The 72,089-nt window shown below is 38.5% G+C and overlaps 1 pseudogene; it reads left to right on the top strand.

Moving 5' to 3' along the window:
- Gm11488 (predicted gene 11488) lies at positions 58,316-59,519 on the top strand (annotated as a pseudogene).
- The last annotated feature ends 12,570 nt before the right edge of the window (positions 59,520-72,089 follow it).

The following is a 72,089-nucleotide window of genomic DNA, read 5'->3' as shown; positions in this document are numbered from 1 at the left end:
CTTTGTTCCTTACATATAGTGTTTTGATTATTATGTATGATTGGAAATTTCTTTTCTGGTATTATTTCTCATATCTATGCTTTGCACTTTGATAGGTATTTCATTCTTCAGATTAGGAGAGTTTTAATCCATAATTTTGTTGAAAAATTTTTTTGTGCCAGTGACCTGGGTTTCTTTTTTTGCCTATATGCCTATTATTGTATATTTTGTATTTTCGTAGAGTCACAGGTTTTCTGGATGATATTGTTATGTGTCTGTATTTTTTTTTTAGATTTAATAATTTCTTTGAGTCTTTGACCACTTAGACTTGAGCTTTGTACAAGGAGATAAGAATGGATCAATTTGCATTCTTCTACATGATAACCGCCAGTTGTGCCAGCACCATTTGTTGAAAATGCTGTCTTTTTTCCACTGGATGGTTTTAGCTCCCTTGTCAAAGATCAAGCGATCATAGCTGTGTGGATTCATTTCTGGATCTTCAATTATATTCCTTTGATCTACCTGTCTGTCGTTGTACCAGTACCATGCAGTTTTTATCACAATTGCTCTGTAGTACAGCTTAATGACAGGCATGGTAATTCCACCAGAGTTTTTTTTATTGTTGAGAATAGTTTTTGCTATTCTAGGTTTTTTTATTTTTGCAGAAGAATTTCCAAATTGTCCTTTCTATCTCAGTGAAGAATTGAGTTGGAAGTTGGATGGGGATTGAATTGAATCTGTAGATTGCTTTTGGCAGGATAGTCATTTTTACTATTTTAATCTTGCTGATCAATGAGCATGGGAGATCTTTCCATCTTCTGAGATCTTCTTCAATTGGCTTGCGCTGTAAGATCAAGAATTGACAAATGGGAACCTCATAAAATTGCAAAGCTTCTGTAATGCAAAAGACACTGTCAATAAGACAAAAAGGCCACCACCAGATTGGGAAAGGATTTTTACCAATCCTAAATCTGGTAGGGGACTAATATCCAATATATACAAAGAGCTCAAGAAGCTGGACTCCAGAAAATCAAATAACCCCATTAAAAATGGGATTCAGAGCTAAACAAAGAATTCTCAACTGAGGAATACTGAATGCCTGAGAAACGCCTTAAAAAATGTTCAACATCCTTAATCATCAGGGAAATGCAAATCAAAACAACTCTGAGATTCCACCTCACACCAGTCAGAATGGCTAAGATCAAAAATTCAGGTGACAGCAGATGCTGGTGAGAATGTGGAGAAAGAGGAATACTCCTCCACTGATGGTGGGATTGCAAGCTTGTACAACCACTCTGAAAGTCATTCTGGAGGTTCCTCAGAAAATGGGACATAATACTACCGGAAGATCCAGCACTACCTCTCCTGAGCATATACCCAGAAGTTCCAACTGGTAATAAGAACACATGCTCCACTATGTTCATAGCACCCTTATATATAATGACCAGAAGCTGGAAACAACCCAGATGCCCGTCAACAAAAGATTGGATACAAAAAATGTGATACATTTACACAATGGAGTACTACTCAGCTATTAAAAAAAAAAAAAAACAATCGATTTATGCAATTCTTGGACAAATGGATGTATCTGGAGGATATCATCCGTAGTGAGGTAACCCAATCACAAAAGAAGTCATTAGATATGCACTCACTGATAAGTGGATATTAGCCCAGAAACATAGAACACCCAAGATACAATTAGCAAAATACCAGAAAATCAAGATGAGGGAAGACCAATGGGTGGATACTTCATTCCTCCTTAGAATAGGGAACAAAATACACATGAAAGGAGTTGCAGAGAAAAAGTTTGGAGCTAAGACGAAAGGATGGACTATCCAGAGACTACCCCACCCGGGGATCCATCCCATAATCAGCCACCAAACCCAGACACTATTGCATATGCCAGAAAGATTTTGCTGAAGGGACTCTGTTATAGCTGTCTCGTATAAGGCTATGCCAGTGCCTGGCAAATACAGAAGTGGATGCTCACAGTAATCTATAAGATGGGACACAGGGCCCCCAATGGAGAAGCTAGAGAAAGTACCCAAGGATCTGAAGGGGTCTGCAACCCTATAAGTAGAACAACAATATGAACTAACCAGTATCACCAGAGCTCGTGTCTCTAGCTGCATATGTAGCAGAAGATGTCCTAGTCTGCCATCACTGGGAAGAGAGGCCCCTTGGTATTGCAAACTTTATATGCCCCAGTACAGGGGAATACCAGGGCCAAGAAGTGGGAGTGGGTAGGTAGGGAAGCAGGGCGGGGGGAGGGTATAGGGAACTTTTGGGATAGCATTTGAAACGTATATAAAGAAAATATCTAATAAATAAATAAATAAATAAATAAATAAATAAATAAATAAATAAAATTTCTTTGAGTGAAGTGCCCATTTCTTATAACCTTTTCTTTAAGACTGAAAATTTCCTTTCCATATCTTGTACTTTTGGGTGCATCTTATCTCTGAGCTTTCTGGGTTATGTCCTTAACATTTTCATTTCCAGTTTTATCACAATTTTTTTATTGATTATATTTCTACTCTCTAGTCTTGAAATATCTTCATTATTGCATTCCACTGCTTGTTTGTGTTTTAATAGGCTCCATTAAGGAATGTGTTCTGGTGTTTAGGTATCTGAAATTGGGATGGCAGAGATGATTTAGTTATTAAGATCTGGTTTTATTTTTTTGGTTGTTTTTGTGTGTATGTGTGTGTGTGTTTAAGAGGGCAACGTACCATTCTTTGGTTTCTATTGCTGCCTCTTGATCATAGGAAAGTGTTAAGGTTATGGTCTGCCTAGTAAAGAGTGCTTATGGAGGCCAGAGGGTTGCAGAGAGAAATAGAATTGGCCTGGGAAAAAAGGCTGATAGAACTTCAGGAAAGAAATAAGGCAATGGTGTCAACACCAAGATGCAGGTTTCTCACAGAATTGAAGGTGCTGTGAGAAAAGGAGATCCTGCAAGTAGGTTACAGTAAGGCAAAGAACAAAGTGAAGATAGAGGGATAAATGGGTTAGGTAGATTATGGTGATATACCAAGTTGTGATGTCTCCAGTGAAGGAATTCAAGGAGAAAAGTGTGTATATAGGTTGTGACCTGGTTGCTGGTGAGAATGGAGAGATTCTAATGTAGCAGAGGAAGGATAGTTTGAGTCTACTACTGAGTCCCTGTGAAGTGAGGCCACTGGACATCACAAATAGAAGTATTTCTAGGATCCTGGAGGCTGACACCAAAGACTGAGGAAGGGCTTGAAGCGATGCCTGAGAGTCAACAGGAAGGATGAAATCTGGGTTCACATCAAGGTTCAGAGAAGCCCCTGGAGAGTGGAGCTTCTTCTGCTTTGTTAATCTAAAGCCTCTATGACACAAAGAGATCTGACAAGTCCTTTTGGATTTTAGAAGGATTTTCCTTCAAACAACTCAATAGGGAAATAGTTTTTGCTTTTCCTCTCTATCTTTCCAAACTTATAGATCTTTGTTCAGGTGAATTTCCACTTGTTATCTCCCCTTGCTTTTACTGTTTTTCTGCTACAATTTTTTTTTTAGGAGGATGGTTTTCTATCTCCATCTTTTGGCATTTCGTGGAAACACCTATTATATCTTCAGAATTTTATTTATTTTCTTGTTTGCTTTATGCATTCATCTGTTTATTTACTTTTCTATTTACATTGTTAGCATTGGCCATCTTGGCTGAAATCATTCTTTACATGGTGTACAGAATTTTTAATTCAATAATTTGAGTGTAAAGATCTGAGGTATTGCCTTAGAAACTTGCCAACTTCCTGGTTTAAAAAGTTTAAGTAGGTCATAGCTCTTCACATAACTATTTGAAATAAAAAAAAGTGAAGTCAGTATAGTTCTAACAAGCCAATGAGTATTGGAATGAAATCCTTTCAACATTATTTATGCTCTATGTCACCATGTTAACATTTCAAATGTATTTCACCAGTGCATTTCTACCTCTGCAACAAAAACACTATTATGTCTCACCTACAAATTAGACTCTTGCCAAATGAAGAGTTTTATGGAGAAGCCATAGTAAATAAATGTTTAAAGTAACATTATTGTCAATACCTTATTCTAGAAGCATAAAAGATTGTTTTCCTAAGTGCTCAGTAAAACAATTGGACCTATGCTGGGTACTTCCCTGTTGAGTTGACACAAGCTAGAGTCATTTGAGAAGCAGAAATATTAACTGAAAAAATGCCTCCCTAAGGTTGGTCTGCAGGCCAATCTTTGGAGATATTTTCTTATTTAATGATCGATGTGGGAGGACCCAACCCATTATGGGCAGTGCCATTCCATGGTAGATGACCTTGGCTTTTATAAGAAAGCATGTTAGAGAGCAAGCCCTTAAGCAGTTTCAGTGATCTTCCATGGCCTCTGCTTCACCTCCTACTCTTCATTCAGTAATGAACAGTGATACAAGCTTAAATAACTCTTTTTCCTGGCAAGTTGCTTTTGGTCATGGGGTTTTATCACATCAATAGAACCCTAACTAAGATAGTACCTCAGTGTTGAGTCTTGGAGTCCTATGACCTGCTTTATGCTGAGAAGGTTACTCAAAGAGCATTGAGCTCTGAAACAGACATCAGTTCATTACTTCCCATTTCAGTACAGTTTCTGAAATGCCCAGGGTGCCTGTCACTGCCAAAGCAGGAGCATGCAAACTTGTTGGCAGGAGGGAGGATTTTACCTTTGAATGATGCTAACACAAAAGGTTTCTTTTATAGCATGTGGGCATGAAACAGCCTTTCTGTTCTTAACTAATAGATGCTTTCTTTATCACTACCTGGGGCTGAGGTGAAGGGGAATTAGCCTATCTCACAGGGGGACCTGAGAGAGTCATTATCAATCATCATGTATTAAAAGTGAAAGATTGAAGACAATGATTAACGCCCTGGCAGCTGCCTTTGCAAATGAAAAAGCAGTTTTTCTTTGAGAGAAAAAGCAATTTCAGTAAAAATGTAGCGAGTCTTCATATTATGTATTGTAACTTGGTGAAATTAAAGGCAATGCCATGGAATATGATCCAATGTTGAATCTTCTTTTATTAAAAGTTGGTTAGAATAAAGAATAGGAATTTGTCAGGTGTGGTAATTACTTTGGTACTTAGAGACGCAAGCTCCCTTAGGAAACGCCCTCTTCCTGTCTATTTTCTGCCTCTTCTGAGCTCTACTTTTACCTGATAAAGAAGAATAAACACAAGCCCAAAACTTAACCCCTTTTTCTTTATGGACTTAATATTTTTTTAAGATTAACTCTTTTTTTTTTTCATTTTCTCTGAATTGCTGCCTTGAATACATTTGTAAGTTATAGTGTCATAAAAGAAACATGGAAGTGCTATGTTTACATGAAAATAAAATTAGGAAAGCCTAAAATTTTATAGAAAAACATTGGTTATTTATTAAAACTTTATAACCCAGAGGTAGGAACCAGAAGACAGTATTAGAGAATTCATACTGGGAATAATCTGCCAGTAAGGAAGAAATCTGTCGGGCCATCACTGCTCAGTCGTTGAAGCAGTAAGAACATCTCCCAAGACCTTGTCAGAAATACAGATTCTTGGGTCCCAGAGATACCAGACCTGACTCTGCAATTTAATGAGACCTGCAGGCAAGCAAGCCACTAGATCTAAAGAAGCGCTTATGTATAAATATCTCTTAAACTTGACAAGATTAAAGCCAGGAGGCCTATAATACCCATATGCTGTCTATGAGTCTCCAGTAAGCCTTGGTAGTGACAGTGACAGTTGAATGAGTCACTTATTTGGATGGGGGGGAATTAAAAATAAATAGACCTAACAGCAATTCACATGCATGTTTTTAGAGTCAATGTAACAAAACTCTACTTCAAAAAGCATTTGTGCAGGTGGTATAAAGAACATATTACTGTTTGCCACAAAAATATAAGCTACCAAAAAAAAATACTGTTTCAAGAAGCATAACATGAATGAACAAAAGATTTTGGACTAATTACAGATGGTGCACAATTAACCATACAGGAAGGCAACAGTTTCTCTCCAATATTGGTAGTCATTTGTACCTCTAATACAAGCTTACTGAGCAAAGTTAATAATAAAACAAGGCCATGTTTAGCCATACCACTGTAAAGTTCACTATATATCCTAGTCTATGTGTTTCTAAAATATAACTGTACCAAATTCCACATAATTCAGCCACAATTTTGTTTTATTTTTGTGTTAGGTATGACTTATTCCTCAGTTCTATTTTATATAATGGATGAATTTGACAATTTTTATCTTAACTCTTCTTACCTGAGTTTTTCAGCTGCAGAATAAGAACTGCCATATACTAAACCCCAGAAAACGAGTATATGATATTTTATTAGAAGAGTGTCTGGTCACATGGCTTAATGCTTCCCTTGTAAGACTAGTATTAGTACAACCAATGGTTCATAGCACATACTCAAGTATTTCAAGGAGAGGAATCTGAGGCATGAGGATGTAGTCAGAACTGACCATCACTTGGGCATTGAGAGCAGAGTCTCCTTTATGGGAGAGATTATCTTGGGCTGTGTTCATGGTGTGGAGAGCAGGAACCATACTTGTAAGTTCATTATCTTTATCCTAATTGTAAACATTGTATAAAAACTTTAAGTAGTGAACTAATTGTTCATTCACATAGCCAAGAAATGAACTTTGGAAATGGAAAAGCTATTGTTTATCTTTGCTTCCAGTAATCTCATCCATTTTCTTGGATACTTTTTATTTTTACTTAACTTTGAAAGTCAAATTCACATTAGGAGTTCCTGTATGAATAGGTACAGTCACAGTAGGGTGACTAAATTTCATTCTTTAAACTGATGGAAGTATTGAGAATTAGTTTGTAGTCCCATATATTTCACTCCATACACCCAAAATACTAAAGAAAAAATCAGATATGGCAAAACTGTAAAACATCTATTGTAAAAGTGATTTTCATAAAAATGAAAGATATTCTTTAAAACAATAAGCTTTTATGAGTTTTTCCTATTAGAATAGATTTTAATGAGCATTTTGAAGTTTTTCATTTATACCCCTTTGTCTTATTTATTATTCTTGATACTTTTTATCTTTATTCTTCCTTGGTGTTGTTTCTGCATGAATTGTCAGCCAATATACAAACTGATGAGTTCAATTAATTTCCAAAAGACCCTTTCTTTGAGAATGAAAGGCATTTCATACTTCTTTCATATGTATGTATGTAAACTTAATTAATGCTGTAGGCTGGGATCTAGGACCCTTCCTCCTTATATATCTGATTTTAGGCTATTTTGTTTTAAAACATGTCATCACATTTTTTTATTCTCTTTTGTAAAACTGAACATTGCACCAAACCTCAAGCTCTAGTCCCTGTGATTAAGCCCCTAGGGGGAGAAAAAACTTTTTTATAAGAATTTCTAATACATTCATTTAACTTTACTACATGCAACTGTCTAATAGAGTATCATTTATACTATCTACTTTAAAAATTGTTATGTTTTAGATTGGGTTACTGAAATAAACTTTATCACAGATGAACAGAAAATAAGGATAGAAGAGTGGGAAGAAACCTCATAAAACCAGAGATACTGCTAGGACTTTAAAATACAAATATGGGGATTTGTTAGATTTTTCAAAAAATATTTAATATATGATTACAATTTTGAAAGTAGTTCTTCCTCATATTTCCTTCTATCAAGATCTGAGGTATTTACTTACATTTGCTGTGATATTTAATTCTTTCACACTTCAAACCTGACCAGTAGCACATCCTCATTATACACCTATTAGAATGGCTAAAACAGGCACACAGAAAAGAAACACTGAGAACCTCATTACACATGTGCAAGAATGACTAACACAAAACAATATAAAGAGATTCTGAGAGAGTGAAATGCTGATGTGGCTGTGTTGGTGATGGAATGCATCCTCTGCTGATGAAAATGCAAAATTATATGGCAACTCTGGAAAACAATGCAGCGGTTTTATATGAAGTTGAATAGGCTCTCACAGCAATAATGGGTGCAATGCACATGCATTGAGAAATGAGGATTTGTGATTCTGAGAAACTAGCACATAATTGCAGCAGCTTTTTCTACAACAAACCCAAACTGTAAAACTGCTCAAATGACCATCAGTGGGTAAATGGATAAGCAAACTGGTATCTTTATAGGAAGAAATACCACAGAATACTCAAGAAGGGGCAAAGTGTTGAAGTGTTAATGAGTGTAACTACTTTAACAAATCTCAGAGGCATAATGTTGAGTGGAATAAGACATTCCCCAAACTAACGTGGCATGAAATCCTTAAAAAGTTAAACACACATACACACACACACACACACACACACACACACACACACACACACACACACTGCACTCAAGAAACTGTATTTCTCTGTTTCCAAATTCACTACTGTGTTTGGGCTGGTTGTATGTGAATTTTGAAACAGAATAATCTGAACTGTCCTGAGATAGTGATAACATGAATCTATGATCATGTTATAATGCCTATACCCCGCATCTCAAAACAAAAAGGACAATTTAATTTCATTTACAAAATGAAGAAAGGACCAGTCCTATTGAAGAGCTGACACAGTAAGGAACTAGAAGTAGAATGGAACATCTTTTTTATAGTTTGATCTTAGCTGCTCTGATAAAATCTATGATTAAAATTGTCTTTATTAAGGTAAGAGTTTATTTAAGCTTACTCTTCCAGGGTGCAGTTGATCACTGCGACAAGTCTAGGCAGGAATTCAAGCAGGAGCAGAGGTCTGAAGTATGAAACAAAGCTGATTAAGAACATTTGATACACAAAGCCCATCATTGCTAAACTATAAGTTTCCCCAGAAGTTGTTATATTAAGAGTATAATATAAAATTCAGCACAACTTTTAAAGTCCAACATTCTTTTACTTAAATTCCAATGGCTTAAAAGTTAGATGTATCTCTAAAAGTTCAAAATCTCACACTTTTAGAAAAAGCAAGTTACAAATTTCTTACTGCTGAAGGGAAGAACAGATGTCTAAAAACAATCACACTGCAGAAAACCCACAGTCCACTTGTATAAATCCAAATTCTGTAGCTCAGAGTTTGACACTGTGCTGATTCTAATCCCCTGGGCTCCAAAGGGCTTAAGTAGCCCCACCTCTCCAGCTCTGTTATCAACAACATAAATAGCTTATCTGATAGGCTCAGGACCACTGTAGTCCATACCAACCACTCTCTTTAGCAAATATCTAATGATTCTTGTGTTTTCCATATCCAATGGTCTTCATTGGCTACATACATCTTCACTAATGACCTCTCAGAGCCTCTCTACAGAGCCTCTAATTCTGCCACAAGATGAGAGCCTACACTGCTCCCCAAGACCCCTTTTCTATGTGGATGAAGTTGGATAAAACCAACTTCAGCTAATGTCCTGAGATGCAGCTTTGGCTCCTCCTTACTTCCGGACCCGTAGTCCTTGTGTACTGATTATGAAGCAATACTTCCCAGCAGAGTTGTTGCAATGATACTGATCTCATATTAACTATAGATCATTCTTTATCCCGTCCTGTGGAACTCAGTTATTCATGGGTGCGAGGGGGACCGCAAACCTGGGAGAAAATGGGATGGGAGAGAAAAGAGAAGCGGAGACCAAGCAAAGACTTGTCAAGGTCTCCGTTTATTAGGCTGAGACGCCGGATTTTAAAGCATACATCGAGAGGAATAGGGAGGGGTCGAGGGGAAATTAACAAAGAACAAAGAAGTAGGTATCTGCTGACATGAGGGCTGAAGTCAGGCTCCAGGTGGCAGGCACTCTGTGTCTTATCTCTGGAACATAGATCCTCCTTAACAGCCTTGGGTGTTTGGCCTTGGGTGTCAGGCCGGCTCAGTGCGTAACTCATGTCCTTGAATGTCATAGGAGTCAGGAAGAGATAAGGAAGAGGGGACTATAATTCAGCTTTTACAGCCTCAGTTGCCAGGAAGGGAAGAGGAAGAAGGGAGTGATGACCGGCTCCTAGCACAAGACCATTTGGCTTGTCAGGGTGGGAGATTGTGAAGGGCTCTCTTTCTCACGGTATAGTCTCTGACAATTCTTCAGCCCCAGGTGACATCTACTGTCCTTGTGAAGCATGAAAGGTCTTACTTCCATAGATTCTTAATGTAAATATACTATAGAAATATTCCTAAGAGGGCCTTTGAAAGACTCTCAAGCAGTATTTCTGAAACATCCTAGTGAACCCTTAAATATAGTTCCTCATGTTGTAGTGACCCCAACCATAAAATTATGTTTCTTGCTATTTCAAAAACTACATTTTTGCTACTATTATGAATCATAATGTAAATACCTGATACATAACCCCAATGAAAGGGTCCTTTGACTCTAAAGGTTCTATGTCCCACTGATCTTAAGGTTTGGTTTGCAAACTTCATAACCCAGGTCTCAGTTGTTAGCATTTTTCTCTGTTTTCTTATCATCTGGGCCCTCACAGATCATCCTTTTGATCTCTGAGAAGTTACCAAGTTTTAAAACTTAAATTTCTAAATATTACCATAATTTTCCAACAAAACAACATAGCTAGGTTCAGCACAACTACCTCTTCTTCTACATCCAATACCTGTTAAAGTTTGCTGCAATAAAGCACTCTGTCCAAAACAATTTCAGAAAAAGAGGGTTCCTTTAAGCTTTTATTTCCAAATGATCAGCCATCATTGAGGGTAATAAAAACAGAAAATCAATCAGGAGCAGAAATAGGACCAGTTTATTATTGACTTGCTTCACATAACCTGTACATAGATTGTTTCCTTATACACCTAACACCAACTGCTTAGTGATGTTATGGTTCACACTGTGGTGGGCTCTTCAACATCAATCAGCAAACAAGAAAATGGTATATAGACACTAGAGAGACTGTTCATCAGTTAAGTGTTTGTACAGCTATATCTGAGGACTCATGCTCAATTCCCAGCATTCACATTAGGTAGCTCTCAACTGCTGTAAATCTAGCTTCAGAGGATTTGATGTTGCTGGCCTCCATAGGCATTTGTACTAGCACATACTTACACACACACACACACAACACACACACACACACACACATACACACACACACACAGAGAGAGAGAGAGAGAGAGAGAGAGAGAGAGAGAGAGAGAGAGAGAGAGAGAGAGAGAGAATTCTTTCTGGAGGCCTCTATGCATTCTTTCATGTCAGCTCCTTACTTGCAGGTCCAGAAGAGAAAGGTCCCAGTCCCACTGGGGTCTCTCCAGGTCTGAGTGGAATGGTGAATGTCAACTGCCCAAAAGACACATATTGAGCTGGGAATCTTGTTGAAGCAGGAATTCAACTTTATGGCATCAGCTTCTCACTTATATAAGTTTGTAACATGGGGAGGGGAATTTTTGGTCGGGTAAGACGATGTAATAGGCAGGAAATACCTTTTGCAAGGAAGATATTGAGTGACTGACAGGGCCAATGGCGAAGCTCTACATTAGCAACTGCAGGGCAGAGGCAGGGCCAAACAGATCTTGCTGAGTTATCTCGGCACGGAAGTGACTGAGACAGGTCCCAAAATGTGAGTCAGCCTCACGTTTGTCGTCAAGGCCCAAACCAGGGCCAAAATGGGGCCCAACACTTTCATAGTTATTTGGGCTTTTAGGAGAGAAGAATTTTGTTGCCAGACATCTATGATTTGTGTCTATTGTGTGACTTTTCTGAGGATAGAGAACAGATGACAAGGTCAGGAAATAATTACATTCATATCTCCCATGGTGAGCTAGTGAGTTTATTTGGGTTACAGAAGTATAAGTGAAGAGTGACTCAGAGGGTCCTCAGTGACTCACTGAAGATGATCCATGAATGATTGTGTCCCTGTAGCTCCTTACAGAATTTTCAGGAAACTTGGTGGGAGAGTATCTCTGCTTCTATTGTGTAGCTCACAATGTTAGCTATCAGCTTCAAGCTCCAGCCATCTTGACCCTTGTAGGATCATAAAAGGCAGCCTGATTCCTGGTAGAGCTAAGGCTGGAAATCTCAGTGACCCCGAGGGACAGCACTTGGTTGGCCTGGTTCCCAGACACTAGGCTCCTGACATGAGCCACAGCTCTCCATAGATTTGTGGCCATCAATCATGTAAGGGCAACACACCAAGTCCCTCCACAGGTAGTGGTCGCATAGCCTCAAGAGAGATCTCCATTTTAATGAGATAGCTAAAGGCCTGGAGAGTTAGCCAATAAACTCCCCTTCCCAGACTCTCCTCCTTGCAAAAAGTATTTAACTTCAGGCCCATCCCAGAGAAGTGGGGTATGGTTTTTACTCATCCACTTTCCTCCATAACAATGAATGTTTTAAAACCATGTACTATCTCTTTTCATTGGGATCCACCATGGAGATCAATGGAACAGGCCTTTTTCTAAAGAGCCAGCCTCCTAATCTTCTGCAGAAGGCTTCTTAGTGCTCCTGCCTCAGTCAAGCTACCGGCTGAACAAGCCAAGGACTCCCCTTCCCTCGGGACCCAGCTGGAGCTCTCCCCTCTTTTCCCCTTCAGCTAGATCCAGCCTGCAGCTCTTCCACAGCATGCAGGAGTGCCTGGGTGCCCAAGAGCCTGAGAACCAGATGGCCCCAGCCTCCATACAGGCCCGGGGTCCTTGAGCCACCTCCAGCTATCTCCAGGATCTCAGACTGAGCTCTCCCATTACCAGAGTGGGGTCTGGAGGCTTCCCATAGCCAGACACCTGTTCGGTGACATCATGAGATAAATGCAGTCAAAACTCCCATGCTCTGTCCTCCCAAGCAATCTGAGCCCTGTAGCATAGCGGTTATAGGACCCCCTAACCCTACAAACTCTGTTTTGACATCATGAACTATTATCATAATGAAATAAGACATAAACTTTCTTCTATAAGATATCTTGGTCTAATATTTTATCACAGCAGCAACTAATACAGGGGATACATATCCCAAGATAAGTTGGATTTAAGCTCTTGTCTTGCAAGTCCAACTTCTCCATATCAGTGAATTCTACTCAGTTAATCAACCTTTATAGACATAGCATCTTTCAAGAGTTCTCATTCACACTTAGTATCCATTATGTATGAATTATAATATGTAAGATATATTTTACATTTATCAAATTTATTATTATCAATATGCAATAAAATCTTATTAACAGACTTACTTTTAAAATTAGAAATAAAAATTATTTCTTTTATGTTTTAAGATATTAATTTAATTATATTATTTCACCATTACCTTTCTTACTCTCTCATATACACCTTTCCTTGTGCTTTTTTAATGGTTTTATAAAATACAGGAAGTAACAAATAGAAGCAAGTTTGAAGCACTCTGGTGGGTACCTCAGAAGGGTGGGCCTAGAGAAAGAGGGGGAGCTTTACTACAGGCTAAAATGATATCTGTTGACATTATTAGCTCAGAGGTTTGCAGAAGATAAATTAGTAGATTAGGAAAAAGGCTTTCATCTAGTGTCACATTTGTTAGTTATAACTCACATAGGAACAAGGAATGGCTGTTCTGGAGAGCTAAGCTTTAGCCTAAGATGAGGTAATTAGCTCCTGGAACTGCAACATTCCAACCTCTCCACAGTACAAAAATTCTAATCACCAATCATTCTCTGCAGACACAGCTTCTCTTCAGGAATATTTGTTTACAGGTGTAACTTGAGAATCATTGACAGAGAGAGACAGAGACAGAGAGATACAGGAGAGACAGAGAGGGGGAGAAAATGTGACTGTATGTATAATATTAAGGTAATCAATTGCTTACTCTCTCTTAGAGAAATTTATACTTAAACTGGGGTTTACATGTCTTATGCCATCTGAGCACCTTTATATTCTTCACTCTTACTCTTAAGTCTGTATATAAAATATCTTTAATACAATTTCTAACTCAGCTTCATTATATTGGTTAGTCCTGAATTTCCTTTATGCACGAAAGCCATGAATCCTGGTTTGGCCTGAGTTACATCTCTAGAACTCTATAGGACATTCTCAGACATGTGAAGGTGGCAGTGTGGAGCTGCCCACTAGTCCCTTGCCAATGAGACAATGAATGTTCAATCCTCTAACACTTCTACCAAATAGGCAAAAGAAATGGAATAATTTGCCCATGATCAGCCTTGAAGAATAACTTGTGTTTTCAGGTTGCACATCATAGCTTCACAAGGGGTTGTTAGCAGTCACTCCTGGTAAGCTTTGCATAGACCCAGATATGGATCCTCATGATATACCAGTTGCATAGCAAGTACTTGTGTGCCTGTGGGACAGGTTCCTTTCACTCTGAACATCTCCTGACAGAACTTTGTTCTAGAAGGCTGTCTGTCACTTTCTCCAGAGGTAAGGCAATGAATGCTTTGGGCTTAGCCCAGCCGTAGAAGAGAAAGCAGCCTGGGCAGATGGTGGTGCGGCTGGTTACACAGTGGTGGGCCTTGCAGCACTGGAGAGCTCTGCTGTGCTCATTCAGGAGTTGCTCTGACAACATTCCTCTCCTGGCAGCCATGTCCTCGCTGTTCCAGTCTTGTGCAAGCAAATGGCTTTTCTGCAGCCTCTCCGACATGCTGCTGTAGACTGGGGTGGTAGAAGAGGGCTACACAGTTGCATCCATTCATTTCAGGTATTTAAAACTTTCCATACGCTTTCTCCAGATTTTAATTCTCGTTTCTTTATTCCTTTGGTTTATATGAATGTAATTTACTTTTGTATTTGATAATAGACTTATGGAAAATAGGACGAAACCCTTACTTCTCTAAATGTTTGAATACAGAAGCAGATAGATAATGAAACTAACATATGTCCTGTAAATTACTCCATGTAGTCTTTGGTATGACCCTATCCAGTTAGGATACAAACCTCTTTGATTTTTATTTGTATTGTTTCAATCTCTCTGGTGCCTATGTTGATTCTCTTTCTCCTCCAAGTTTGACTTTGGCCTGTTCTTTCATGTGTTTCGTAACTGTGTGATAGGATGAATTCTTTCTGCCTCCAGTCCAGTCATTCTGAAGTCTGGCTGCACATTTAGAACTATAATTTAGGCTTGTTAAATCCTATATTTGCATGCACATAAAGATACCTCAAATGTTTTGTAACTAAAGGATGGTATGAGATAGTACACATATATAAATGGTATGAATTTTTTTCTGATTTCATCCACATAATCTGGCCTGTTCTTCCCGTAACGTGATGAGTTTAGATGTAAGCACGCACTGATGAAACCATCACAAGCACCAGAGTCAAGAACACAGCCATCATCTTTAAATCCATTTTGTGTCTTTTGTTTTCGGTGTTTTGGTATGCCATGATGTTAAAAACTTTTAACTTATGTTAAATGCGATCTGTAATATTAATATGAGTGATATAATATTATTAACTATAGGATATAGGCTATACAGCATACTTCTAGAACATACTCATCTGACTTAATGGGGACTATGCCATTTGCTATAATTTGGGTTGAAGAGTTTCACATGTACTCATGTGTTGAAGTCTTAGGCCCCAGATGACCTTCAATACTAGTAATAAGTAGTATAACCTTTATGGAGGTAGGGCCTGGCAGGAAGAAATCAGGTCACTGCAAGCATGACCTGGAATGGGATAGTACAACAGCAGACACATTTTATCTCTTCTTTTCTTTTTAAGTTATTTTTTAAAACAGGAACAGATATTTAACTAGCTTATTAATTAAACAGTATCTCCAATTTATAGTTCACTTGTAAAGAAGCAGATTGATTGTTGGCTAATATTTTCTTGATTAAATGACGGAAGGGAAAATGAATCCTAACTCTAGGCATTTGTGTAGAAGGAATATTTATTACAACTATTGTAGATGTTAGTACTAAATATCATATCACTATTTTGATTGTCTGTGGTTTGTTTCTTTTCAAAATACTTAGGGACATCTTGGCAATGAAGGTCTAAGACATTTTGCACAGATTATATGTTTAAACTCATGGGAAGAGTCATAAACTACATCTCATGTCCACCTTTTGCCAGGTGTTGAGAAAACTCTTTTCTTTTTTCCCAAGCACCTGTGTTTGTGGATTGATTCAGCAGTAATTAATCTCCAGGCTAATTATGAGCTCTGTTGTCATTTTGCTAGATATAATTAAACTGCATAGCTGGAGAAAGTTTGGAAACTAAGGTTTCCAAGAAAACTCTTCCCCACAATCTGGCAAAGAGCTCGAGAGTGACAACATAATCAGCCCATTAGTTACATGCTAGATGCTGGATGTCCTTCAGGAGGAGACCACAGGAGGAAGACAAATGTGTGTTCACACAGAGCACCTGCTGTTTTGCTCCTGCCTGTTGGAAAGAGTGTGGAGTCTTCTAGAGGGTTCCTTTCATTAATCCTTCTGATAGCTTTATTAAACAGGAAGCGGGCTAAGCACTACAGTGTCTTTCAAATAGGTTAAAGTGATTAACCCCACAGAGGCCAACTGTCTTGTCACGGAGCACAGTGATCAAGGATCAGAAGGAGCTTATCTCCTTACAACATGTGACACAGCACCCTAGAACAGCTAGTTAGGTTAGACAGTCATGCAGTGATGATGTGCATATTTTCTATTGTAAATACCTTCTTCAACTTTTGAGAAGCCAAGGTTGTATTTGAGTTTTAAGAACCCAAGACAAGGAGCTCATCTTGTCATCTTGTCATCATCTGACAACTGGAAGCTCATGTAGGAAGTATTTCACACTGGATTTGTTCTTGCTTAGCAAAGAACATTTACTGTAGGTACAGTGAATATGTGAACATATATGGGCTCCAACATTTATGCTCAGACATTCAGTGTGAGTCGGAGTGATGTATGGACTCAGATTCCTAAAATTGCTTCACACATTTTTATAGTTGTTTTTATTTTATTCCATGGATTTTCATTAATACTTACAGAAAAACTCCATTTAAAATGTTTACTTTAGTCATACTATAAACCATGTCAGTTAAATAAATGAGAAAGCTGATGTGTGAGCAGACTATAGGCCATGCAGATTGTACATGACCATTGAACATACATGAAGTAGGGAGTCCCATCCATCATCTCCTATGGTAGAAGATCCGCATTCATGACTATGCTGCCTGAACGGTAATTTTTTGAACTGTGTGTCAGATAAGAAAACTAATATCTTATATACTCAAGTCATAAATGTTTATGTCAGTGTTATAGTAATGAAAATATACTTTGAAAACATGTTCAGGCTTTGCCTAATGAGTAGTGATTAATTATACTGTCCAATCACTTAATAAATAAACACTCTGGCAAGACGGTGGTGGTGCATGCCTTTAATCCCAGCACTTGGGAGGCAGAGGAAGGTGGATTTCTGAGTTTGAGGCCAGCCTGGTCTACAAAGTGAGTTTCAGGACATCCAGGGCTATACAGAGAAACCCTGTCTTGAAAAACAAAAAAGAAAACAAAATAATAATAATAATATAAATACATAAATAAATAAATAAATAAATAAATAAATACTCTGATTCTATGAGCAAATGTCTAAGTTCTGCATGCACTGCTTATGATCCTGTATGGGCATGCAGACCACCAGTGCAGATACACCTATATTCTTACCTCAACTACCACTGGCAAAGGTTCCCAGTGGCCCGAAATTGGGGTTTTATACATTAACTTTTCCTTTATAAAGTAAGAAAGTCTCAAAAAGAAAAACACCCTAATCCATATCTCTTGAGTGACTGATATTCAGAGATATAAACATATCTCAAATGCCCTGTGCTATATAAGCGAAACCATCCTTACACACAAGCTTTGTTTACAGTTGGGTAACTTTTTTTTCCCATTTTTTATTAGGTATTTAGCTCATTTACATTTCCAATGCTATACCAAAAGTCCCCCATACCCACCCACCCCCACTCCCCTACCCACCCACTCTCCCTTTTTGGCCCTGGCGTTCCCCTGTACTGGGGCATATAAAGTTTGCGTGTCCAATGGGCCTCTCTTTCCAGTGATGGCCGACTAGGCCATCTTTTGATACATATGCAGCTAGAGTCAAGAGCTCCGGGGTACTGGTTAGTTCATAATGTTGTTCCACCTATAGGGTTGCAGATCCCTTTAGCTCCTTGGGTACTTTCTCTAGCTCCTCCATTGGGAGCCTTGTGATCCATCCATTAGCTGACTGTGAGCATCCACTTCTGTGTTTGCTAGGCCCCTGCATAGTCTCACAAGAGACAGCTACATCTGGGTCCTTTCGATAAAATCTTGCTAGTGTATGCAATGGTGTCAGCGTTTGGATGCTGATTATGGGGTGGATCCTTTTGAGCTAAGGAAAAGAGAAAGTAAATGAAACATACAAAGGGGCGTGGGAAGCTTTAAAAGGCACAGTTAGCCTCACCTTGATTATGGGAGCCGATGTGTAATTACATCTTCTGTCAAAATTCCTAGAACCATGCACTATGAAGAATGAATATTGATCACTGTAAATTTTATCTTAATGTATTTGACAAAAAACAAAACAAACAAACAAACAAACAAACAAAAACCCCACATGCTTCATGCTCCATAAGACAAATTTCAAGTATAAGGTGACTGGAAGTCCCACTAAAACACAAGGATTGAAAATTAGTTCTTTTTTTTTAATTAGATATCTTCTATATTTACATTTCAAATGTTATTCTCTTTTCCAGTTTAACTCCCGGCCCTGGAAACCCCCTATCCCATCGCCTCTCCCCATGTTACCATGAGGGTATTCCCCAATGCCCCTACTCCTGCCTCCTAGCCCTGGAATTCCCCTATACTGTGCCATCAAGCCTTCACAGAAACAAGGGCCTCTCCTCCAATTGATACCCAATAAGTACATCCTCTGCTACATATGTAGCTAGAGCATTAGATCCCTTCATGTGTACTCCTTGGTTAGTAGTTTAGTCTCTGGGAGCTCTGGGAGATATAGTTGTTTGATATTATTGTTCTTCTTATGGAGTTGCATATCCCTTTAGCTCCTTCAGTGCTTTCTCTAACTCCTCCTTTGGGGACCCCACTGGGGACCCCATGCTCAGTCCAATGGTTGGTTGCAAGAATCTGCCTCTGTATTTGCCAGCCTCTGGCAGAGCCTTTCAGAAGTAAATGAAACATGCAAAGGGGCATGGGAAGCCCCTATATCAGGCTCTGCTACATCCACTCCAGTAGTGACTCTCGTGACAGGCCCAGAAACCTGGACACAGTCCCAAGGTGAAAAGTTCACGGAAACTTAGTCTTCATGGCATCCTGTATAACGAATGCTCCAATGATGTCTTTGCTTTAGTTGGTGAACGGATCTGTGTGCTTTCCCTCATTATTGTTTTATTATAGGTGTCTCCAAGCAATGACTTGTCAAATACCTAAGCAAAATCGAACTTTGCTTCCTGGCCTTCACCAATGCCCTAGTTAGTTCTTGAGCCACCCCTGGGCTTGGAATTCAGTAAGAATGTTGCCTATTCAATGACATTCAGAATTGCCTCTAGTATGGTAAGAGAGATAGTGAAAGAAATCAGGCATTACTCTGTACTACATAGAGTTAGAAATCTCAGGGTAAGCTTAGCAAAGTAAGTTTAGAATTCTTATTATAGTTATGAATGGCAGACTACATTACTTATTAGTAGAAAGTCCCCCCACACAATCACTTAGAATAATAGTCAAGTTATTCCCATATGCAAGAATTTACAATGACCTAGGAAGAAGGAAGGTTGTTGTCTAAGGAGGAACTAGAGTAAATACTTAGAACTATAGATAGCTGAGTTACACCCATACACAGAAATTTACAATGTCTTAGGGGGGACGTTGACTATACAATAGACTAGAACTAGTACTATGGCAAAGGTATGAAGCCCTTGCCCCTGGCTTCTAAGATTAAGCTGACCTTAGGTGGGGCTGCTTTTGATCCCAGTTGTTAACATTGATTTTTATCCCAGTTGGTTCCTGTTATCTTTTTGTATGCATTCCTCTGTTTTCTGTGAAAGTCACTTATAAGACTGGTGCTCACTTTCAGACAAATTACATTCAGATACACACTCTCTCTGTGTCCGTGTCTGTTTGTCATCCTTTTCATCAACTCCTTGCCCACCTGTCCGGAACCCTAATTTCCCATGGATTGAGGGAGGCTGACTGAGGCAGGTTCATGGCAAGGCTCCTGTCAGAATGAACTACTTGGCATCCTCAATACTGTTTGAGTTTGGTGACTGTATATGGGATGGATCCCCAGGTGAGGAAGTCTGTGGATGGCCTTTTCTTCAGTCTCTGCTCTACACTTTGTCTCCATAGATGCTCCCATGAGTATTTTGCTTCCATTTCTTTTCTTTTTTAATATTTTTTTACTATATGTCAATGCTGATGTTTATTTTTTTTTAATTACATATTTTCCTCAATTACATTTCCAATGCTATCCCAAAAGTCCCCTCCCACCCCACCCCCGCTCCCCTACCCACCCATTCCCATTTTTTGGCCCTGGCGTTCCCTTGTACTGGGGCATATAAAGTTTGCCTGTCCAATGGGCCTCTCTTTCCAGTGATGGCCTACTAGGCCATCTTTTGATACATATGCAGCTAGAGTCAAGAGCTCCAGGTAGAAAGACTGAAACACCCACAATTTGGTTTTCCTTCTTCTTTAGAGTCATGTGGTCAGTGAATTGTATCTTGCGTATTCCAAACTTTTGGGCTAATATCCACTTTTCAGTGAATGTACACCATGTGTGCTCTTTTGTGATTGGGTTACCTCACTCAGGATGATATTTTCTAGTTCTAAACAAGAACTATCTAGCTCTAGTTGCATAAGAATTTCATAAATTCATCATTTTTAATAGATGTCATTCGTCATTGTTAATAGTACTCCATTGTGAAAAATGTACCATATTGTCTGTATATATTCCTCTGTTGAAGGACATCTGGATTCTTTCCAGCTTCTTGCTATTATAAATAAGGCTGCTATGAACATAGTAGAGCATGTGGCCTTATAATAAGTTGGAGCATTTGGGGGGTATATTCCCAGAAGTGGTATAGCTGGGTCCTACTATGTCCAATTTTCTGAGGACCTGCCAAACTGATTTCCAGAGTGTTTGTTCCAAAATTTCAATTCCATGAACAATGGAGGAGTGTTCTTCTTTCTCCACATCCTCACCAACATCTGCTGTCACCTGAGTTTTTGATCTTATCCATTCTGATTCTCTCAGGGTTGTTTTGATTTGCATTTCCCCAATGACTAAGGATGTGGAACAATTCTTTAGGTGTTTCTCGGCCAATCGATACTCCTCAGTTGACAATTCTTTGTTTAGCTCTTTACCCCATTTTTTAATAGGGTTATTTGGATCTCTGGAGTCTATCTTCTTGACTTCTTTGTATATACTGGATATTAGCCCTCTATCAGATGTAGAATTGGTAAAGATCGTTTCTCAATCTGTTGGTTGCCATTTTTTCTATTGACAGTGTCCTACAGAAGCTTTGAAATTTTATGAGGTCCCATTTGTTCATTGTTGATCTTAGAGCATAAGCCATTGGTGTTCTGTTCAGGAAAATTTCGCCAGTGCCCATGTGTTCGAGGCTCTTCTCCACTTTCTCCTCTATTACTTTCAGTGTATCTGGTTTTATGTGGAAGTCCTTGATCCACTTGGACTTGAGCTTTGTACAAGGAGATTAGAATGGTCAATTTGTATTCTCCTACTTGCTGACCTCCAGTTGGACCATAACCATTTGTTGAAAATGCTGTCTTGTGTACCTTCTCCAAAATTGACCTTATAATTAGTCATAAAACAAGTCTCAACAGATACAAGGAGATTGAAACAATCCCATGCATCCTTACAGACCACCAGTGACTAAGGCTGGTTTTCAATACCAACAAAAACAACAGAAAGCCCACATAGAGATGGACGTTGAACAATGTACTACTCATTGATAACTTGGTCAAGGAAGAAATAAGGAAAGAAATTAAAGACTTTCTATAATTTAATGAAAATGAAGGCACATCATACCAAAACTTATGGGGCACAATGAAAGTAGTACTAAGAGGAAAACTCATAGCTCTGAGTGCCTCCAAAAAGAAACTGTAGAAAGAATACACTAGCAGTTTAAGGGCACATCTGAAAGCTCTAGAACAAAAAGAAGCAAATACATCGAAGAGGAGTAGACAGCAGAAAATAGTCAACTCAGGGCTGAAATCAACCAAGTAGAAACAAAAAGAACTATACAAAGAATCAACCAAACCAGGAGCTGTTTCTTTGAGAAAAAATAAAATAGATAAACCCTTAGCCAGACTAACCAGAGGGCACAGAGACAGTGTGCAAGTTAACAAAATACGAAATGAATAGGGAGACATAACAACAGAATCAGAGGAAACTAAAAAAGTCATCAGATCCTACTTCAAAAGCCTACTCAACAAAATTGGAAAATCTGGATGATTGGAAAATTTTCTAGACAGACATCAGGTACCAAAGTCAAATCAAGATCATATAAACCATCTAAACAATCCCATAACCTCTAAAGGAATAGAAACAGTCATTAAAAGTCTCCCACCAAAAATTCCCAGGACCCGATGAGTTTAGTGCAGAATTCTATCAGACCTTCAAAGAAGACCTGATACCAACACTTTTCAAACTATTCCAGAAAATAGAAACAGAAGGAACACTACCTAATTCATTCTTTGACGTCACAATTATGCTTATACATAAACCACACAAAGACCCAACAAAGAAAGAAAACATCAAATCAATTTCACTTATGAAAATCAGTGCAAAAATACTCAATAAAATTTTCACAAACTAAATCCAAGAACACATCAAAACGATCATTCACCATGATCAAGTAGGATTCATCCCAGGAATTTAGGGATGGTTCAATATTCGGAAATCCATCAATGTAATCCACTACATAAACAAACTCAGTAGAAAAAAAAAAAACACATGATCATTTCATTAGATGCTGAAAAAGGATTTGAGAAAATTCAGCATCCTTTCATGGTAAAAGTCTAGTAAAAATCAGGAATTCAAGGCCCATACATAAACATAGTGTAAACAATGTACAGGAAACCAGTAGTCAACAGCAAACTAAATGGAGAGAAACTTGAAGCAATTCCACTAAAATCAGGGACTAGACAAGGCTGCCCACTCTCTCCCTATTTATTCAACATAGTACTTGAAGTTCTAGCTAGAGCAATTGGACAACAAAAGATCAAAGGGATACCAATTGGAAAGGAAGAAGTCCAAATACTACTATTTGCAGATGATATGACAGTATACTTAAGTGACCCCAAAATTACACCAGAGAACTCCTAAACCTGATAAACAACTTCAGCAAGTGGCTGGATTTAAAATTAACTCAAACAAATCAGTGGCCTTCTTATTCTCAAAGGATTAACAAGCTGAAAAAGAAATTAGTGAAAAGACATCCTTCAAAATAGTCACAAACAATATAAAATACCGTGGTGTGACTCTAACCAAACAAGTGAAAGATCTGTACAACAAGAACTTCAAGTCTCTGAAGAAAGAAATAGAAGAAGATCTCAGAAGTTGGAAAGATCTCCCATGCTCATGGATTGGCAGGATCAATATAGTAAAAATGGTCATCTTGCCAAAAGCAATCTACAGATTCAATGCAATTCCCATCAAAACTCCAACTCAGTTTTTCATAGAATTAGAAAGAACAATTTAAAATTCATTTGAAGTAACAGAAAAACTAAGGACAGGGAAAACTATTCTCAACAATAAAAGATCTTCTGGGCAAATCACCATCCCTGACCTCAAGCCGTATTACAGCAATAGTGTTAAAAACTGCATGGTATTGGTACAGTGGAATGAAGATCAAAGGAATAGAATTGAAGACCCAGAAATGAACACACACACATATGGTCATTTGATCTTTGAAAATTACTTCTTGAGGAAGGAAAAATATTCTGCCTTTGAATCAACATATTTTGACAGACAAGCTTTTAGTTTTCATGTCCAGAATTGAAATTCCAGGTGCATATTTCAACACATTTTCACTATGTCTCCTGGGTCATACTGTTCATGATGTTATTTCAGTCTTCCTTTTTTCTTATTAGATATCAACATCATTTATCAAAGAGTGGTTTTTTTTAGTTGCATACCACATCTAAAAGTTGATTATTGTTCATCTATAAGACTTTTCCTATAGCACAGTGTCATTTATATTATCAATACAGTTTCAATAATGAATGAAAATGACAAAGTTAAGTAAGTGTGATCATTTAGAGATAATATATCCAGAGTTATTGGGAACAGCCAACTTATTCAATAGTGTTATCAGGTGCCAGTAATGATTTATATCTATGCAAAAATGGATTTTATTTAGAGAGGAAGGCATTTGGCTAGTATATTTGAGATGCCAATTCAAGAATGTGCAGAGAGGTATTATAAAATGTGTATTACTGGAGTCACATGCCTCCATGTAGAGGATTCTTGAAACACATGCTACTTAGTCTTTTGGAATAAGAGATACTCAATGATCATAACGAATTTAGCATGGCTTAGTTATTACATAAGTTAAGTCATGAAAGTAACATACCAACTCGCACATTTTAAAAGATCCTTCTACCTTCAAAATACAACATGTATCAAAATTCAAGCATGTTTTCCTACATACCATTTTTATAAAACTGGTTTATTTTCTTTAGAAAATAGATATAAATAAAATAAAATAGAGTAAAATTTAAATAAACTGCATATTCTCCTAATTCAGATTATTCCATAGCATAAATATAAGAATCATTTGCTTATAGCATTTTAGAGAATTCTAACTATAATGCAAGCAAATGAAATTAGTATATAAGTGTATGTTTCATAACCATAAATCTTACCCAAGAACATATATTTAAATTCCCTATTTGCATTCTGTTTTATTTACATTTTTTGTTTCTTGGTGATGACCCACAGTGAAGTTTCCTCAGCTTTTGATCAAGAACAAGACTTATTTTACTAGATTGTTGACTGGCTATAGTCTTTCTTTTCTGGTCCCATATCATACCTTTCATTGGACACTGTCTAAGAGTTACTTTTGCTGTAATGAAACACCATGACAGTTTGTTTCAGAAGGAAAGGATTGAATTTATTTTTCTTATAGATCCATATAACAAGTCATCACCAAAAGCAGTGAGTGCAAAAACACAAACAGAGAAGGAACCTGAGACAAGAGCAGTTGCAGAGACCATGGAGGGGCGGTGCTTACTGACTTGCTTTCAGTTTCAAAGGTTTAGGCCATTATCATCACAGCAGGGAGCATAGTGGCATGTCCATCATTCCCTTTGTGATGGATACATATTTTGTATCTTATCCTAGATCCTCCTCAGCCTTAAAGCCTTATCCTTTGATTTCCATGGCAAATTCCTGATTCAGCTTTTGGTCATGCATATTGCTTGTCTGACTCTGTTCTACCACTCTGGCCCAAGAACACATGGACATATAACCTAAAACAGTACAAGCATTTACACAATATCTTTTAGAAGACATACTTTGCTTTTCTGGGTATTACCAACCAGGCCCAATGTTCCTGAAAAGTTCTTTGGAAAACAATATCCCAATAAAGAAAAAGTTAGAGCCTGGATTTGTGGAGCACATTTCTTCTTCCTTATTTAGAAAACAAAATTCTACAGTGACCTAAGGCTACTCCTAAATTATGAATAACAAGCCAGTACTTCACACATAGTTTTTTTACTTCATGTATTAATAAAAGAACTTTATTAAGGCAAGTTTTATGTGAAAATAATATAAAAGGTACAAATTTATGGTTTATAAAGTTTACCAATCAAGTGAAAACTAGCAAAGACAATCATATAATATCATGTTAACACCTCTCTTTTACCAAACACTATTCAAGGTTTTGTGGCAGCTACCAAATGGCTAATTCAGAACACAGCATTTGGTTAAATTGCTTTTTTTTTTTTTTTTTTTTTTTTTTTTACTCTGGGCCAGTCTAGTCTTTCCTTATTGCTGCCACTAGATTCTAGATGACCTGAAATATTTTTGTTCTATTGAGCAAGAAAAAATTATGAAGTGCAGTATTGGATAAAGCACCTTTAAAAATGAGACATTCAGGAATTTATGAAGATATGCTTTATTATTGTGGAGATTTGGTTATGCTTGGCCCATTGGAAGTGTCACTATTAGGAGGTGTTGCCTTATTGAAGGAAGTGCATCACTGTGCTGGTGGGCTATGAGTTCCTATGTTCAAGCTCCACAGAGGGTGAAAGAGACCCTTTTCTCCTGGAAGCTTGGCGAAAAGTCCCTTCCTGGCTGTCTTTGAATTAAGATGAACTTTCAGCCACTCCAGCATATGTCTGCCTGCTTGCTGCCATACTTCCCACAATGATGATAGTGGACTGAACCTCTGAAATGGCAAGCCAGCCTGAATTAATGTTTACCTTTATATGAGTTGCTTTGGTCATGGTATCTCTTCACAGCAATGAAACCCTAACTATAAGACAACTATCAAAACAATTTTAATTAACAGGTAGGATAGACTTCAACCTGATAAATATGCCCTTACAAAATACTTGAACAGACCTACAATGACTGACATCCTATTCTCTCAATAATTTAAGAGTAGACATTAATCTTAAGTCTCAAAGTGTGACCTTTGAAGAGGGAAGATAAAGTGTACCTTAAAGGTTCTAAGACACCCCTAGAAAGCTGCCATCTGTGCACATGGGCTTCCTTTATTTCCAGTCTTGACAACATTTGTCAAGCTTGTGTAATATTTGTTCATAGTTAATCATTTATTTCCAATAATACTTCAGACAAATTTTCCTACTACAGGTACATATTGATTCTTAAGCTCATTTCAAGTCGCTAACTAACCACATAAGAAGATGAAAATCACCTCAGTGGTGTTGATCTTTATCAGTCATTGTTTTCTTTCTTTTTTAATGGAAGATAAAATGTATTCATTTTGTAGTTAGGGCATAAGAAAACAAATGAACAGCCATAATTGCTTTCTGATTTTACTCCTAGTACCTTCTAACCAGGATAATGCAGAACAGTTTCTTTCTATATACCATTAAAATAATGTAGTAAATCAATGGACTTTCCTAAGTAGTCTTTCATTCATTCAAATTCTTCATCTGAGACAAGTATATTTCTAAATGATGCTTGGTAAATTGGGAGAAAGAAAATGTTGCTTGCTTCATAACCTGCCTGAAATAAAATAAACATTTAAAATGAATTTTTTCGTGTTAATGTAGTGATGATTTTCTAAGGACAGAGTGACTAAATTGATAAAGAAGCATATAGTATTTATGTTCTAGCAGCAAAAGTGCACAGGTTTCATACCAAATCTAGAATCTTCTTTTGTGGCTATTTAATGCTTCTAATATCATCACTGCCATAACAGATCTCAGGAAGGAAGGAAGAAAAATGACTACATAAATAAAATGTTATGCCTAGTGACACTAAGATGATAGAAATAATAGAAGACATTCAATGTTGCTGGATTCACTTTCAAGGTATAAGACATGGAGTTACTTTAGGATTATTTATAATACATATTGTCACATGTCAAGAAACACATTGATGTCTATGAATTCATGGATGATAACACTATAATACTCCAGCAAAGATATCTACATGAATTAATGAAGTGTGTCTGGGCATTATTGTTCCAGTAATAATTTTGGATGAATGTTTCTTTGAGGATAAAAACATGCTGAGAAGTAGATGGCTACAGGCAACTGACACAAGTTAAACAGAGCATTTTCCTCGATCATTTCTACTCATTCTTAATCTGCATCAGCTATGCACACTTGAGAGATGAAGAATATGTCAAGGGGCTAATGTTGACAGAAGAAGTCATTTTTCAAGTAATTTTCAACTTCTTTTGGATTGCTTAGGAACACTCAAGCTTTCTAATGACCCTTTGCTAATTAATCCTCCACATTTATTGATGATATTTTTTAACGGTTACTTCAGACTTCTTAGCAGATCACAGTGTGGTTTTTGCCTCTAAAATTCTTTGAAATTATGTGTATTGGTTATATTTCAGTTTCTGTGACAAAGTACTATGCCCAAAGCAACTTACAGAACTAAGAGTTTATTTGGGCATAGAGTGAGTTCCAGAGAAATAAGATGTAGGAAGCCAACCCTAAGATGGATTCACTTTCAAGGTATAAGACATGAAGTTACTTTAGGATTATTTATAATACATATTGTCACATTTCAAGAAACACATTGATGTCTATGAATTCATGGATGATAATGCTATAATACTCCAGATAATGAAGAGCCTGATAAACGGTATTAATGGGTCGTTTTACCTCAAGGCATGGCCAATATTCCTACTATGTGTCAACTTTTTGTAGGAGAAGCTTTACAGCCTGTTCGTGATACATTTCCAAAATTGAGGATAGCGCATTATATGGATGATATCCTCCTTGCTTCTAATAATAAAGAAAGTTTAGATAAACCTTATATAGAATTAGTAAAAGAATTAGAAAAGAAACGATTGTTTATAGCACCTGACAAAGTTCAGATGGGAAATTTAGGAGAGTTTTTGGGTACCTGAGTTACTTCACATTATGTAGCACCTCAAAAGATAGAATTGCATAAAGATCATTTAAAAACATTAAATGATTTCCAGAAATTGTTAGGTGATATAAATTGGATTCACCCATATATGAGGCTACGCAATTCTGAATTAACTCCACTCTTTGATATGCTGAAAGGTGACCCTCAATTGTCATCCCCCCCCCCCCATGCCCTCACTCCTGAGGCCCGAGTTGCCTTAGGAAAGGTGGCGAGGTGCTTAGAAAAAGCTAAATCATATAGATGGAAAGAAGGAGAGGATATACATTTGTGTGTCCTGAAGACGTTTCACCAACCGACAGGAGTATTGTGGCAATCAGGTCCACTATTATGGATTTATTCTCATGTGTCTCCTAATCAAACTCTTGAATATTATCCCACCGCTGTAGCCCATTTAGCAATCTTGGGCATTAAGTTATGCATTCAACATTTTGAAGCCCCCCCTCAAAAAATTATTACACCATATAATGCTAACCAAATACAGACCCTGAGCTCTTTAGTTGATGAATGGACTCTGTTGCGTTGTAGTTATGATGGGGAATTAGATAATCATTATCCTAAAGATCCTTTGTTACAGTTTTTTACTGAACATTCAGTGATTTTTCCAAAAATCACAGCATCAAAACCCATATCGGATGCACTGGATATTTATACAGATGGTTCTAAAACAGGTGTTGGCGCTTATGTGGTTAATTCTCAAAACCCTGTTTTATTTCAATATGATCCTGGCACCCCGCAACTAGTTGAATGTAAAATTGTATTAGAAATATTTAAGAGGTTTGAAATTTTCTTTAATTTAGTGTCTGATTCAGCATATGTAGTGAATGCAGTAAAAGCATTGGAAGTTTCAGGACCCATCAAATCTACCAGCCCTTTATGTGCCATTTTGTTAGAATTACAAAACTTGATTTGGAATAGGAAAAGTAAATTTTTTATTCAGCATGTTTGGGCTCATTATACTCTGCCAGGCCCTATGACTGAAAGGAATGCCCTGGTAGATGCAAGTACTCCTATGGAATTCATTTTTCATGTTACTCCATTAGAGCTTGCAAAAGGTTTTCATCAATTGTATCATGTTCCCGCTGCCACATTGCAACATAAATTTAATATTTCCTGGGCCTCAGCCCAAACTGTTGTATTGCAATGCCCACAATGCGTGCAGTTTCATTACTCTCCCCATGTTGGGATTAACCCTCATGGATTGATCCCTCTAAAAATATGGCAAATGGATGTTACACATGTTCCAGCTTTTGGAAAACTAAAATATGTCCATGTTTCTATTGACACCTGTTCAGGTATCATGTATGCCTCCCCTATGTCTGGTGAAAAAACCCGCAATGTTATTAGCCATTGCTTAGATGCATGGGCAGCTTGCGGGAAACCAGCTAATTTAAAAACTGATAATGGACCTGCATATACATCAACATCCTTCCAAGTCTTCTGCGAAACTGTGCAAGTTAGTCATACCACCAGCCTTACCTATAACCCACCAGGCCAAGGTATTGTGGAAAGGGCACATCGCACCTAGAAAGAACTTTTACAAAAACAAAAAGAGGGAATTGCCTACGGACGAGCACCCAAAGAGCAATTATCTTTAGCTTTATTTACCTTAAATTTTTAAATTTTGGATGATCATGGTCGCTCGGCTGCAGACAGGCATGCCATGACCTCGGCTGTAATTCAACATGATGTAAAATGGAAAGCTGTCTTAACTGGTAAATGGTATGGCCCAGATCCCATTATTTTGAGATCTAGGGGAGCTGTTTGTGTTTTTCCACAGGACAAAGAACATCCAATTTGGGTACCAGAAAGGCTGACATGAAAATTGCTTATCTTAAAGGAAATTGGTCAGCCAAGGCAGAGCAGCTGTCCAGAAAGTTGCTCCTCCAGATTGCCAAACTCAACGGCACTCTACTCGACCCTGTCACCCTGGGAGACTTCACCTCCTGGATCACCAATGCCTTCTTTTATAAGGAGTGGGCAGGAATGTTGGCCTGGGGAGCAGTGGTCCTCCTGGGGTGTGTCTTCTGCATCTGGCTATTGTGTCAACTAAAAAGAGAGCATGCTCAGCATAAAGCAGTGGTCTACCAAGCTCTGTTGGCAGTTGAAGATGGCGCATCTCTCAATATTTGGCTGGCCTCTTTAAAAAATTAAGAGTTCACCCTAGGTCATTTGGCAGTTGTAGTCACACAGATCCATGGTATCCAGAGACAGGCAACTTTCCTCGTTCACAGACCAGCCTAAGACAAGGGGCCTGGAGGTGATAGGGTAACCCTATGATCGGGATCGACCTAAGACAAGAGCCGTGGCTGATGGACATATTTGCCCAGGCCTAGACCAGACTCATTTTATTAAAGAAAAAAGAGGGAGATGTAGAAAGCCAACTCTAAGATGGCACTGGTTTCCGGTGTGCCTTTGTGGTAAACAACACCACTGCGCAGGCGCTAGCCCGAATCTGGAGCCAACCCCTACCAAGTGGATGCATGCAAATTAGGTGCCGGCAGACTGACCAATCCCAGAGGGCCACAGAGCCTTCTCTGGTGCTGGGGTGCATATAAGCAGTCCTCCCTAGGTTCCCGGGGTCCCTGTAGCAGCATCGAGGTGTTCCTGCAGTAAAAGCTGTTGAGAAGAATCGACTGTGTTGTGTCTTCCTTGCCGGCCGAGGTGGGCATGACAATAAGAGTCTATCATGGTGAAGAGTCATGATTGCAAGCAGCAGGCCTGGTAGTAGGAGTAAAAAGCTGAGAGATCACGTCTCAACTGCAAGTAGACAGCAGAGAAAACAATACTAAACTGGAAGAATGGGGAGCCTATGTACATTAAAGCCGGTCCCTGTACTGCAAAGCTGTACCTTTTCACCCACCCACCCCAAACAGCAACTCCAACCGGGTAGCAAATGTTCAAATGTCAGCCTATGGGGGACATTTCACATACAAACCACTATACTGTGTATGTGAATATCTTTCTTTTGTGGTGTGAATAGTGGTAGGAAGTTGAGTAGTGTTAACTGGTCATATGGTTCTTTTTCTAGTTTGGAATACTTAATGAATCACAATGGGTGTTTTTTTGTTTGTTTGTTTGTTTGTTTGTTTTGTTTTGTTTTGTTTTTCTTTGTATGAATTTACAAACATAAAAGCCTAGGCTTGGCTATTAGTTCCTTTCTGTCCCTCTTGCCAATAGGAAGTAGACACAAGTAGGAGTTCTGTAAAGGACTGATAGCAGGAAGAGCAGAGAGAAAGTTTGTTGCACAGAAGTCAGCTAGGAGAACTGGCATATGACCTTTAGAATTTGATTTAAAATCATCCTGTCTACAACATCTTCAAATCATTACAAAGATAAAAATCTTTCCCTTATGTATTGTAATTGTTCCCTGAGACTCCTTTGGAATTATGTGAGCAGAAGTGTTTTGCCTGTTGTAAAGCTTTGTGTACTTATGAGGTATGGGCGTTGTAGTAGGAAGCTCCCTGAGGGCTCATACTTTTCATAAACCTCTTCCAGCTGCTGACTTCAATTCCCAGACACCCATCCATTGGCTCTTTCTCCTTTTTGTTCTAATTACATCCAGGAGGAAGCCTCCATTAGGAATTAATGAGCTTTCCTACCTTAATTTACCATCTGCTTCACTCTTTCTACCCCCCTTAACAAATGAGGGTGTGTCTCAGCCTCAAGACCTTATGTTGATAGTAGACAGGCAGATGGGAGTGATTTAGATGAGAAAGAGTATTTTCTGTGATACCAAGGTCATATCTGGACTTTGTGTTGCTGGTTTTAGAAACCAGATGGTACATGGAAATCCCCTCTGTTTAGAGCCCCTTCTCTATACCCTGCTGGTGCTCATTCATTCAGGGTTGTAGTTATAAATTAATCATGTCTGTTATGTGACAGCTTCAGTGTTCTATGTTAGGTATATAAAATTTAAAAAAAAAAAACAAAACACCAAGCTCTTTTTCTTTGAACTTGTCACAGTCTCACAGATGTACAACTATCCAGGTAATTGGAATGGCTTAATGTGTCATATACCATTTTGGTGTAGGATTTTAGAAGAGTTCAGGTACTTGGAGATCTTAGGATTTTATCCAAAGGCCTATGAACTATGCTCTCTAAGTGTCTACTAACTAAAAGGATGTTTTGTGGACCAGTATTTGCCTGTCATACAGAATTCATACCTCTTTTTTTTTTCTGAATAAGCCATGTCTAGGTTATTATTTACCTAAGACACAGATCTAGTCTTAGAGGGTTTTTAATTATCTCTTTTTCTATCTATCTTATCTATCTATCTATCTATCTATCTATCTATCTATCTATCTATCTATCCTATCCTCTATCTTTCTGTCAGTCTATCATTTATCTTCCTATTTTCCCATTCTTTACATCTCTCTATATATAATTTATGTACACACACACACACACACACACACACACACACAGATAGAAAACATAATAACTTTTCCATTGGCATCTACTTATAATGACTATGTGCTATTTGGTTGTTATATCATAAAGGTCCTGAAAAAAAAAACAATAAATAGACAGCTACACAGATTGACCTATGGCTTATTAAAGTGTAACAGTGTTAATAAGAATGTCCATGACATTTGTATTGCAACCCTTTTGTTCTCCCTTCACTCATATTAGAATCCTACCCATTTAGGTAATATACTACATGTCTTCAATACAAAGAATCAAACATAATACAAAAGGCTAGTGCACACTGTGCATGAAGTTCCATTTTCATTCTTTTTTTAAACAGAAGTTCTGCAGATTTTATACTAGCACAATTAAAATCAAAATTCAAAATGCCTCAGTGTTCCAGCTCTTTGTTCAGAATCCACAACAATGGAACATAAAGATGGTGAATTGAATGCTGAGTAGAGAAGCACACAACTGTACAAAGGTGTGAACGCAAGTTTAATGAAAAGGATTGTTAAGGAATATGGTGTACCATACCAGAGCCAACAAGTTCAAAGGAAATACAATACAAGCAGTAGTTTGCTTAATTTCTTCTAGGAACTCAGAAAAAGAACATCTTAGAAAATTTCAGGAGATCTTTAGTGAAGCATTGTTGAAAGCAAATAGACAACCAAAGAACAAATATCCTGACTTCATGTTCTTTTTTCCCCTCTTGGTAAGCTTTATGCTAAGCTCCACTTTTCAGATAAATGTCCACAGATGATTTTGGTAAAGAAGGGTCAGAGTTATCTTAGTCTTTTTCTGTTGCTGTTAACAAATATCTAATATCTCTTTATAGAGATATTAGATATTTGGAGTCACAAGTTTGGAGACTGGAACATCCTTTCATCATTCAGAGACATTGTAGTAAAATTAACTTTGGCTGTATCATAACTTGGTGTAGTAAAGGTTAGAGCTGTGTGCAGAGAAGGACATTGTGAGATGGGAAGCAAGAGACTGGGAAGGAGAAATTTGCTTAGTATTTTCATAGTAATCATTTCTTATGGAAAAAAAAGTCTACTACTAACCTAGCCCTGAAAGCTAGTATTTATCAGTCATGAATATGGAGTGCCCATGACCTAATTACCTAATGTACTCAAGGGCTCTGTCACCTCAGTCCTTCCATACTAGTGTTTTAAGCCTCTAGTTTATGTGAGTAAACAATTCAAAATGTTAGTAAAAATTTCCATCAATGGAGATTAGGCAATACAACAAAAATGAACATACAGAATTGCACCCTGGAGAAAGTCATGATATACACATACAAACATATTCAGCATATAAGTGCACAAATACATATATGTATGCATGTATATGTTCTACATTCCCATGGATACACACTTATGCCTTTCTGAAACAAAAGTACACATTTTGGTTCTGGAGATCATACCTATGACCTTGTAATTGTTAAGCAATTACAGGTCTTGACCCCTGAACTACCTCTTAAGCATGCAGATTTTGCATAACTGTTGCTTTTTTATATAAAATGAAGTAATTAAAGATACATTGCAACTTAATACTTTGAAAACAGTTTTGTGGGTTATGAAAAGTTTAGCTGTTTGTCTCTCCCTTTGAACTTTTAATTTTCCTTGACTATAGAAAGTAAAAATGAGAGTCAGAAGTTACAGCTGCCCATTATTTCCCCCAATATTTGCCAGTTCATGACTAAGTTATCTTGTTTCATTTTTACCTCCATCCAAATGTTCCATTCTTCAGAATACAATCCTAAACCATATTGTCATGCATTTAGTTTTAGTGAAGTTTTAAAAAATGCCTTTCTAAATCACAAACTAAGTTTGTAAATTAAACAGTTGAGTGATACTTAATAGAATTTTAAATGGTCTTCATATTTACTAACAAATTACTATAATGAAGAAGTTGTTAGAAATATAAGCATAACTATCTTTTGTTACTTGAAAACCTTGTGTGTGTGTTTGTGTGTGTGTGTGTGTGTGTGTGTGTGTGTGTGTCTGAATAACATAAAATTAGCAAGATGTGGTAAGAAGCCAAACAATTCTGATATGAGCCAAGTTAAAGGTAGGTTTTGATATGTTAATGAACCAGTCACAAGATACTTCTGATATATTAATGAATCAACTTAAAAATGCTAACCCAGATAATCCAAGTTAACACTCACAGGACTAATATAAAAACTGGAACTTTGAATACAACCTCAGAATCCCACTGTCAGGCTCCCAGGACATACCATGTCAAGTCTCTGCTAGAGACTATTGGGAAAGAGACTTTGGGACTGGTGAGTATGTGATGGCATCAGGAATTGGGTGTTTATTGCTGTTATAGGTCTGACCATGCTTTTGTTTGGAAGAATGTGGATTTTGGGACTTTGGATTTGGAAAGCAGTGAAATGCTTTATATGGGGCTTAGTGTGCCATCCTAGTAGGAATATGGAAAACTTAGTTGCTGAGAGTAATTTGAATTGTGTTGACCTGGTCCAAAAGGTTTCAGAGCAGAAGAATTTCAGTATGTGATGTAAAGACTGTTCTGTGGTATTTTTGTGAAGAATGTGGCTACTTTTTGCCCTTGTCTGAAATGTCTGCCTGAGGCTAAGGTGAAAAGACTAAAGTTAATTGCATTCACAAATGATGTCTCAAAATGTCTATGTCCATTATAGACTTTGTTCTCTGGTTAAGTCTCATGAAGAACATTTTATACAAGAATAATAAGATTAGAAAGGAAAAATATAAAATATATGATATTATAGGGACACCAGGAACTGAATCCTATGTTCAAGTATATTAAATTAAGGAAGTAGTGACCTCGGGACAGCATCCCACCCAGCAAAGTTTAGGTCGAGACATGGTAGTTCAGCCCTTTAATCCCAGCAGTCAAAGACAAGCAGATCTTTGAGTTCAAGGCCAGTCTAGAACAGAGCAAGTTCTAGGTGAAGAAAATCTTAAATTCAGGCATAGTGGTACACACCTTTAATCCCTAGAGTAAGGCATAGTATCTCTGAGTTCAAGATCAATCTACAAAGCAAGATCCAGGACAAGCAAGCTTAGGCAGTAAAGAAGATGAAAAAGTGGATGATAGCGATAATGTAATAGGAGAAGTGGGATATTCTCAGGCTCCTACAAGCAGCAGAACTTTGGCAGCTTTGGCCTTGTGTCTCTGGCTTTATAGTCCAAAATAGAAGAGACTACTGGGACAAATGATGTTACTTAGCTGGAGCTAAGAAATCAGTGGTGGTTAAGAAAAGACCAGAATCATTCAGGTGAAATCTTCTAGGAAGTGTTTTATGAGAGCACAAAAGAAGCTGTGTTCCAGAGAGAGTCAAGGTTGTACCTTGTGCTACAGCTGTACGTGGTAATATGTAAGAGTCACCCAGGTGACACTGGCTTTGAACACATGAAAGGGTCATGGAGAGTAGCTGAGATTTGGCTCTGTGAGAGGCCATGGAAGGCCATTGGTGAAGGCACAGGCTCAGTAGCATTTGACGGCTCAGAACTGTAGGAGTCATGCAAAAAATTTGAGGCTTTGCAGCATGAAGAGAGCCTATGAGAGGCTATTGTTGAAGCATAGTTGAAACAGAAGACCCGCCTGTATTGGAGATGTTAGTACCATGGGATGATCACCAAGAACAGCAGCAATGGTGGATTGAATCAACCTGAGCTTAGAGTGCTACAGAGGACAGAGCTGAAGAATTGGAGAATCCTTTGGAGGAACCCTGAAGATCATGTGTGTATCCCAGACATTGAAACAAGAAGCTGTAACATTGGAGTCGCTTGGAGACCGCAAGATGTTTGAGATGCCAGAGCTGTGGGCTGTTTGCTGAAGAAAGCTGTTAACAGGGAGTAGAATCAGCCCAAGAGAAAGTAGTTTGTTGCAGTCAGCAAAACTGAAAAATGAGTTGGAGATCTGAAGACCTACTTGACATCAGACACAGAGATGCAGAGTTTGGAGTTTGCCCAGGTAGTTTCCGGTCTTACTTTGGGGATTACAGTTAACTGACTAGATGAATATCAGAAGAGACATTGAATATTGGACCTTTAACATTGTTGAGACTGCTAAGGACTATGGGGAAACTGGAATTTGAAATAAATGTATTTTTCATTATATTATGTTTAGGTATGACCCCCATAGACTCATACGTTTGAACAAGCCTATGGGAGCCAGGGAGTGGAATGTGATGGTTTTTATATGCTTGGGCCAGGGAGTGGCATTTTAGGAGTTGTGGCCTTGTTGGAGTAGAGGTGTCACTGTGGGTGTGGGCTTTAAGATCCCCATCCTAGTTCCCAGAAGCCAGTATTCAGCTATCAACCTTCAGATGAAGAACTAGAATTCTCAGTTCTTTCTGTACCATGTTTGTCTAGATGCTGCCATATTCCTGCCTTGATGACAATAGACTGAATGTCTGAACCTGTAAGCCAGTCTCAATTAAATGTTCTTTCTAAGAGTTGACTTGGTCATGGTATCTGTTCACAGCCTTAAAACCCTAACTTAGACAGAAGGTGGTGTGTCCATGCCATTTTTGCACCATTGATGAATTCACACATGTTCCTATCAGGCCAGATAACAACAGGCAGAAGGTCTCAAGGACCTTCTCAAACTTCAGCAGTGCCATCCTCCCAGATTGCCACAGCTGAAGGACCTCCTCGAAGACACTGACTTGTCCCTGAAAGACCCTCACTACAAGGATTCCAGTGCAGAAGTCTATAGCATTTCTCATGTATTTGGTGAGTTAGCTGTTAATATGAAATTACCATAATCTTTATAATAGCATGCTATTACAAGGAATCTGTGAAAGAACAGAGTATATTTGAAAGGTGTTGAAATTTTAATCACTCAGTGCCTCACAGCCCAGTAGCAATCCTTATCATAGAGCTATGGAATACAATATAATTAAGACTCTGAGTAAACATTGCCATAGCAATAAAGATAAAAAATGGACTTTTACCAAAGACTCTAAAATTACATTGGAAGAAAGACTGCATCTTCAACAAATGGTACTGGACATCCATATGTGGAAGAAGGAAACTAGTTTCTTATTTCATACTCTACACACATATCAACTTTAAATGGGTCAAAGATCAAGGCATAAAAATAGAATATCTGAAACTGCCTGCAGAGAAGGTAGGTTGTAGCCTCCCCCAGCCTTGAGCAGACTGGCTCAGACCTGCTCTGTCACTGTCAGCTAGCCCACTTAGGGTGGAGTCTTCTGACCTAGATAAGGTCTATTGTTCTGCCACATCTGGGGTTTCTTCCAAGATGCTATTACCTGATGAGAGGCTGAACCTCCCTTCCTGAGGTGATCTTGACAAAGCAATGCCTGGTGACAAAGCAACAAGAGCCTGGCATGATGGGCGATGGGCTTCTCCCTTTATAAACTCAGACTCTTAAGTAAACATTGGCCTTGTTCAGAAAACTTTGTTTTGGTTCCTTATTTCTCTCACAATCTCTCCCATACAGACCCAGGCTTCCTTTAGGGAACCCGGTTCCTGTAGCTGTGGGCGGGTACAGTAGGTAGCATATTCCAACGTGTAAGCACTTTCTAAACAAGTTTTAATTTTGCTGATGCCTGACTGATAATCCAAGTTTTGCTGTTAGTTGGAAGCCACTATCTATCTAAGAGATTACTTGCACTTCTCTTCCACACATCCTTACTCAACACAGCTGCTTCATCATTAAGTTAGCAAAAATAATCTCTGATACATATCCATCCCAGTTATCCATTTAGGATAATCAACATTTCCTTATATTCAGAGTCAACTGATTTGGTCTTGACATTTTTGCAAAAGTCCTTTCCTTTGTTATAATTGAATAAAGTTCTATTTTCTCTTAATGTAAACTATCCTGTGTGATTTAATTCCATTATCTGTTTCTGCCTAAAGTTAAGGACATGCTATGTGTGCTTGTGTTTATAAAGGGAGTACCATCATCTTTAAAGCTCAGCCTAACACTGTTAGGAAACCGAGGTTGGGAGATTGACATAGCTTTTCTCCTCCTTATAAGAAGTAGTTTTGAAAGATGAAGGTGCCTGGGTTTTAGAGCCATTCAATTAAGGTCTTATTATAATTCACATAGTCCAGCAAAGAGTTAATCTATGAATTTTGTTCTCAAACAAGATTTTTTTTTTTGATTAGATGTTTAATTGTGGTTGTAAGCTTGTGTTTAGGGTTCAGGTTTAGTGACTAGAAACATTCAGAGGTTACATTTAATTTCTACTTTAAACCTCTCCCCAGGACATAAATGAAGGAGTTGTAGAGTACATTGTTGACTACTGCTGTGCTATAGTTCACTGGCACAGGTGACTGTGTCCTTTGTGCTGGATCTTTCTGGTCTCAATTTAGGGGGAAAAGAACCCTACAGGGAGGTTAGTGCAAGAGCAGTTAACATATGCTAAAATCTAGCCAAATAACAAAGGCTTCCTCCTCTGTGGACTGAAGGCCTTTGCTTATTCCTGGCTCTTTCCTGCTACTAAGCCAAACACCTCAGAATTTATGCTTAGCTTCATAGTAAAAGAAAAATCCATGTCTCCAGGAGAGGCTTTAAGCACCTGTTGGGAAAGCTTTCAATTTTAATTAAGAAGAAATCCTGTTGTTGAAATGGAATTACCTTTGCTTTTCTTCTTATTTTGCAGAGCAGCTAGACAAACAGAACACTAAAAATACACATTTAACAACTCTATTTAGGCAACCTGTGAAGAAAGGCTGAGTGTTCAGGATGGGGCTAATTTGGCAAATCAGCTTGAAAGATTTCTTAAGGGCATAAGGAAGTTCCTTTAAACACTGTGTGTGCACAAAAGCTCCTTAACGGTCCTTGGAAATATGTCAGTTGTGCCATGAGGAAGGCAGACTTAGACTGCAAGCTAGGGAGAAACCAATACTGCCTTCATTATCTAAGCCACAGAAAAAAGGGAGAAGCTGAGTGAATGATCACAATGGCATTCTTTCTTATTACTTCCTGACAGGGTTTTGTCTCTTTGCTCAGACCCACTCTGCCCCACTTTCTCCAGCTATTGCCTCTCATTATTCTTTATGGTAACTGAAGCAGGGCTCCAAAGCCCTCAGAGGCATGTATCTTCTTTGCACATGAGTGATGCTTCAGTGATAAACTTGAGCTTAAAGTTACTGAGGTGGAACCGAAGGCTCATGTGACAGCTAGCAGTTTTCAGCATCTCTTTAGGGCTTCAGGGATGCAGCATGTGGTAGATTGTTAATGTCCTGTGAGAAAAAACAGTAACACATTCCATTAATTCATTCATGTGTGAAACATCAATTAGTGTACTGGAGGTATTAATGATGTTATGCTTTAAACTGACATGTGCAGCATGACAGAAATTCAAAGACTCGATAGCAATAGATGATGTGAGGGACAAATATTTGAAAAGCTCCATTTGTCCACTGGTGAGATGATGGGTGTATGCAATGGAGGGAATGGAAACCTTGTGTTTAATCATAGATCTATGGCAGCAAACGATGAAAATACAGGTCCTTGATTCTGTTCCTGCTTTGAACATCAGGAAGGACAAGGGGATTAGGCAAGAGTAGAGGAAAACCACAGGTCTTGGGATAAAGGCATGACAGTGGAATAGAGCTAGCTAGCTAGGCTCTAGGCTGATGAGATTCTTTCTAATCATTTTTGCACCAGAAAATTCCATTGAACCAGGATGGAAACTGCATATTTTATCCTACACAGATAATGAGGAACATGAATTCTCCAAAACATGTGTTAATGAGTAGGAATGTAGGGATCTTCATCTACTATCTGGCGGTTCAAGGCTCTCCTGTGTGATATGGGGAGAAAAGCATAGGAGCCAGATTTGAAATTGACCTCTACTAACAGGAATTAGTAATTACGTACAGTATGACAACTACTAAAACATGCACATATAAAGTAGTACATTTTTATGAAAACATTTCTCCCCCTCCCTAAATCTGAATTTTTTGCAGATCTTACAGAAAAGTTATTTGTATCCTTTTAAGTCACTCAAGATTATGTACTTGCTGTCCTCCTGTGTAGTCAGTTTGTTTCAGTGTAGCCTACCTGTTTTTTTTAATTTATTATTATTATTATTTTTTTACAGTCCAGACTTTATCCCTTCACGACCCACCCTCAGAATATTCCACACCCCATCCCTCCTTCCCTGTCTCCAAGAGGATGTCCCCACTCCCCTACACCCACTCCTCCAGACCTCCCCACTCCCTGAGGCCTCAAGTCTCTTGAGTGTTAGGCATATCTTCTCTGACTGAGTCTAGACCCAGTAGTCCTCTGCTGTATATGTGTGCTGGGCCTCATATCAGCTAGTGTAGGCTGCCTGGTTGGTTGCTCAATGTCTGAGAGATCTCAGGGGTCCAGGTTAGTTGAGACTGCTGGTCACCCTTCCCAGCTTCTGCCATTTTTTCCTAGTTTAACCACAGGTGTCACCAGCTTCTGTTGATTGGTTGGGTGTAAATATCTGCATCTAACACTTTCAGCTGCTTATTGGGCCTTTCAGAGAGTAGTCATGATAGCCTCCTGTTAGTTTAATTTTTTGTTTGTCTAAATGTTTTCCTCTTAGTATTTATTAATAATCCCATTCGTTTACATCTCAAATCATATCTCACTTCCCAGTAACCACTTCTATCAACTCCCCTTCCCATGATACATCATTTCTCAGTTACCCCTCTGTCACCCCCCTATCCTACATCTGCCCTCCCCACTACCTTTCACCTGTATGAGAGTGTTCTCTCACCCACCCACACTCTCACACTACTCCAGCATCCCCCTACTCTGGGGCTTCAAACCTCCCCTGGACCAAGGGCCTCCCTTCTCTTTGCTGTCAGGCAAGGCCATCCTCTGCTACATATTTATCTAGAGCTAAAGATCCCTTTAGGTACAATACTTGGTTGGTGGTCTAGTGTCTGGGAGTACCGAGTGGCCATTCTTCCAATGGGGTTGCAATCCCCCTCCACTCCTCCAGTCCTGCCAGCTTCCCCACCAGGTTCCCTGAGTTCAGCCTGATGGTTGGCTCCAAGCATCTGCCTCTACTTTGGTCAGTTGCTGGCCTGACCTCCCCAGGAACTGTCACACTTGGTTCCTATCCACAAGCACCTCTTGACCACCGCAAGTTTTGGGTTTGGTGTCTGCAGACATGATGTATCCCCAGGTGGGGCCAATCCCCAGTTGGCTGTTCCATCAGTCTCAGTTCCATATTTTGTCCCTGCTCTTCCTTTGGACAGGAACATTTTTGGGTTAAAAAGAACTTTGAGATGGTTTGGTGGCTCCACCCTCTACCAGGGGCTGTGCTTACCTACTGGAGGTGGTAGCCACAGGTTCTATCTCCACCTTCTCTACACATTACAGCTGATGTCAATCTCATTGAGTCCTGGGAGTCTCACATTTTCCTGGTGTCTGGAACTCTCCAGTGGCTATCCTCAGTTTCTCATCCCCCCTGCTACCCGTTTTTATTTACATTCCTGGCCCTCTGTAACTCTCTCATGTCTCCTCCAGATTCTGATATTGCCACCCTTATTTCCACCTTCTCCTTTTACCCTCCCTTGTCCCGCTCTTCTTCCATCTCACACAATTGTCCTGTTCCCTCATCAGTGCCAGACTGATGCATCCACCCCATGATCTTCCTTCCTTCTATTCTCCACATGGTCTATAGGTTGTATCATAGGCACTGTGAGCTTTTGGGTTAATATGCACTTATCAGTGAATACATACCATGTGTGTTCTTTTGTGTCTGGGTTAGTTCACTCAGGATGATATTTTCTAGTTCCATCATTTTGCCTGAGAATTTCATAACCTCATTGTTTTTAATCTCTGTGTATACTCCATTGTGTATATATACCACATTTTCTGTATCCATTCTTACGTTGAGGGACAATCTGGGCTGTTTCCAGCTTCTGGCTATTATAAATAAGGCTGCTATGAACATTATGGAACATGTGTCTTTGTTATATGTTGGAGCATCTTTTGAGTATAGGCTCAGGAGTGGTATGTCTGGGTTCTCAGCTGATACTATGTCCAATTTTCTGAGGAACCACCAGACTGATTTTCAGAGTGGTTGTACCAGCTTGGAATCTCATCAACAATGGAGGAGTGTCCCTCCTTCTCCACATCCTTGCCAACATCTGTTGTTACCTGAGTTTTTGATCTTAACCATTCTGACTGGTGTGAGATGAAATTCTATCAGACCTTCAAAGAAAATCTAATACCAATACTCTTCAAACTATTCCACGAAACAGAAACAGTAGGAACAATACCCAGTTCTTTCTATGAAGCCACAGTTACACTGATACCTAAAGCACAAAAAGACCCAACAAAGAAAAAGAACTACAGACTAATTTCCTGCATGATGCAAAAATATTCAATAAAATTCTCACAAACCGGATTCAAGAACACATCAAAATGATCATCCATCATGATCAAGTAGGCTTCATCCCAGGGATGCAGAGATTGTTAAATATGGGGAAACCCATCAAAATAATCCACTATATAAACAAACTCAAAGGAAAAAAAAAACCCACATGATCATTGCATTAGATGCAGAAAAATTACAACACCCATTCATGTTAAAAGTATTGCAGAGATCAGGAATTCAATGTGCATACCAAATATAATAAAAGATATACAGCAAACCATAGCCAGCATCAAACTAAATGGGGAGAAACTCAAAGCATTAAAATCAGGAACTAGACAAGGCTTCCCACTCTGTCCCTACCTAGTATACTCAAAGGTCAGCCAGAGGAATTAGACAACCAAAAGAGAACAAAGGGGTATAAATTGGGAAGGAGGAAGTCAAGTTAACACTATTTGCAGATGATATGATAGTATATATAAGTGGCCTCCAAAATTCTACCAGAGCTCCTACAGCTGATAGACACCTTCAGCAAACTGGCTGGATATGAAATTAACTTAAAAAAATAATCAATAGCCTTCCTCTACTCGAAGGATAAATGGAATGAGAAAGAAGTTAGGGAAAAAATACCCTTCAAAGTAGTCATAAACAAAATAAAATATCTTGGTGTGACCCTAACCAAGAACGTGAAAGATCTTTATGACAAGATTTATGACAAGAACTTCAAGTCTCTGAAGAAAGAAATTGAATAATATCTCAGAAGACAGAAAGATCTCCCATCCTCATGGATTGGCAGAATTAATATAGGAAAAAGGGCTACCATACTAAAAGCAATCTACAGACTCAGTGTAATCCCCATCAAAATTCCATCTCAATTCTTGAAGATTTAGGAGGAGCAATTTTCAAATTTGTTAGGAATAACAAAAAACCTAGGATAGCAAAAACTATTCTCAACAATAAAAGAACTTCTGGAGGAATCACCATCCCTGATCTCAAGATATACTATAGAGCAATAGCGATAAAATCTGCACAGTACTGGTACAGAAACAGGCAAGTAGATCAATGGAATACAATTGAAGACCCAGAAATGAACCCACATACCTATGGTCATTGACCTATTGTCACAAAGAAGCTGAAACCATTCAGTGGGAAAAAGACAGCATTTTCAACAAATGGTGCTGGTTCAACTGATAGTCTGCATGTAGAAGAATGCAAATTGATCCATGCCTATCTCCTTGCACAAAGTTCAAGTCCAAGTAGATCAAGGACCTCCACATAAAACCAAATACACTGAATCTAATAGAAGAGAAAGTAGGGAAGAACCTTGAATACTTGGGCAGGGGGAAATTTTTCTAGAGTAGAACACCAGTGGCTTATGCTTTAAGAGCAACAATCAACAAATGGAACCACATAATATGGAAAAGCTTCTGTAAAGGAAGGGACACTATCAAAAGGACAAAATGGCAACCCACAGATTGGGAAAAGATATTTACCAACCCTACATGCAATAGAGGGCTAATATCCAAAATATACAAAGAACTCAAGAAGGGAGACTCCACAAAACCAAATAAACCTATTAAAAAGTTGAGTGCAGAGCTAAATAGAGAATTTTCAACCGAGGAATCTCAAATAGCTGAGAAACATTTAAAGAAATGTTTAACATCCTTAGTCATCAGGGAAATGCAAATCAAAACTACCCTGAGGCCCCTGTTTGTAAGCACACAGTAGCATTATTAACAGTGTCAGCCCTTGGGGTCTTCCCTAAAGCTGGATCCCATTTTGGGCCTAGAACGATTATATCAGTGTAGCCTACCTTTAACAGAATGATATAACCAACCTTACTGCCTTGTACTTCTCATGCAATCAGCTTTACAACCTAAACCAATGCATAGGTTTACTCTCAAATTATATACTCTCCTTGCCCTAGGATAATATATATATGTTGTGGTCATCATTTGTTGAAGATAACTAAAAGGCCAGGGCAATCTTAAAACAAATATCTACCCTAGCTGTTACAAGCCACATGGGTATTGGTTGATAACTGTTTGCAGTAGTGAGTGCCTCTGGGTTATTTGATGTCAATAAAATGACTTCTTTCCTTGTAAAACTTTGCTCAAGACTTCTGTGAAATACCCTTCATTTCTTTCCAGTACCATGTTTTCTGTGAGGTTCAGTAAATGCAAAGCAAAGCTCTATGTTAGGGATAGACATAAGACAAAAATATTCAAGAGAAGACTAAAAGCTATCAGGACATTTGCTATTGTGATTTAAGGCTTTGTGGTCCTTGTTACCTAGGACTGAAGAAACAGCTGTGATAAACAAGATACCAGAAATCTTAAACTGAAACCTTTGTGTTGTTGGGACAATTGATGCTGGTTTGCTTAGGCTAAGACATTGGTGATGAGTAACAGGAGACCATCATCACTGAGGTGAAGTCTTCTGGGAAGTGTTTTCTAAGAGCACAAAGAAGGTGTGTTTCAGAGTTAGCCAAGGTTGTGCTGTATGCTAGCACTTTGTCTTGGTAATATGTAATTGTTATACATTTAGTACTGGTTTTGAAGGCATGAAGGGACTATGGAGAATAGCTGGGGCTTGGCACTGTGAGAGGCCAGGAAAGGACAGTGGGGAAGGTACAGGCTCAGTGGCAGTTGAAGACCCAGAACTAGAGGAGTTATGCAAAGAAATTAAGGCTTGGCACCATAAAGGGAGCCTATGAGAGGTTATTAACAAAAGTGCAGCCTAGTGAAGTAGAAGACCCTGACCCTAGCATATTGGAGATGCCAGTACCACAGGATGGCCACCATTAGCTAGTCAGAGCCTAGATGATGAAGTGTGTGTGCTATACAGGGCAGACCTGGAGAAGTTACTCACATCCATTGAAGGAGTCTAGAAGATTGTGCATAGATCCCAGACATTGGATGCTTGAAGTTTCATTTTGATTTGACTGAGATTGTGCCCTAATTTTTCCTTTGAAGTGAGAAAATATTTTATGGTATGCTACCTTTGAGATTCTTAGAATGTTTAGACTTTGGATTTTAAGTGATTGGTTATTTTTAAAGAACTGAAATTTTAATGTGTTTGAATTTATGAAGACTGGGATTTTTTTATTAGATATTTTTTATTTACATTTCAAATGCTATCCTGAAAGTTCACTATACCCTCACCCTGCCCTGCTCCCCTACTGACCTACTCCCACTTCTTGGCACTGGCATTCCCCTGTACTGGGGCATATAAAGTTTGCAAGACCAAGGGGCCTCTCTTCCCAATGATGGCTGACTAGGCCATCTTCTGCTACATGTGAAGCTAGAGACAGGAGCTCTGGGGTTATTGGTTAGTTCATACTGTTGTTCCACCTATAGGGTTGCAGACCCCTTCAGCTCCTTGGGTGCTTTCTCTAGAGAGAACTAAGACTGGGATTTTAGAGTTATAGATCTTCCAGATGAATAAGAAAGGAAGCATTATAGCTTAATAGTGATATGTTCATGAGTCTAATTGACAGAAGTCTGTGTATTGGCTGACATTCTGTGTCAACTTGACACAAGTAAGAGTCATCAGAGAGGAAAGATCCTCAGTTGAGGAAATGCCTCTATGAGATCCAAGCATAATGCACTTTCTCAATTAATAATTAATGGGACAACACCCAGTCAATGGTGGGCAGTGCTTTCCCTGCAGTTTTAGTCCCGGGTTCTGTAAGAAAATAGGCTGGGCAAGCCCTGGTAAATAATCAGTAAGTAGTAATTTTCCATGGCTTCCAAATCAGCTTCTGCCTCCAGGATCCTGCCCAGTTTGAATTCCTTTCCTGATTTCTTTTAGTAATGAACAGTGTTATGGAAGTATAAGCCAAATAAACCCTTTTTTCCTCAATTTCGTTTTGGTCATGCTGTTTTGTCAGTGCAATAGCAACTCTAAGACAGGCACTTGACATGCCATGATACTAAGCCATGTATGCCACTAGGATCTGTGTTTTCTGCTCATTCTTCTCTCAGGCCCTGTGCTAAGTCTCTGAACTTTTCAAAGATTATCTACAGAGAAATGGCCCTTTCAATGTTCATTATTTCCATGATCTACTCTGAAATGAGCGGCAACTATCCTTTGCTAATCCGAAATCCTGTATTTAATGATTCCCATGTTTTTCCAGTGAATGTGTATATACTTAGAAGTTGACTAAAACTATCGCTACTTCTATGCTACAGATGAGGAATCTGAAGCACAGGGAGGAATACTCTTTTATCTAGGTTTTCATAGCTAGGAAATGGTAGAGCTCCAATCACAATCCAGGCTGATCTGGTAAGCTGTGTCTACGATAATCACTATGGCCATTCTGGCTCTGTGCCGTATCTAGGCTTGAGAGACTAAAGACTTCTGTTTTACTCCAAACAGAAAGGGCACAATAATTTGAAATATGTCATTCAAGTGAGTTCCAACTCCTGTTGGTCTGATAATTCCTTTTGTCCTCATAGACTATCTACGTTGTTCACTTGACCTGACTACTAAAATGCAGCATGGGGTAGAACTCCTTTGCTGCTCTTTGTTTGAAGCCTGTATTTTAACACCAATACTATGTAATAAATTATGGTCCCTATGAGAATTTTATCTATCATCTGTCTGTCTGTTTATTTATTTGGTGTTTAAATGTTTAACAAACATTCTCCTCTTATCAGTGCTGGACAATCAATTGGCAAAAATGGTCAACTTATATATTCTAAGTAAATTCTCATCTTTCTTTCTTTTCTTCCTTCCTTCCTTCCTTCCTTCCTTCCTTCCTCCCTCCCTCCCTCCCTCCCTCCCTCCCCCCCCTCCCTCCCTCCCCCCCTCTCTTCCTTTCTTTCCTTCTTTCTTTTATTCTTTGGTTTTTTTGAGAGAGGGTTTCTCTGTGTAGCCCTGGCTGTTCTGGAATTCACTGTGTAGACCAGGCTGGCCTCAAACTCAGAAATTTGCCTGCCTCTGCCTCCCAAGTGCTGGGACTAAAGGTACATGTCACCACTGCTTGGTACATGCTCACCTTTCAATACCTTCTTCCTGTCTTGTCTCTCTCTCTCTCTCTCCTTTTCTCTCAACTCATTAATCATCATCAATTAACTCTCTGTCAACCTGTTCAATACATTTCTATTTAATTCCTTACATATTTTGCTGTGATAGGTTGTGGTGGTTTGAATACAGTTTGCCTAGGGAGTGGCACTACTAGGAGGTACAATCTTGTTGGAGGAAGTGTGCCACTGTGAGCTTTGAGAAAACTTCCTCCTAGCTATGTAGACACCATTCTTCTACTGTTTACCTTCACACCAATGTGTAGAACTCTCAGCTCCTCCATCCTTGGATGCTGCCATGCTTCCACCTTGATGATAATGGACTGAACCTTTGAACCTGTAAACTAGCCCCAATTAAATGTTTTCCTTTATAAGAGTTGCCTTGGTCATGGTGTCTTGTCATAGTAATGGAAACCCTAAGATATTTAAATTTCATTTTATCATTGCCTTTTTACTTTGGATATAGATGGTTTACAGAGATTTCTGAAATTTCAGGAGATATACATCTGAAAAGTCTCATTTTTCTAGTCATTTTCAATTATTATTTCTTACTTCCTGAGGTGTTGGCTCTTAATGACAACCTATTAGGTTTTTACAATTTTCCTTCAACACTTCTATTTTTTGTTTTGTTTTGCTTTGTTTTTAATTGAATCATGTTTGTTTTTAAAATCCCAATTTTCAAAGTTGGCACTTTTTATGTTCCAGAAAAACATAATGTTTTGAGTCTGGTTCTGAGAGCTGATGGCAGCTATTTTATATAATTTTCTTATTATTCTGAGTTTATTGTGCATAGGGAGGATCAGACTCTAGGGACACAGTAAAGAGATGGTCCCACCTTGTCTGGATCCTTCCATTCCATCTGATACTGGGAGATTACGTATTTAAATGATCCATATTCCTCAAGGAAGTATTCAGCATAATTTCTTACAAAGCTCTCCAACTTCAGTGATTTTCTTCTGTATATATGAACTTAAAAAACTGTTCAGACTTTTCAAGTCTTTTCCTTAGATGTGTCTTCTATTTACCAAGAACCAATACCTTCATGAGTCTTGACAGACATTCATGAAGAACCATGGCAATTACTGAGGTGTGTTTTACACTTTTTAAAGATTAATAAGAAATGAAGCAGGAGAACTTTTCTTGCTTTTTCCCTTAATTTTTGGTGCCTTAGGCCCTTCCAGCTTTGTTGAACTACCTACTCTCCAAAGCTCCTATCCTCAGAAATGTATGAAGTAGATGGAGAAATGTGTTATATCCACCTGTGCCACAAACTTTGTAGAAAATATAACAAGTCTTGTAATAAACTTGTCTCCTAGGACCAGATGGTGCCCGGCCCCTTTGGCAGGAAGCAGGAATCTTACCACTTTTCTTAGAATATCCTGCAGCTCTTAAAATGTTTCTTGTGAGACCTTATCTCTTGGAATAGAGAAGGAAGAAGTATACCACGGGAGGGAAATAAAAGCACCCCACCACGATGTCAGTGGGTCTAGAAAGGCCTAGGTTGACTTCTGTCCTCTCATGTATCAGAAAACAGAAGGGGTGGGAGCAAGGCTGGTTTTACTGCCCCCAAACAAGCAGAGACACTGGCATCTGACTGCATGTAGCTGCTTTGTGTTTCTCTTTATAATCTTTGGGAACAGTTCTGTGGCATGCTCCTCTGAATTTTAGCTTTCCCCTAACATTTAAATGCTTCCCTTGCAGAAGCATTTGGTGGTGGTGGTGATGGTAGGAGATTCTGAGCAACCAATCTTTAAATAGATATTTGAAACTGGAGGAAAGATATTTGAGTTGAGAGCTCCAGGTAAGCTGCATAAAGTGTATAGTCATGTTGTATGACGGGGGTTGCTTTCTGGTGATGATAAGGTTGCTTTTGAGTTATCCCTGCTCCTTGAATGTAAGCCTTACATAAAATCCAATAAAAATAAAACAAACAAACAACAAGAAGACCCTCATTGATTCACTGAATCAGACATTACTGGAATTGTTATTTTATTCTGTAGTGTGTTCCCTTTCTGGGGTGAGTAGATGTTGCATCTTCTCAGGAGACATGATATAGGTACACTGTTTCATGGGATTATGCCCTAGATTATCAATGACTACCCAACTGCAAAGAGCATGATGATGCTGTCACATAGACACTCATTTTAACGATTTCATACTAATTCATGCATGAAACAAATTTCATGTTTTCAGCTTTTGAAAATCAAATTTGAGGCAAAGGCTTTGGGACATATTATTTATTTAGAAGTGCTCCTAGCAAGCAAAACTGACAGATAGAGAAATGCTTAAAGAAAAGTATACACGCTAGGATATACTCCAGTGAACACCTAGGTGCAGGCCTGGTGGAGACTCAACTGAGAAGCCTGCCATTGTCTGTAGACTCACACAATCCTTTCTCAAGTTTACCCCTCCAATATTTTGTTTCTTACCCTATTGTAGGGTAGAAATTGTCCATAGGTGAAGAGACAGAGATAGAGAAGTCCTATATAAAATTTGTCAGCAATCTAAAAACTATACCAACAGTTAGTGATTTCAGAAATACCAGAGAGCTTCTGGCAGGGCACTGTAATACATACTTACCTATTACTTAGTATTATAACCTTTTGACTTTGCTATTAAGGATAATGCTATAGCATGTATATTTAATTTATAATAATAATTATTATATTAATATATATTAATAAGTATACTAATTTATAATAAAATGCTTTACCATTTTATTTAATTTACTTAGAATAGGTTCACAGTCATCTATTGGATGGAACACAGGACCCCCAATTGAGGAGCTAGAGAAAGTACCCAAGGGGCTGAAGGGGTCTGCAACCCTATAGGTGGAACAACAATATGAACTAACCAGTAACCCCCGGAGCTTGTGTCTCTAGCTGCATATGTAGCAGAAGATGACCTAGTCAGCCATCATTGGGAAGAGAGGCCCCTTGGTCTTGCAAACTTTATATGCCCCAGTACAGGGGAATGCCAGTGCCAAGAAGCAGGGTGTGGGGGGGAGGGTATAGGAAACTTTCGGGATCGCATTTGAAATGTAAATGAAGAAAATATCTAATTAAAAAAAAAAGAAGAAGAAAGAATAGGTTCTTAGATATTGGATTGCTTTGTCTGAGGGCATTTTTAGTTTATCGACATGCTCTAGCAAGGTCACACCGCCTAATCCTTCCCAAATTGTTGCACCAACTCGGGACCAGGTATTCAAAGATATGAGCCTATAGTGGCATCCTCATTTAAGTCATCACAGCATACGATTTGGAGACCATCTGACTACTATAAGGAGTGTGCTTTGCAGAAGGCCACCAGCAATTCATGTAGGTCTCTCAAGATTTGTTAGTTATAAACATCAAAGAAATATTTAGAAAAAGTAGAGAAAAATTTGCTGAGTCTATTTCAAGTATGGGGGGTGAGAGAGGTTATGAACTGAGTCTCTTAACTTCAGGTCTACTTCTGTATGTACATTAACGACCTAGCATTTCTGATTGTAGGAAACAAACTGAGCTGGAATTATGACCCAGGCGCATGATACATTTTTAAATAGATTCAAATTGTAATTAGGATATGCATGCATGTTGGCATCAGAGAAAAATGTGAGCCTTTCAGTTTTGAATTAGCTTATTTTAGCCGAAATGAAAACTGGAATTTGCCAGGCATCTAATTTAACTGACTCACCCACAATGTCTGATAGATCTGATGGCTGCACTAGGTGTCACTATAGGAACTTCATTGAGTGAGAGACAGCCTTAAGAAGAAAAAATAAGTCCACTTTAATGGACTGACAGGGTCTTACATTGAGGGTCCTCCTCTTCGCGTATTTTCTCTAGAACCAACCATATATTTTTAAGATTCTGAGTCATACACATGGTCATTTTTAAATGACTAAATTGTCAAATTTCTGATTTGAGGGAATTAGGTCTTTTCAGAATAACCAGAAGGAACTCTTGCGCATGAGCTTGGAATGTAAGTAGAAATATATGCAAGGTTTTAGTTCAACAAAATTCAGCCTTAAATGCATGGTGTTGATTAATTTAAATACAATTTATCTAAATAGTATTTCCCCTTCCTTCTAGAGAAAATAAAGGATACTAAGATGCTATGCATAAAAGAATTTTTGATTTGGAAATTGAAGAAGTACTACTTTAAATGCTTTCTATACTTTTATTGTACATTTTCTATTCATCTAGTTCATCCCATGCTACACATTAGAAATTTTGATAGTTCTCATAGCTGTAATCTAACAAGAGATCTTTAGTTTAAGCAATGACATGTTGAGTATAGTTGGAACATGTGTTTCAGTCACCATAAAGATCATCATTGCAGATGCTTTATATAAAGACTGAAGATGGGCCTGCAAAATGGCTCAGTAGGTAAGCGTGTTTGCCTCTAAGCTTGACGACCTGAGTTTTATAACTAAAACTCATAGAGTAGAAGCAGAGAAATACTCCCACAAGTCTTTCTCTGACCCCCATATGCACTATGGCATGCTCCTGACAGTTCACTAACTAACTAACTAACTAACTAACTAACTAGTTATCTATATAAATAATGAAAATTCAATGTGACACCACTGAAGGAGAGAAAACACGAATGTAAACACCAAATAAGCTAAACTATCACCATCCCTTAAGTGTACTTGACTTCTTTTTGTCTAAAAGCATGGAATCTTTCATTCTGTATCAAGCAACTCAGCAGCTTTTTCTCTTAAAAAATATAGTTCACAATCCATTAGGGACCTGAGTGACTGTTATATTTTTCCAATGCCTGCAATACTTTTTAGTGCTCAATAGATATTTTATAATAATAACTCCATGCTGGCTATGTAGTACATATCACATAGAATCTTTATTTTAAGGTAAGTGCAAAAAATGTATCTTAGGCTACTGATAGCTCTGGCTTGTTTATTCATCTCCATAAAAACTGTGAGACCTGAGTGTCTGAAAAAATTTTAAAGTCAAAAGAATCTCTTAGAGCTAAAGACAGTTCAAATGTGACATAAAGATTTCAGAGCTAGGACATATTTAATTTGGAAAATGCTTCTAGCAGCCTACATAATCATTATGAGCTCAATAGTAATTATCATAACAATTATACTGCTATTCTTTTAAATTGTAATAATTATAGAAAGTGCTTATAGTATTCATTATTGGTGAAGTTTTCTTTTCACTTTCTAGATTTTGGTATTCATAAAAACTATTTGTTTGAAGTAGAGACTGAAGAATTGTTCCTTTGCCTGGGCAGTATTAAGGACTTACACTATTTGTTGATATGGGGCAGATCTAGAGATTCATGTCCTACTTACTCAGAACTGTGGAACTAGACCATTCCTAGAATCTCATCACCACCCTTGGCCCTGACGCCAGAAGTCCCTTCAGTGCCTCTTTGTTTCTAATATATACCCTAGGGTAGTTGAAAGGACTGGCCTTATGAGCTAGATTGCTATTAGATCCTATCATCTCAGGAGTCCTTAGCATCTTTAAACATAGTGTTTCTTTTTTGAAGGCTCAGTAGACTCTAGTTTTGGACCGCAATCTGGACTAAGTGGGAAAGGGGGTGGAGGATGTCTAAGATACCCTTCTGGATACCAACTTAGTATACTATGATGGGAAGCAGACAGATTGGCATCTGGCAATGCTGCACTTGAGTTTATTCAAGTTTATTGAATATGATAGTAAGATATTTCAGCCACAGGTGTGTAGTAACCAGAATAGCATTTCTCAAACATCGGCTTATAGATCTCGGACATCAGAATATTTGGATAGTGGAACTTCCTGAATACTTACAGAGAGGATTTGGGGACTCTGAGAGCCCAGAAATCAGAAGCCTCTCCTTTGCTATTCAAAGATGATTCTACAGAGACCACTGGCTTGAGAAGCATAGTTGGAAGGATGAAGAGCTTTAAGTTTTAAGAGTTGGGAAGAGAATAAGCAGAGAAATGTGAGATCCAAACTCACCCTGGCAAGTAAGCCAGCAAGAGGTTTGGAATTTTGGAACAAAGAAAGGCTAGGAGTGTATATTGATGGAATACAGAAGAACTGTCACTCAACCTTGAGAACATAAAGCCAATTGTTTAAGTAGAACCATATATTTACTCATAAGGTAGAGATAGATTGAGACTATATACACACAGGGAGAAACATACTCATGAACACACAGACCCAACCACATATGCACATAGATGTACAAACATACTCTCATACACATTCAGACACAAACACAGACGCAGAAGTAGACACAGGAAAACAAGCACACATCTACAACTACATAGACACAGATATACAGACACACACACACACACACACAGATTCACACACACACACACACACACACACACACACACACACACACACACACACACACACCCTGACTGCATTCCTATAAGGCTTGCTGTAAACTGTTGACCTCAGAATTATAAGATTTTCAGTTCTGTTCTTTTAGAGACCCAGGTATACAACAGGTTGGTACAGCAGCCATAAGAAGACATGATATTTTTACTGACTCTGGGTGAGACAGAGATGGTGTTGCAGTATATGTAGGCTATCATTTATAACCCTGAGAGAGGCACTTTTAGTAGATGCATTCTTGGCTATCCTTTTAGACAATCTGTAAGAATTAAAGCATTTCCCCCCATATTACTAATGGGTGTTATTGAGTAATTAGAGCAATGTTGAACTTCATTTATTTACTTGATAAATTATGGAACTTATTAATGTAGTACTTGAAAAATTTAGATCTGTAGCTCACACTCCTCATATTCCCTTGTCCTAAAGTTAGAGATACACTATAGTACAACCAAATAACCCCCCATGAAATGTGTAATATCTACTCATTCTATCCTATTCTTTAAATCCAGTACTCTCCTTTTCCTTCTAGCAAGAGTAAGTCATCTCACACATAGGACAATGGCCATTTGTCAGTATTTTATTATCTATATTATATTTAGTTAATGTTAATAGAATGCAATGAGGTTGGATTCCATGGCCTTTGTTGATTGATATACATTATCATTACATTCAAATAAAAAACCCAATGTTTAATTTAAATGCATTTTTACTTTCTTGGAGATTTTAGAAAGAAGCATAAAAATATGAATGCACATGTTCGCATGCAGAAGTGAGAAGCCACACATACACACACAGAAATCATACATAACAGAAAACAAGAGCTGACAAATTATATTCAAACTTTATTCTTTAGGCTGCTGATAAGTGGTGAACACATTGTTGTGGTCCTGGGTACCAGAGGTTTTCCCCAGAGATCTCTGGCCAGGCCTGGTGTGAGGGTTCCATCGAAGGGAAATGAGAGCAGACAGGGAGATGAAGTCTCTGCGGTGCCTTCTAGGTCACTCGGTAACTCTGAGCTTTGCACTGAGTAGGTTGGGCTGGGCCCATGAGAAGCCAACTATCCAGTGAGGAGTGTGGTGGGACCTCAGGTGGCTCTTTGGGAGAGAAGATCTCTTCCCAAGTGTTACGGCTCTTGGAACAAAAGACTCAGACGATGGAGTAGTTCTTGTGCACCTTTAATTCCCTGGATGGATTTATATACAGTTTTGGGTGTGATTCAGGGTTCGGTAGTAGGTACCTCTCATTAGCTTGGACAGAGAGTTTTAGGGAAACCTTATTTGCATGTGGGAAGGCTTGATGCTGCTCCTACGTGACTGATAGCCACACACCTCTCCTGTGGGGGTTGTAGGGGCAGTAACTTTGACAGGAGCCAGGGGTCCAGAAGACATGATTGAATGCCTTCTGTCCCATGTAGGTGGAAATCACCACCTACCGGGTCCCCCCCAGGGTTGAAGACTTATGCTCACCTGGAGACCATGTTGTCTGAGAGCAGCCCACTGCACCACACATTGTCTTTGTAGTGTGATGTGTACTGATTGCAAAATTGTTCAAAAGTTTAAGCAGGCATTTAAAGAGATGTATAATTATCATTCTGTTTTCCTGTAGTTATTTAATTAACATGAATGTTGGATGAAAAAACAAATAAGTAACTTAGGGTATACTCAGCAGAACAATATTTTACTAGCAAATAGTCTGACGATCAACTTTACTGCTACTGATTAGAAATTAGTATCTGTATTAAGAATTAATCAAGGATTTTAACTTCACCTTGGCATTTTCTTTTGTCTTGATGATGCTTTGTTTTATGATGCTGTTCTGTGAGATACATGGCCTAAAGCAAATTGCACTGCAGTCACAACTATATTTTATGTAAGGCACCCATCTGATGTTAGTGCTTAGGAAGGCTAGAATTATGAGTTAGGAAAAAGAAGCTGACTTTCTGGCTATTCTTGCATTCATGCCCGAACCCTTTTAAATTTACTCATCACTTTTCAGGAAGCATAATTCATGTCTCCATCAAGAAACAATTGGCAGGATCAATTTTCAAAAATGTGAGTGGAGAAGAAACCTAAAATGGCTATGTGTCTCAGGACTCCATATGCTTAAATCACTAGAGGATCTTGTCTCTGAATTACCTTTATATCCCTAAAGCCCAAGTAGCTCACTGAGTGAAAATGTCCTTTAAGATGTCTGAGTCTGATTCAGATAGCTCTTTTTTTTCCCCTTTCTTCTTTTTAAGTGATTCCTCCATAGATGCCTTACAAATTTCTAACTTTTGCTGTCTTTTTACTCTGTCTTGAGAGCAGGTTTGCACATGCTTATGATTGACACTGGACTTAATAGACTGACGGCAGCTCTTTGATCATGATTTTAGGCTCTCAATCGAAAAGTTTTTTTTATAGGCGGTTTTATATTTTTCTCTATAAACTTAATAAGAATAATGACTAGAGAAATAATGAGAGGGACTTACATCTTCCATGTATCTTGAAGTTAAAACTGATGTTAAATTAGTTAAAACAAATGTTGTAGCTAGTAATCCACAGAGGTTGCAAACAAGAAAATGACTAGCACTAAGAGCAATATTACCCAAGAAGCATATTTTTTTCACATATTGTGCTTGGCAGAACTACCATTCTTTTCTGAACTGACTCTTCAACAGGAAAACTCACCAGATCTGGACAATTGCAGTGTCCAGAACAAAAAGGTACGTGGGGTGAGGCTAAATCCTAGGTTGTATCATCTTGCTTTTGGCTAGCTCAGAGACCTTGAAGGCCTTTTCATGAATACCCATGGATAATCATACTGCAGGTGCCAAACTCCCTTCACATTCTGTCATTCCAGCCAATAGTCTGTCTTGGGTTAGCCACCAGATGCTTCAGTGTATTGTCACAGACAGAAACATGAAAGCTGTCCTTATGTACTATATAGATAAATTAGGAACCCATGATTTCTGGAAAGAGAGGGGCACAAGTTTAGGCCATTAAGTTTTTGAGCCTCCACATTTGGCTTGTTATACAGAAGCAAGGGCTGCCAGGGAGACAAGCCATGGCCTTCCACACACATGGGACCTAGGACAGGCTTCCATTTTCTTGGGTGACAATACAGAAAGAAATTTTCTACATTTAGTTAAAATTTTTCTGGTTTACAAGGGAATCTTCTGATCTCTTTTAATCTCTCCTCCCCTCCCCCCATCCCCTCCCCTCCCCTCCCCTTTCCTCCCTTCCTCTCCCCTCCCTCTCCTGTCCTTTCTATTCTATTCTCCTCTCTCCTCTCTGGGAGTCTTTATCTCCTAATTTTGTTCCTCTCCACAGTTCTTTGTTGTCACCATTTTTCAATTCCCCTTTGTCCTCTGTTCAGTAGTGTCTGCCCCAGATTCCTGCAGTGTTCATGGACACAGATATTAGCTCTTCCCATGTGCAGCTCTCTCATCTTCCACTCAGTCAGTAGGACAGATAATAAATCTTGAATTTGGAAGCATTTCTTCATGCCCTGAAGACATGCATTTTGATCTTTAATTTTCATTGGCAAACATTCTTTGTATTGGTTCCCTCTCAGGCTGCCTGACAACTCGGAACACAAGAACTCAAATATTAAAGGAGACAGGAGATTTAAGATGCATGGCAGTAGGAGAGCAAAGTCTTTGGCTTTATGGAAATGAAAAAAAAGTGATAAGGAAGAGACATTGATTTATATGTCAACATAGGACACAATGATTTCAAAATAATCTCATTAAAATATTAAATTTAGCTCTTCCACCGCCATTTTAAATCTAGCTCCATACAATGCTCCTCCACCGCTGCCGCTGGGACCCGACTGCGGGCCAGCACCCCTTCGCCGACGGCTCCGTCACCATGGAGGACATGAAATGAGTACAGCAACATAGAGGAGTTCGCAGAGGAATCCAAGACCAACGCGAGCAAGAACCAGCAGGATGACGGTAAAATGTTTATTGGAGACTTGAACTGGGATACAAGCAAGAAAGATCTGACTGAATATTTGTCTCGATTTGGGGAAGTGGTAGACTGCACAATTAAAACAGATCCAGTCACGGGAAGATAAGAGAATTGGATTTGTGCTTTTCAAAGATGTTGCTAGTGTGGATAAGGTTTTGGATCTGAAAGAACACAAACTGGATGGCAAATTGATAGACCCAAAAGGGCCAAAGCCTTAAAGGGAAAAGAGCCCCCTTAAAAAGGTTTTTGTAGGTGGATTGAGCCCAGATACTTCAGAAGAACAAATTAAAGAATATTTTGGAGCCTTTGGAGAGATAGAAAATATTGAGCTTCCCATGGATACAAAAACAAATGAAAGAAGAGGATTCTGTTTTATCACATACACAGATGAAGAGCCAGTAAAGAAACTTAGAAAGTAGATACCATCAAATAGGTTCTGGGAAGTGCGAAATCAAAGTTGCAAAACCCAAAGAGGTGTACAGGCAGCAGCAGCAGCAACAGAAAGGAAGCAGAGGGGCTGCAGATGGTGGAAGAGGTGGTGCTAGGGGGCGTGGAAAAGGTCAGGGCCAAAACTGGAACCAAGGATTTAATAACTATTATGATCAAGGATATGGAAATTATAATAGTGCTTATGGTGGTGATCAGAACTATAGTGGCTATGGCGGCTATGATTATACTGGGTATAACTATGGGTACTATGGATATGGACAGGGATACACAGACTACAGTGGTCTTCAGAGCACACATGGCAAGGCGTCCCACTGGGATGGCAATCACCAGAACAATTACCAGCCCTACTAAAGGAGGACGCTGGGAAAGCAGGAGGTAAAGAAACCATCTTACAGGACAACATTGAAGATGATTATTTTGTAAAAGACTTTGTAGTGTACATGGCACAATTGTGTCCAACTGTATATAGCTGCCAATTAGTTCCTCCGTTTTACTTTGTCCATTGCTACCTGTGTTATGATGACTCAATGTGGATTTGTATTCATACAAATTTTTATTTGTGTGGTTTCATGTTAAACCTCAAATAAATGCTTCCTTATGTGAAAAAATATTAAATATATTATACAGCACAAGATTGGGATATATTGGAAGAAACAAAAAAAAATCTATGAAGAGTTCATGACAATGTCATTTACTTTCATTTACTACGAAGATGCATCATAAAACCGTACTGACAACTCCAACTTCCCAGACAGGGATAGCAGTCAGAAGTGGCTGTTGTGTTTCTTAGATGTAATTAGTTTGATGTTATATTCCTTAATGTAATTAGTTTGAGCTGAGATTTTTCTGCTATTTTTTAAATTATAAAACTAATAATGATTTTGAAGATGTGGAAAATATAAAATATCCCTTTAATGTTTTGGTTATTAAATGTTGGAATATTACTGCTATAGGTTCATTGGATTAAATACAATATTTTACTAACATCAGCTTCACTTCAGTATTTGGAAGTTGTGTGAAGTCTCTTGGAATCATGAATGTAGCATATAATTTTTTATATTCAGTGTGCTGTTGAAATTTGATGTCTTATCACAATCTTTATGTGTGTATATGTTCATAGTGCCTTGGTCTGTCTTGTCACCTTTAACAAAATACAACAGTACTGGGTACTTATAACAGCAGAAAATTACTCATCATAGCTCTGGAAACTGAAATGTTTAAGGTCAAATCACCAACAGTATGATCTCCTCTAAGAGAGCACTTTTTATGAGGTATCCTCTAAAGAAGAGGAGTGTAATGTTCTCATGTAGTAAGAATACATGAGGGTCATATTTATTCTTCAAATTCTATTTTATTATGGCCTTTATTCACTCATTTGTGTGTATGAGAGAACATATATTAAAAAGGAAATTTGACTATGTTCCAATTTACATATAGATTTCTTTTTAACTGATCCTGTTTACCCTCTCTTCCACTTTGCCAATGTATTTTTAACTTATCTATAGAAAATAGAACAACTGAGGAATTAGCTTGGACAAGGACTGAATACAACATCCCAGAAAACACACCAGAGAACCTTTAGGAAGAGAAAAATAGAAAAGTTTTCTAGTCTTTGGGACTCTTGGAGAAGCCCTCATCATCTTCCCAGCCAAAAACAGGGAAAGAGGGAGGAGAATGAGAATGGGGGGGGGGGGGAGAAAGATTCTGGATTTTTCTGCTCTTGACTATAAAGAAGCAGATTGGGCAGGAGCAATTTTGAGTTAAAAGTTTTGTAGATGGGTTGATGTATCCATTCCTCCATGGGGAGTCCTGTTTAACTACTGAAGATGGTCTCTTCAGCTTCCATATCCCCAACTGCTGGGCATTTTAGCTAAGGTTACCCATATTGAGTCCTGGGACTCTCCCACATCCGAGGTCTCTGGGATTTTTCCTTAACCCTTGGAGCTGCATTTTCCCATTCATTCTCGTTGCCCTCTGCCTCTCTCACCTGTGTCTGCCCATAACTGATTTTACCCCCTTTATCTTCTCCCCTTCCCTCTCTTACCCAGGTCCCTTCTTCCTGCTGGTTCCCATAGCTTTTTTTGGTGTTGTTGTTCCCCTTTCTAAGTGGGATTTAAGCATCCTCATTTGAGCCTTCTGTCTTGTTTAACTTCTGTTTAGGGTCTGTGGGGTATATCATGGGTATTCTGTACTTTTTGGCTACTATCCACTTATCAGTTAGTGCACACTCCAGTCTAAAGGAAATGCAGGGACAAAAACAGAACAGAGACTGAAGGAATGGCCAACTAGAGACAGGCCTGACTTAGGCTCCATCCTATGGGCAACCACCAATCCCTGACACTATTACTGTTGCTATGTTGTATTTGCACACCGGAGCCTAGCATGCCTGTCCTCTGAAAGGCTCTACTAGCAGCAGACTGAGACATATGCAGATAGTCACAGCCAAGCATTGGAATGATGTTGGGGACTCATATGGAAGAGTTAGGGGATGGATTGAAGGAGTTGAAAGGGATGGCAACCCCATAAGAAGACCAACAGTGTCAACTAGCCTGGGAGCTCCCAGAGACTGAGTACCAACCAAAGAGCATTCACAGACTGGTTCAAGCTCCCCCCCACCCCAGCAGTTATGTAGTAAAGGACTGCCTTAACTGTCCTCAGCAGGAGAAAATTCAATCCTGCAGAGTCTTCATGTCCCAAGGTGGGGGATACAGAAAAGGGGTACCCTCTTAGAGGTACAATGAGGAGGATTGGGGAAAAGAACTCTGTGAAAGGTAATGGGCAGGGTGTCAACACTTCAGATGCAAATGATTAATAAGACATATTTTTTAAAGAAGCAGGTTAGATGTTTAGAGTACAGTCTGTCCTCTTTTGCAAAGAATGGTTTCTCTCCATATACAGGGGAAAAACAATCATACGGCTCAGATTTGTGCATCTGGAGGGCTCAGATTTGTGTATCAGGTGGTCTTCAATTTCAATCAATTTTTATGGTGATTTCCTGATGGCTGTCTCTTTCCTTCATTGCTTATCAAAGGGCATATTCAACCGTCCCTATGCACAGTGACTAAGAATCTGAGTATATAACACTCTCGCCAATTCTTTCACAAACTTTTTTGATGGAAGACAGAGCCATTTTATAAGGGGCAAGGTTGTACTTGATTTTGAAGAGATGGAATAGGGTGGCAAATATTGCCTCTCTTTGATACAGCAGCATAGAGGGGTCTATGTATCTAGTAAAGGAAAATAAAACTTTTCAGTACTTTCATTTATCTTGTTTTCCAGTGTTCGAGTTCTTGAAGAGTTCAGGTGTACTCACAGCCTTCTGTTACAACAGAAAGCACCATCTGCCAAACATTCTGTACTCAATATGACATGTCTCCAGAGAGAGTTTAGTATTCAATTCACAAAGAAGGATGGCAGGGATTTGTAAACAAAAGAAAACAACTGAAGTATGGAGGAGGAGCAATACTCTGAACATCTAACCTGCTTCTTTGGCCTGAAGACCTGAAAACTCCAGAATCCCTCTCCCTCCCAGTCTCAATCTTCCTCCTCTCTCCCTGACTTCCAGCATGCCTTTCCTCTCTATATGTTTGAAACTATGCATTACTTCTGTTTTCTTTCATGATAAGCTCCTTCCAAGGCTCATGAGAGTTTACTGAAAAAAAAAAAAAAGGTTTAAAGTAATAATTTTAAGCAATGTACTAAAAATGTACTTTAAAAAATTTTTTTAATTGGGTATTTTCCTCATTTACATTTCCAATGCTATCCCAAAAGTCCCCCATACCCTCCCCCCCCCACTTCCCTACCTACCCACTCCCACTTCTTGGCCCTGGCGTTAAAGACACATGCTCCACTATGTTCATAGCAGCCTTATTTATAATAGCCAGAAGCTGGAAAGAACCCAGATGCCCCTCAACAGAGGAATGCATACAGAAAATGTGGTACATTTACACAATGGAGTACTACTCAGCTATTAAAAAGAATGAATTTATGAAATTCCTAGGCAAATGGGTGGCCCTGGAGGGCATCATCCTGAGTGAGATAACCCAATCACAAAGGAACTCACACAATATGTACTCACTGATAAGTGGATATTAGCGCAGAAACATAGGATACCCAAGATATAAGATACAATTTGCTAAACGCATAAAACTCAAGAAGAATGAAGACCAAAGTGTGGACACTTTGCCCCTTTTTAGAATTGGGAACAAAACACCCATGGAAGGAGTTACAGAGACTAAGTTTGGAGCTGAGACTAAAGGATGGACCATCTAGAGACTACCATATCTGGGGATCCATCCCATAATCAGCCGCCAAACGCAGACACCATTGCATACACTAGTAAGATTTTGCTGAAAGGACCCTGATATAGCTGTCTCTAGTGAGACTATGCCGGGGCCTAGCAAACACAGAAGTGGATGCTCACAGCCAGCTATTGGATGGATCACAGGGCCCCCAATGGAGGAGCTAGAGAAAGTATCCAAGGAGCTAAAGGGGTCTGCAACCCTATAGGTTGAACAACAATATGAACTAACCAGTATCCCCTGGAGCTCGTTTCTCTAGCTGCATATGTATCAGAAGATGGCCTAGTCTGCCATCAGTGGAAAGAGAGGCCCATTTGTCATGCAAACTTTATATGCCTAAAAATGTACTTTAATTATAGAATTATATCACTGGTTCACAAAGCCAAGAAAGGATCAAAAATGGGGAAGTGCAGATACTGCAAAGCAAAGTGAGCTTTAGAAGTTTTCTCTTTGAAGGTCTGATGTTTTGTCATAAGGAAAATAACCAACAGAGCCCCAATTTATATATAGTTCAAATTATTTGAAGCACTTGCTTGTACCCTAAAGGAAAATTAAAGAAGGAAATCTACATTATGGCCAGGTCAGAAGCTTTAGAAAACTCATCTCAGTTTTTCTAGCTCAAAGCGTCTCTGATAAAAACACATGTGGGGAAACAGTTTTCCATAAGAAGACATCAATCTGTTGGTTTAATTCAATTCCTTAAGCAGTGTAGATGCTCAAAGAATGTAAGTGAATGAATAATTCTGAAGAAGTTTCATATTAATTAAAGCTTCCATCCCCTTCCTTCATCAAATACACACCTCAGGAGATTCTGCTTTTCGGTTGTGTATTTTGTAAAATATTCTGTAACTAGATGGTTTTGATGTGCTAGGAAAATAGAGGCCCCTAGCTGCAATCTAAACCCAGCTCAAAACATACTCCACAAACTATAAAATTATAGGAAATTTCTCCAAATTTCAGCATCACTGCAACCCAAATACACATATTCCATGTTCTCTTTTGTGTTTATTATACTGTGCATGTGTACAGACTAACAATAGACTATATTTCTACCATTGTGTCCTTTGATGGTCCTTACTGCATTCTCAGAATTATGTTGTCATAATTGAAAATGTCTTGTTGTTGTTGACTTCTACATTTGTAAACAGATTGCTATCATTTTAGCAGTGAACCATTAAGCATTTGAAATTGAATAGTTTTACCCTAGATTTTTTTTTGCTTATTGGGCTTAAATGTATTAATCTTCAGTTTGATAGCTTTCCTTGTAACCGCTAAAGTCCACTAGGGAAGGATACTTTTTTTTTTTTTTTAAAGAATTAAAAACTGTCTTGGGGAAAATCTGCAAATTCACTATCCATCTTGAAATGAAGAAAGGGAATTGCATAATATTGTTTATGCCACCAGCGCTGGTCTACAGACACTTCCAGGTATCTAGCATTGTTTTTAAATGCTCAGCAACCTTATGAAGCATATAATCCTAGATCCCAGCTTGATTCAGGTTGAAAAATTGTCCTTTGCTAACTTCATTCAATCAGAATGATATGGGTTGTGTCTGTCGATCTTGTATCACCACACAAATACAAATATATATCACTGCATGGTGTAATTGTAGATATAAATATAGAGCATTCTTCTTATCTATCACATGTTTCATCAATTGTTCTCCATTTTAAATTAAGTTTCTTGATGAAATATCACACTTTGTGAAATTATCAATGAAACTGTCCCAGAGCTGCATTCATTTTATCACTCACTCATCATTGTACTCACTGAAATCTATTTGGGGCAACACACTTAGGTACCTTCATAACCTTACAGAATGACATTTATTTTATGTTACTTTTTAGGTTCTCTTAACCAAGGAAACATCATAACAATGACATGGAATGGTCATCAACTAGTCTTCAATTATGTTTCTTAGTTCTCCTGTGTAGTATAATATTTTTTAGGAATCGATGTATGTTTAACTAGTTTATTCCTATGGACTAGCTTGGTATGTATCTCTAAAAGTAATGGTTTGCTTTATACCAACAATGACTCTAATTTCTCTAAATATCCAAAAGCATTTCTTGCTTTATTTTACCATATTAAGTTTCTAAGCATCCTTAATATTACTACAAGGATGGGAGGTCATTTGGTGTAGACTTATATTTTTCAAAACCTACTTTAATAAGGTTTTTTTCAAGTGTTTCAACACCCTCTTTCTAGCCCACCATCCAAAGGTAGGGGAGAAATGATGGATAATAAACAAGGAGGATGTAGACATGTTTAGGAGTTCTTTGGGGTAATTACAATCTTCATTGTCAGGATCCCAGCAGTCCAGTTTAGTAGAGGCAGGATAGCAACAGTTCAGTTCAAAAAGTATCATCACACATAGATCACCAGTGGCAGCACGATCCAGCAGAAACAGCCAGTCCTCTGTCAAATTGGCAGGAGTAACCAGCCAGAATGCCAGGAGAGGTTCTCTGAAATTCCTCCCTCAACAAAGTGAAAATCAGTGAAGATGTGAGACAAATGAACTGTTGCAAGGCTAGCAATGCAAGTGGACCATCACTATCTGTTGGTACTAACTTATACTCTCTCCAAATATCATGTGCCCTCTTATGCATCTGCTTCAGCAAAAAGAAAAAGCATCATTTGACCTAATCAGAAATTCCCACTTCAACTTGGTTCTTTGGTATCTCCTTGTTTCAAAGATTCATATTCTGCTGGTAGTTTGGCTTGGTCCTCTGATACCTTCATTGAATTTAATATCTTTGGAGGATGTAAGCAAACCAAAGCTCCTCTCCAGTATATGCTTCCTACACTTTTTTTTGTTTGTTTGTTTGTTTTTTTTTTTTTTTGTCTACTTGGTGTTCTTAAATTCCTGGTTTAACTTGCCCTGTGGAAAAGGGGTATTAAGACACTCTTTCTTTTGTCTTCTTTCTTGCTGGCTATGGCTCTTCATGTTATTCTCACTTTTGTAAATATACCTTGATTATACTTTTCTCAATTACTTCACTGAAACCCAGAGAGAAAGTTCAAATATAGACTCAGAAAACATCTTTCATTCTTTTACCCTCACAAATCAAGAATAGTGTGTTCACTAGTCTCATGATCCATCTACTTCACAGTTTAAGTTAAAACCATTTCCATCCTGATCATACTATCAAATTCAGTGCAGAAAATACTAAATATCTTACCTTCTTTCCTATTATTTGGAAGCTGGTGTTCTGTATAAGGTCACTTTCATCTAGAAGGCAGCCTGTCATTCTTAGATCTGGGAGATACTTTTTAAGGCATGATAAACAAGCATATAAGTAGCATTATACACTCTGTGCAGGGTAAATTTAGGAGTAAATATATGCATATATGCATATATGCATGCAATAACAATGAGGAAAGAGACTTAATTTAAGAGAGAATATGTAGAGTTTTGGAGATAAATCTGCGGGAAGAAAGGGGAATGGAGAAATGTAATTATAATCTCAAACCTTTTTAAAACATAAAAAAAGACTCTTAAGTAATCAGTGGCTATCCTTCCAGAGTAGAAATGGTATTTTGGGATAGCATAATTACTGGCTGTTTAATAAATGAGGGAATCATATAAACATTAGTCTCGTAGGTTTCATGCTTTTATTTCATACGAATGAAAAATTATAGAAGAGGATTTGAGGAGACTCAATTATGCCTATCATATAAAATTTTGATGAGAGCTTATAATGAGGAGAAGACTGACATACTTCAAGGATAAGCATGTTTCCAAACTAAATATAACAAAGGGTTAACAATTCTACTAAAACTGACTTTGAAGCACTGACATGTTTTGTGTGAACACCATAGTGACATTTGTTTTGGTGAGGAGAATTTGGATCTTCTTGAATTTGGTGAAAATAACAAGTGGCCAAATAAAACTCTTCTGAGAGTCTCCTAACCTGTTATAAACTAACATTCTTTCCAGAGAGTTCCAGGGTAGGAGGTTACTGCTAAAGCACAGCAAAGGTTGACCGAATCATTTCTCCTTGAGCAGATTGAATGTAATGTGTCAGGCATGTGAATTTACTGTCCTCTCCATATTTTTACATACTTATATGGAAGTGACCTTTTTCAGTAGGCCAGGGGGTGCCTCGTTTTGTTCTAAAGTCAAGCACATTATTACCAGATTTTCAGTAGTTAGATGCGTTTTCCTCCACTGTCAATACTTTGAACTCAGGTTAACCTTAGCCACTTTATTACTGTCACATGTTCCCAGCATGGGAACAGGATAGCACTGATGGCTGTGCAGCCACTGGACCTGCACTCTGCATTGGATTACTTTAGTATCAGATCAACACTGTCACTAATGCAAATCTATGCCCCACACATGGAGACACATTAATTTTATGTTGTTTATGTGCTCCTGCCATAAGGTTAAACAGCCCCTACTATTAAGCTTGATGGAATTGCATTACCCTAATGAAATGCACTTTACTGATAAAGAAGAGTGTCACTTTCACAAGTGGAAGCACTGTTAGCAAATTTTTATGAGAGAATTCCCAAAATCATATCTTAATTGCTTAGACAGCTGTGTAGTTTACATAATGAGCAAACAATGCCAAGGTTTTCTATTTCCTTTGTCAGCTGTACTGGATGTTAGTATGCATGCTGGACCCTTTCTGGGTCTTTTATTACTTGATTGCAAATCATTCTTCATTGTTGCCCAAATTTATGGAAGGACATTGCTCCCTGTGGAACCATTTCCTTTCAGGTCTGTAACTGAACATGACTGATGGCGCCAGAGTAACAGTTGCTCATTACTGCGTTCACTGAACTGTGATTGCTCCAATACTTTATGTTGGCAGATGTGTTTCCCTAGGAACAGCATCTCTGAGACAGAGGTCATTGATCAACCCCCCTCTGGCTGTTCCATTATGTGCAAATTATTGCTAAAAGCAGAGAGGCTGCAAAGGAGGTAGTACTGCTCATGGCACATATCAAGAGGGAAGTCTAAAGGGGTTTGTTGGGAGGAGGCACGTGTAACGAAGGGGAGAAGAATTATACCAAAACTAGAGCAATATTTTTATGTGAGTTAATAGGGATAAAGGGACAACTAAGTGATTTTGAAAGACATGTAACATGAGCAGAGTATGGTTTTATCATTCTGGGGGTAAACTTTACAATTTTGTAAGCTGACAGAATTCTTGGCTGCTGCTTTTGGAGCCAGGGCAGGGATGTTTAAGGGCTATACCCAGAGCCCTGCTGTTTCAATCAGGAAAAGATTAAAGTACTTAAGTGGCCAATATTTTGCTCTACCTTTGGTATATTTCTAGACAGATATTTAGGAAGTGCCAGGGACATATAAAGAACAGATGTAGACTTGCTCCCTATCCCTCAGCTTCTCAGGGGGATAGTGAAGGAAAGTTTTGCTGGATGGACTGATAATTAGAGGCACTTACGCATCAATGGTTCTGCACTCAGACTTTACTGAACGATATTTTGTTTCCTGCTTAGCTCTCGCAGTAGCTCTTTGCAGCAGATTTCTTTAGGGAGATGGATGATCTTTCAGGTAGAGATCTATGACATTTACTAGTTTAGCAATGCTGTGATGAGTCAGATTGACTATGTAGTCTGGACATTAGTGCTGGGCTCTCCCATAGGACACCATTCCATTTTCTAATGGACTTGCTTGTTCAGTGTTACTTGTTCAATTGTTCACAGGTTCTCCTTGTTATTGCAATTATCATCACCAAGACATTTTTCACATGGAGCAGATTTTTCTTAGTATTTGTGAATGAGCATGTGTATGCATATATACATATGTATGAACACACACACACACATTGACATGGGAAGCTGACATTAGATATTTTTCTATTAATCTCTATCTTATGTATTATGCAGAGTATTTAATTCAACATGAAATTCTGTGATCTAGACCAACTGGCTTATAGACTCCATGACCTCTTGAAAAATGGATACCTTGAATATGAACATCTCCTATACCCTGATGGTATCCACACAGAGATATCTTCAGTGAGATCAACCTCTACAGACCAGTATCTACTGTGATGTCCTAGAAGCTAAGGCCTCTGCTATACATATCAGGCCACTCATTTCATTTATGAATCACTTATGAGGTCCACTGGCCATTGCATACTCACATGGAGGCCTCTTTGGAATCTGAAGATTTCAAATGCTCTGTTATCACTGTGCAGTACTTGATCTTTTAAATTTCATCTTCACTTAATATTCTACAACCTGGACATCTTATGGGTTTAACGTTTCCCTGTAGGACTATATATCTCTTCCATATACTCGCTGACAAATGAGGCTCAACTACCTTCTGGCTTACTGTTTCCCTAAACAATGAACGTTTCCATGAAACTTAAATTAACTTTTGTAGGATCTTGTCTTTGTAGGTAGTGGATAGCACATCTCTCAAATGTCAAAAATTTCCCCTTCCCTTCATCTTTCTTCTCTAGCTCACCAACTCTATTTCCTTTTATTCTAGAAAATTTATATTTGTGCTTTATTTGAAAATTCATGATTTGTATTAGCAACTTTATGAACTAAATGACTTTGAATAAAAGATTTGGTTACTTAGATAATCTTTTTCTTTGGTTGGTGGTCTAGTCCCTGGGAGCTCTGGGGGCCAACTATCTTATTGTCTGTGCTTAGCAAAGGCAGATAGATTTTTTAATTCTTTTCTAATACTAAGAAAAAACATGTATGCTTGCAGTCTTCTAAAAAATCAAAGGGCGAGGATCACGGGATGTTGGTTCATAAGATAATGAAAAGGAAACATGGGAAAAATGTCTGGATTGATATGTAAAATAAAAGACTGGACATGTATTATGAAGGAGATGAGCTATTCAGAGAATTTTTTTAGGATAAAAAGAGAGAACTATATGTAAAACTGACAAAAGCTGCCAGGACCTGGATAAAGAGATCTTTTAGAAGAGCAAGCAAGCAGAATAGAGACAGAGAGATCTCCAGAAAGAAAGCAACATATAGAAAGAAGCAGACTGGAAAAGTTGTATCAAGTAGAACACAGGTCTGCTTGGATCCACAGTTTGACTTTGAGTAGTTCTTTACCCCATTCTAAGATATCCCTTTCTCAGAACCCTTCTCAAAGCTGAGACTGGTCCATGCCTGTGTTCAAAGGCACTGTAGTCCTAACACCTGGGCTGAAGTGATTGTCACTTTAAGTTCTAGAAAAGTTATATACAGCATATTGATTAGATTCTTCAGTAATTACGTGTTGCATTTATTCTATTATCCTGATTTAAAAATCATTTTTAAGCAGGTGAGAGAGCCATCTTGTATCCTGGGTCCCTCAGAGCCCAGTCTGCATAGGAGAGCCTACGGACTGCAGAAGCAACATAGCTTCTGGGACAGGCCCCATTTCGGGCCATAATCCTCAGCCAGGAAGCAGATCTGAGCTCCAGACCCCTGGGCTCCTTCCCTACCAGAGGAGAGGTGGCCTGCAGAGAGTACTTTGACCACTGAGACTCATGAGAGAATTGGACTCCCAGGAGTGCTGACAGAGGCTAACCGAATTACAGGAGGAACAAGCTCCAGCCAGAGACAGCTATAACAACTAATGCCACAGATTAACAGATGGTGAAAGGCAAATGTAAGAATCTTACTAACAGAAACCAAGACAGCTCACCATCATCAGAACCCAGCACTCCCAACTCAGCAAGTCCTGGATATACTAACACACCCGAAAAGCAAGATTCAGATTTAAAATCGTATCTCATGATGCTTGTAGAGGATTTTAAGAAGGACATTAATAACTCAATTAAAGAAATAAAGGAGAACATGGCTTAACAAGTAGAAGGCTTTAAAGAGGAAGCACAAAAATCCCTTAAAGAATTACAGGAAAAGACAACCAAACAGGTGATGGAATTGAACAAAACCATCAAAGATCTAAAAATGGAAGTAGAAACAAGAAAACCTAAAGGGAGACAACTCTGGTGATAGAAACCCTAGGGAAAAAAAAATCAGGAAACATAGATGCGAGCATCAGCAACAAAATCCAAGAGATGAAAGAGAGATCTCAGATGCAGAAGATTCCATAGAGAACATGGAAACAACAATCAAAGAAAATGCAAAATGCAAAAAGATCCTCAATCAAAACATCCAAGAAATCCAGGACACCATGAGAAGACCAAACCTACAGATAATAGGAGTAGAAGGGAGTGAAGGTTGTCAACTTAAAGGGCCAGTAAATATCTTCAACAAAATTATAGAAGACAACTTCTCTAATCTAAAGAAAGAGATGCCCATGAATATACAAGAAGCCTACAGAACTCCAAATAGACTGGACCTGTAAAGAAATTCCTTCTGACACGTAATAATCAGAACAACAAATGCACTAAATAAAGATAGAATATTAAAACCACTAAGAGAAAAAGGTCAAGTAAAATATAAAGTCAGTCCTATTAGAATTACACCAGACTTCTCACCAGAGACTATGAAAGCCAGAAGATCCTGGACAGATGTTATACAGACACTAAGAGAACACAAATGCCAGCCCAGGCTACTATACCCAGCAAAACTCTCAATTACCATAGATGGAGAAACCAAAGTATTCCATGATAAAACCAAATTCACACAATATCTTTCCACAAATCCAGCCCTTCAAAGGATAATAAAGGGAAAACACCAACACAAAGATGGAAATTACACCCTAGAAAAAGGAAGAAAGTAATCCTTCAAAAAACCTAAAATAAGACAGCCACAAGAACAAAACCCCAACTTTTACAACAGAAATTACAGGAAGCAACAATTACTTTTCTTTAATTTCTCTTAACATCAATGGACTCAATTCCCCAATAAAAAGACATAGATTAA

Source organism: Mus musculus, chromosome 4, assembly GCF_000001635.26.
Source record: "Mus musculus strain C57BL/6J chromosome 4, GRCm38.p6 C57BL/6J".
Taxonomy (NCBI): Eukaryota; Metazoa; Chordata; class Mammalia; order Rodentia; family Muridae; genus Mus; species Mus musculus.
Note: the sequence above shows the minus strand (reverse complement) of the source record. Positions and strands in the feature narration are given on the sequence as shown.